Source organism: Amblyomma americanum, chromosome 3 (assembly GCF_052857255.1).
Source record: "Amblyomma americanum isolate KBUSLIRL-KWMA chromosome 3, ASM5285725v1, whole genome shotgun sequence".
NCBI lineage: Eukaryota > Metazoa > Arthropoda > Arachnida > Ixodida > Ixodidae > Amblyomma > Amblyomma americanum.
In genome coordinates this window covers 142,939,546-143,000,493 of record NC_135499.1, presented here as the reverse complement: position 1 = coordinate 143,000,493, position 60,948 = coordinate 142,939,546, and the positions used below count along the sequence as shown (strand labels likewise).

At 46.5% G+C, this 60,948-nt stretch overlaps 2 protein-coding genes across 2 annotated transcripts; one reads left to right on the top strand and one right to left on the bottom strand.

Annotated features, from left to right (window-relative positions):
- Positions 1 to 679: 679 nt before the first annotated feature.
- On the bottom strand, positions 680 to 11,948 carry LOC144124169 (uncharacterized). Its single transcript, XM_077656824.1, has 8 exons — positions 11,871 to 11,948; positions 11,735 to 11,780; positions 10,785 to 11,030; positions 9,611 to 9,854; positions 8,248 to 8,511; positions 5,174 to 5,500; positions 1,382 to 1,473; positions 680 to 869 (listed from the first exon to the last, which is right to left on the bottom strand). The coding sequence occupies exons 2-8, from the start codon at positions 11,774 to 11,776 to the stop codon at positions 738 to 740; spliced, it is 1,347 nt and encodes a 448-aa protein (XP_077512950.1). The 5' UTR covers positions 11,777 to 11,780; positions 11,871 to 11,948; the 3' UTR covers positions 680 to 737.
- A 1,215-nt stretch (positions 11,949 to 13,163) lies between these two features.
- Positions 13,164 to 44,875, top strand: LOC144125051 (WASP homolog-associated protein with actin, membranes and microtubules-like). Its single transcript, XM_077658105.1, has 12 exons — positions 13,164 to 13,445; positions 16,876 to 17,374; positions 21,849 to 22,025; positions 23,320 to 23,527; positions 24,082 to 24,254; positions 27,521 to 27,680; positions 28,400 to 28,560; positions 31,812 to 31,898; positions 33,551 to 33,646; positions 36,502 to 36,789; positions 41,377 to 41,560; positions 41,990 to 44,875. Exons 2-12 carry the CDS (start codon positions 16,880 to 16,882, stop codon positions 42,109 to 42,111), a joined length of 2,151 nt encoding a protein of 716 aa, XP_077514231.1. The 5' UTR covers positions 13,164 to 13,445; positions 16,876 to 16,879; the 3' UTR covers positions 42,112 to 44,875.
- The last annotated feature ends 16,073 nt before the right edge of the window (positions 44,876 to 60,948 follow it).

The following is a 60,948-nucleotide window of genomic DNA, read 5'->3' as shown; positions in this document are numbered from 1 at the left end:
CTCTCAGATAAATTTCAGAATGAAACGCATCGTACACCAAATGGGGGCTTGTAGGCTGTACATGGGAGCTCACAAGTATCACAAATGCTCGCACACCGACGGCTTCGTAACTGAAAAGAAGAGCAAACCGCACTTACAAGATGCCCAGCTAGATTTAGACCATAATTTTAGGCTCTTTTGTAAGTCCGCACTAAGCTTTTGGCTCCTGCTAATTAAAGACAATTATGAACAAGGAATTTTCCGGGCTAATTGAGAATTTGTTGGAAAGACGTAACTGTGAAAGCATGCAGCTACCCCAGAAATCTACGTAGAACAAAATGCTTCGGACGGAGACAGCTGTGCCCGCGTAAAGTACAACTCGTGTGACATGGGCGACATGCCGCGCACAACTGAGTTTTCTCGAGAGGAAAAAAAAATCACTGACTATCAATTTGATTCATGCGGCGGCGTCGCCTGGATTTTGCGTCCCCTGTGTTCAGCTTCAATTGCGAAGGCTCGTGATGCAGATATTGCATTCATACGCACTTACAGGGCTCCTTTCAGACGTCAACGGTTAGGCTGTGGTCTTCAGATTCGAATGTGTACGAGAGAGTCGCAGTTCAAATAATTTCGAACAGGCGGAAAGTGACGTCCTCCTCCGATATGATACTAATATCGATCTCTGACAGCGACAGGAACGATGCGAAGTCGTTTATTACAGCCGCGCGTCTGCGGTGGACATAGTCGCCTGGCCACCGTCACTCGAAATCCCCGCGGGAGTGTCTTCTCAGCACGATGGGCGGCAGCTGTGGCGGCCTGTGGTATGTGGGGTTCCTTCGCGGCAGCTGCGGCAGCGCGGCCTGTCTGTTCAGGTTGGGCGATGGCAGCTCCTGCGTACGATGGACGGACGCATGCGCTTGACTATATACGCGTGCTCTCTCGGAACCAATGAATATAGTATATCTGAAGTCTAAAAAACGAAGGCCGCAAAAGGGAGGTGTAAACTGCAAGCTTTCCTCCGTCCGGAAGTTGTTTATTCGAATGGTGTACAGCAGAGCTGCTAATCGCAACTGTTTACTCCGCACGAAGTACAAATGAGTTAAATGCAGTACTTTACTGCTCCAGCGGGGCTTAAAATGGCCCTACGAGCTCCCCATTTGGATTAAAGATGTGGAGAATAGTTATACTGCCTCCTCTTGTATAACGTAACAGAGCTGCCGTTTCTTATGACCCTCATCTTTCAAAAAATTTGTCAGTCACCGATTTTGCTGAGATTCAGTAATGATTTTTTTTCGTGTGTGCGAGAGGGCAGAAGAAAGGGATAGGCACACCAGCGAATGCATTCAGCGAAAACACGCACTTGGGTGCATGAGTATTATCAGGGCTATTTATTGGTACTCACCCTGCGTAACACTGTGTTCGCCAGGATGAGCACAATGGAGACGATTGCGGACACCGCTGGTATGGCCACGAACACGAACACCGGAATGAAGCCTGGGAGGACGAACGGGTGGTTCTAGGTTTTACGCGACCATTTCAGCTCGGCGCATTTCCGAATCACCTTATTTCGTGTTCCACTTAACGCCAGGTGCATCGCACGTGAGTGAAAATAAACTGACAGTGGTCAGTGCAACGGAATACCTTTGTAATGCATGTCAGCGTATTTTTCTGACTACTTCTGGTATTCTACAACTTCCTTTTCGTACCTCAATAGGGATAAATAGTATACCTCAGCTATTATATATCGCAGTCAGCATGTACACTTGAATGACGCTGCTCTCAACAACACTGCCAGTTGAATATTCACACCGGCTGCGCTGCAGCCTCATTTATACGCACTGAGGTGGAACGTATATATATATATATATATATATATATATATATATATATATATATATATATATATATATATATATATATATATATATATATATATATATATATATATATATATATATATATATATATATATATATATATACACAGCTGCCACCAGCCTACACAGTCTACGCACTGCCTTCCTGGGCATCGTGTACCGAACAGCTCAGCGCTGTCACGAATAAAGTGCAACGAAGACCGTGGAGTGAGAGAGAGGTCGTGACTGGCACTTTTTCTCGCGTACAGTCTCCAACGCCCAAGCACGCCTCAGGACTTCTTCAGTGCCACCTATTAGACGGAGTGAAAAACTGCGATGTATACTATATATAGGAGAAGGAGCGTCGGCAGCATCAAAATTCGGCTGTACATACGCCAGGCGTAAGCCTAGCAACTTCGCGGTCAGATGAAAGCGGCGTGAAGAGGGAAGCAACTGCAGCTGCCCCCCCCCTCCCCCTGGCTGTGCCAGTACCGTAGACGGAACTGCCGCCTGCTAAACGTGCCCAATGGGCACTGCAGCTCCCTTTGATGTCCCATGGACGTCCTGGACGTCCACAGGACGTCTAAGAGAGTTTCAGTGCCCATTGGGTGTGCTGACGGATGAACAGATATGCTCGCAAAGTCGAACAGTAGAGCGCAAGCTGCCTTGGGAACAGCTTTTCGCTGAACTGCTCGCGTTAAGCAGTAGTTTAGCCGATGTAGATTTTTGTTGTATTTTATAAAGTCGTATTTCTGGTATATGTTCGTGCGCGCTAGCTGCGAAATTGGACTTCACGGGGCTGCGACTTGTCACGCTGTAACTGTACTGGCATTTGTGTGTCAGCTCTGTCCTTCCCCTATTCCGTAAATTAAAGGATACAGAGAGACCCCGTTAATTCCAACTCGATTAATGCGAACATCCGGTTTGTTCGGACTGACGCTCTGGTTTCGTCAGCATCACGTGTGTTCATTCGGACTTCGCATAATTCGAATTAATCTGCGGTACTCTTCGATTCCCACCTATTGAGATAAGACATTTGCATACCTAACGCGCCAGTGAGTGATGTGAATATAGCCTTGACTGCACATGTTCACGTATTCTCACTTGACTAGAGTTTATTTACATTCATGTACATGTCATGATCGTGAATATCTTTGACGAATGTCTCATTAGGTTTGTAATATATACAGGAGACTCTGGCACCAAAAAATGGTTGGAAAGGAAATCCTAATGTATCGAGGCCAACTCGTCCCTTCTTCAGCGTCGATCAAATGGTCACCACGCAGGAGGCAGCAGACCTCTCTTCTCCGTGGTCGGAACTGGCCTCTGTCACGTGACCTCTATAGCTGGCGTCTACCATATGCGGCCAGCGAGGTCTGCTGTCTGCTGTGTGTTGACCATTTAATCGCCCCCGAAGAAGGGACCGAGTCGGTCCCGAAACGTTAAGATTTCGTTTCAAAACCTTGGATGGTGCATGTCTTTTGTGTAGGACCCTTCGTTTTCGAATAAAACACGTCTCTACCCACGTAAACACGTTTCTTAAATATCGGGTTAAACTCTATTTCTACACGAAAATAAGTATTCCTGCGCCCAAAGCTGAAGACACGGTACAAAAATTAGCAGACGTCTTACGCTAATTGCAGAGGGCTGTTTTCAGTCTAGGTCGTCTTAAACTTCTTTTAACGCTTTTAATGCGAATACATTACTAGTCCAATTACGAGAAAAGCCGGCGGTGTGTGTGAATTAGTATGTGTACTCGCACAACGTACAGAAAATCACAGCGATGGCAAGAAAAATGGGGTGACGTCATCAAGCGGCCGCATGACGCACACAGCAAGCCGAACACCACCACGTCAGTCAATCCTATACATGTCGTTCGTCACCACTGGACGACCCGCACATGTGGAGCCAGTTTTCCCGAGAAAATTCGTACCAAATTGTGACGCAACCGTTTCTCGTACAGAGTTCAGGGTGGTGTCATACGCGCACGCGTGTGTGTATGTGGGTGGGTGTCAATGCACCCAGGGAAAGTAATACGTTTGCATTCCCATAAGCAGTATTAAGTGTCTCTGCCGAGTGTTTCTTATTAGTGATAGTGTTTAATATGAGGCCAATTTCGAAGATTACGTTTGGGTCAAAGTGGAACCTTGGGCAAGTTGGTGCGATATTATCGGAATAGCGCACGGACGAGCCCTGTCTACGTGCTTCTTGGCTCGTCCGTGTTCCTGCGCCATTCCGATAGCGTACGTTTGGAAGCGAGAAGCCAAAACACCGGTGCTGACCAGAAGCCTATACTGGCATCATTGTACGCTGTGGCGTTAACTGAATGCTTTCACAGTGTAAATACAAAGCCAGGCAGGTTTTGCAAGGACGTGGATGTATACTCGGCAGCAGATGATAATGCACGCGGGTGAAATAATTGTAATAAATGAGAAAAAAATACACTTGATTATGCGATAATTTTATATTGTCTTCTGCTGAAAAATATATGACCCGATAAAACCGTAATTACAGACCCTTTTGTCGAATAACCCCCTTTGTACAAGACTTTCAGGTAAAAAATATAGCTCGATTTTTGCCCCCAAATTTCGGAAGAAATAAAACCCGAAAGCGATATGGGCCAGCAACAGCTAGTTGCCTGTCGGTTGGCGTATTCGCGCGGCTAAGATGTTAGTGAGGAAGACTCCTTCCTACCAAGTCTCACCAACATTGTGCGGTGTCGCGAGCAGTCCAAAGGTTAGGATAACTACCTCTTAAAGGGACACTGAGGAGAAATTGAAGTTGGCTTGTATCCATAGAATAGCAGCTCGTGATCACAAAAACGCCACTCTTCCTGAAAACAAAGCTCTTGTAAGGTACCAAATAGCAAGAAGCAAAATGCAGGTATCGCCGCCACAGGCCAATCTCGCAAGTACAAGCGTGATGCCTTCCTAGAACAAGAGGCGCCATCTTGGAGGAATTTTCCTTACTTCATGGAGTTAAGAATCTCTGAGGCTGGCAAAGGAAGGTTGCGCACCGCACCGCTAGCCGTCAGAAATCACAGAGTCTGCGTTTACGTCACGTTTCACGTCACTCCGTTCTGTGACGTCATAAGAGTTGCCGTGACGTCAAAAGAGTTCCCTGAGTTTGAATCAGGGCGGCGGGAAAAACTTTTTCTACTTCGAATCCAAATTTCTTTGAAATAAATGCATCTTTCGCGCCCGGACAAGCGGCAACAAAGTCATGAAATGCCGAACTATCAGATTTTGCTAACAAAAAAAAAATTGATAGTTCTCCTCAGTGTCCCTTTAAGGCTATACATTCACGCCAGTCTTGAGTGCAGCAGGAGAGTGCCCTTACTGGGATTGATGAGGACGATGGGCTGTGAGCGGAGCGGGCGGCTGAAGAGGCGCTCGGTCTTGTTGGAGTCCAGCCACCGGTAGGCGCGCATGCTGAACACGTACTTGGTGAAAGCCTGCAGGTGGCGCAGTGCCGCCGACGAGCCGCTCACGTCCATCGAGCAGTTCTCGTTGGGCGGCGGTTGCGGCTCGTCTTCGCCTTCTCCGCTGCCGCCCCTGCACCAGCTGACCACGTAGCCGTCGCTGGTGTCGTCCTGGGGCCACCAGTAGAGCCAAATCTCGGACCAGCTCTTCACGACGCCCGTCGAGAAGCAGGGCCGGTCGGGCGCTGTGGGGGTACAGCCATGATCATTATCTAGGTGACCGCACTTTCATTTCCGTCCAACAGGAAAGTATATGATGCAGGTCATATAAGCCAAGCGGTTATCTAAGCTCACGTACTTTGTTTAGCCGCCGTACAGAATAAAACTGTTTTAGTGTACTCTCATCAAAGTAAGGTAAGCCTGAAGCGATCATCTGTAAATCGCATATAATACTCAACGTTGCAACTGTTTCAGTAGTGAAGAGGGAAGACCGGTACCTGCCGACACAACTGCAAGAAACGATACAATCGGCACAAAGGTGAAGTGTGACATCAAATGGTCGGCCCCCAAACGCTCTTCATGGCCCATTCCGGAAAGTGTTTACTTCGGTCGATAGCCATTCTTTTGTGCGTTGCGTCGGGATATGTCATGTACTGCGCCGCTGGAAATTCCACCGTTGGGCGGATTTCTTGCAGTCGCGATACGCGTGATACTGCGAAGACAAATTCGTCTCTTCGAATAAACCCGAAGTTAGAAATAAGTGAGTTGTAACGAGATTAGACTGCAGGGCTACTAGACCTAAGGAGAACCAGTTTGTCCTGATTCTTCCTGAGCCATGCCCGACGAGTTGGAAGCTTGCCTTTCGAGTTCCTTCTCCAAAATCATCACCGTAATATAGCCTCAATGCGGTTGCAAGTCTCTCCCGAGCAATAAACTCGAGCGGGGGGGGGGGGGGGGGGTATGCACGTAAGTTCACTCTCTTTATTGTCGGCCGATGTTGCCGTCGCCTCGCACCACCTTTGCCGAAAAGGAAGCCATATGCCCACTGGCTGTTAAAACGCCGTCTCATGACTTCAGATATTGCTCAACCCAAGCGCATAGCAAGAGCGCAAGAAATTCCACTCTCTCTGTTCCTGTGATAGCGATCGCTTCCGCACGTGCATATACTTCTCCACTAGTCCTTCCTGCCTTACAGAAAAGCAAGCTTGCTGCACGAACCCGGCAGCGGCGGTCGCGTTTCGATGGAGGCGAAACGCAAAGGCACCCGTGTGCTGTGCGATGTCAGTGCACATTAAAAGATCCCCAGGTTTGAAATCACTCCAAAGCCCTCCACTACAATACTTCTTTCTTGATTTCTTCTCTTAGTCCCTGCTTTATCCCTTCCCTTACGGCGTGGTTCAGGTGTTCACCAATATGTTAGATACTGTGCCGTTTCCTTTCCTCAAAAACCAATTCTCATTTTTGCTCATCGCTTCTACTAATATATGTACTGTGCTAAAAAAAAAGACCCGCATTATATTCTATAACGAAGGAACAGCAGTAAATTTCTGCGCATTATGTACTTTATATATATATATATATATATATATATATATATATATATATATATATATATATATATATATATATATATATATATATATATATATATATATATATATATATATATATATATATATATATATATATATATATATATATATATAATACTGTGTATATTGCACTGTACATTTTGTGCAATAAATATTCCAGATTCTTAGCCGGTGCATGGTGCATACGCGTTCTCGCGATCTCCATGGTGTCGCAAAATGCGATCTGTGAAGCTCGGTCATCTATTTTTATCATCAAATGGATAGCGCGGGATAAGATTGCTAAAGCGTTACGATTTATCCACAACATAGTGAAATATTTGCGCCACAAATACGGTAGCCATAACCCACGGATGTACTGAGGACAATTAAATTACTCTCGCGTAATATACATATCGAAAATGACATGAGAAGAAGTTCTTACGTATAGAAAGCACAAGGACAGACAAGCGAGGGTCGCTGCTCCAGGTATCACACCCAAATGTGCACACTTCATTTGTCCAGCAGACGGAGCTTCGGATTACTAGCACTAATACAGTGACTAACCAGTACCAGTGGCGTCCATCAAGGGCGGATTTATAGATGTCTCTTGGAGGAGGCGGTCTGGGAGGGGAATATACGTGAGAAAATACCTGTACACGTTTCTTATTGGGTAAATAGTTTGTGTATATTACCTCTCCCCCTATCCTCTCTTTCTGTCCCCTCACCTCTTTCATTTCATTTCTCCATTCTGCCTTCTATCCTTTATTTCCACTGCCCCAGCTCAGGTGCTTCAGTATCAATGGCAGATGCCGGGGCTTGCAAAAATCTTTTCCTTCCTTTTTATTATTTTAATAAAACCACTTACTACTACTACTTTCTTCGTGAAAAAAATGGGGTTCTTAATGTTTTTTCGTGAAAAATATTTGGTTACTCCCCTGCTTACCCCTTAAATACTTCACTGCCGTGCGTCCACCTGCACTTGCTTTGTGTAGCTTCTCTAAGCGCCGTCAGAAGCGAGTCATGTATGTTACTATTTAGTGCCTAGATCACTGCACAACCTTTGACCTCACGTTCATGCAGCTCCGAGGACCCGGCCAAGCAAACCATCGCCACAGGCCGGGCTGCCAGCGTCATGAGCCTCCGGGACATGAACGTTTGAGTGCAGTGGGGCCGTGCGGGGGCCCAAGGACCTGCGCGTCCTAAACTCCCCTGTATGTATTAAAGTTTCCACCACCACCACCATATGAAGAGGCCTGCATGGTTTTGTCAAAGGGCACACGCTCACGAACTCGCACGATGTACGGTAAGGCTGTATACTCCATTCCAAGAAGTTACCGCTACAACAAACGCAACCTGGTAAAAAGTCAGTGCTTGAATCGCGAGCGTTATCCGGGCACCGAATTCGCAACGTGTAAGCGCACCTAGTCTCTTGCTGCGGAAGTTCTTCTGGTACAGCGTGGTGCCGTCCTGGCGACGCAGGTAGATGGCGACGCGGAATCGCCACAAGTCGGTGGGCACCAGGAACTGCCCGCTGTCGCCGCTCACGTGTTCCTCGAAGCACTCCATGTAGCAGTTGCCCTCCGAGGCACACACTTTGGCCGTGAACGTGAGGCCGGCGGCCCGATCCGCGCGCCACCGCACGCCCACCGCGAAGTCCGATTGGGCAAGCGGCTCGAACTTCAGCACTGCGATAAAAAAAAAACAAGAAAAGACCAGCCCTTTCCGGGTAAGACGAAGGACTCAGTGAGAGGGGCTGGTCGCTGCTGCTGCTGTTGATATTGCTTTTCTTTATTAAACAGCGTGCGCTAACAGGACGTACACAGGAAACTTGGAGACAGAGAAAAGAAGCGCTTCTTATGCGCTTCTTTCCTCTGTCTCCAAGTTTCCTGTGTCCGTCCTGTTAGCGCACGCTGTTTAATAGAGATGTACCAACTAGCCCGTCAGAAAGTCCTACTGCTTTTCTTTGGCCGGCGCAAGAGGCAGTTGCACCACGAGAGGCAGCAGCACGACCGTCGTGTCACGTGATTGCACGTTTTAGCTCTGCAGAAATATTCTCCCTCCATATATGTCACGTCACGCATGAAGGAGCGTGACATGTCATGTCACACATCACGTGACCTGATGGCGCGACGCCGATTCAATGCTAAAATGGCCCAGAAACAGCTCTCGCTGTTTAAAAGTGAAGAAACGCTCACGGAACGCGACACCAGTTTTAGCGCCAGCTGTTAAATGCGTAAGGCGGTCGTGACCAGGGCTGGGCACGACACTTGAAAGAAATATCGGCTGATACCCGATACCCTCAGAAATCGTACTTCATACAAGACCCGAAATTCCTACAAGACCCGATACAGACCCGAAATTGATTTTCGATACAGACCCTCGATACTGTATCATCGATACTTTACTGTACTGAAATCCTGTTACTGAAATCGCCACTATTAATAAAGCTGGTAATACGATTTGGTAAGAAATTTTTTCCGTGGTTTCAACGACGGTCACATCCTTCTTTTCCTGGACCCTCCTAACGAAATTGGCTGCAATGTAATACTCACCAGTTCATCGGGTTCCAGAAAATGCGATACAGCTCTGCTGCGGTAAAGCACGTTTAATTAGCCTCAGATTAATTGCAGTATGAATATTAGCTTATAACACTAAATTCTACGATTACCTTGCGTGATCATTAATGCAGTTGTCTTTACCGATGACGATAGCAAGGAATTTGACTCTGGAAGTTACATATGTGGCGCCTGGCTGAATTGAACATGAACAGGTTCGCGCACTCACGGGGGTCTCTGGTCCAGAGCGACGTGCAGAAGCTCCTGTTGCTGAAGCCGCCCACACAGCGTCGGCACACGTCCACCCCGCAGAAGGTCAGGTTCGTGTTGCCTGGAAAGTCGCCCAGCACGTCCGCCGTCGTGTTGTCCATCAGCCGGCATCGAATAGCGGCGGCCGAGGCGGGCGAGCCCGGTACCGGCAGAGCCGGAAGCCGCGTGGGTACCACGAAGGCGCCGCGCTCCTGCAGGAGGTCCTGTAAGGCGGAGTCGGCAGCTCCTTCACTTCTGATACATTCCCGAAGGGCAGAACTGACAATGATACCACTGTATAACACCATACCAACTCTTCTATAAACCACACCCCACCACAGCTGAGAAAGCTCCATCCCTGCCCTCGCCAAACCAAAGGCCATGGCGCACAGGTGGAGTTAATGGCGGATGGGACACCGGAGGTCCCCTCATCTCCTATCGAGAGAGTTTCTGCTCATAAACCGCACTGACTCTCTGTTATTTCTGCGATTGGAGTTGAAAAAAAAGCGTAATGCATAAGCATGGTGACCGACGGTGCGCTTGAGTAGCAGATGGACACCAAGAGAGGGTAAACGCAGCTGCATAGGCGGAGAGTAACTGTGGGAGATGAGGCTATAGGGATTTACTGGGATATTGTCCCAGGAGAATAACAACTGGTCAAACTGATTTATGGAACTACTCCCATTTGATTCCAGCTGGTATCAAATGGTTTCAGCTGGAATCAACTGGGACTAGTTCCATGTAAACCAGTTTGACCAGTTGGAGCTAGTTAGGAAGGTTTAGTCGGATTGGCTGCGTTGGAGTACGACAGGCTAATTGGAGATGGATGGGAAAAGCTTTTGTTCTACACTGAGTTTAGCCTGATTGATGATGGTGATCCTCTGTCACTAAAATGGCGCAACACTGCAGAAATATTAGCTTGAGCTGTCACCGCCCGTTGAGAGGCCAGCCTCAAAAAGTTCTTATCATGTAGAACTGATTTCTGGATATCATAGTGCCACTGCATTGACCAACAACGTGCGGAAGGGAAGATGTTAGGCCTGGATCAGCAGGTCACGGAGCGTTACGTGCAGACAGCACTGCGAGCTTCAGGCCGCGACTAGCTGACAAAGCAACTAGCTACAAGTCTGTTCACCCAGCACAGCAACACTTGCCTGTGCCAGACGGCCACTGCTGAAGCACCCGGCGAACGAGTCTCGCACGCGGCACAGCGCACCCCGGCGTCCGGCGCTGCAGTTGAAGGCGCCGAAGTGGCGACTCATCGTGGAGGACGGGCCGTAGCAGAGGCAGAATCTGTCGGCCTTCGGGTTACTGCGCCGCTTCCAGAGGTACAAGATCGACTTATTCATGAACAGGAATTCGTGGACTTCGAAAAGGTTGGAAGTCGTCGGTCCTGGTAACTGCGAGGGAGAGAGGGTGGCAGGCATACGTCAAGAGGGGGATTAACAAGAAAGGAAAATAATAAGGAGGTGGCTATATTGCCGGCAGCCAATTCTTTTCTTCCTCCATGCCGGCAGCCATGCAGTGTCGTTTCATTGGCAGTGTGCCGTGACGTGACCGGAATCAGACAATGGGATCTAATTGCTCGTAAAGTTCCCTGCGGGCTATTTTGCCGACTGGCGGCGCAGTTTCGTTCAAATAGTGATGTCCTTTTCGCACCGAGGGTGACAGACATAGTGAACACTTCTCCAGTGCCTAGAAGTCCGCACTATTCACATGCATGGGTACTGTTCGTACTCCGGGAACAAGTGCGCAAACATGGCACCACTGTGCGCCAGCACTTCGCAACGCTACATTCTGAACGCCTGTACAAATCTGTTTGTCAAAGATTCTTGCAGCCTCAAATTGACACTGTCTTGATATTTATGCGTTTCCCAACAAGCAAAAACGCAACGAAATGACGTAAAAACGATCTTCATTAGATTTGACTCGAATATTTGCCGTGATCAGCGAGAGCAACCGCAGCGTATTAGTGAGAGCTGAAAAGAAAGCCTGCGTCTCCACATCTATACAAGGAGGGACTGCCATAGGTATGCGGACATATAGGGGGCCCACCCTGCAGTTTGGTCGCTTGTGCAATCACACTTCCATCCCGGGTACTCACTGAGGAAAGGTAAAGAAGCAAAGTGGTCAGGCTGGTGCGCATCTCACTGAAACGAGATATAGGAAGGGCGGTGCAAGGAGATTAGGGCGAAGACAAGCCACCGAAAGAGACGGCAGGTATGATGAGAAAATCCAACCTGTAGTTTTTGTCGACGAATGGAGGAAAAACACCTCGAGCGAACTGATATTGCGCTTCTTTTCTTCTTCTGCTTCTTCGTCTGTTGTCTTAGCGGCACGTGCAGTTTTTTGCATTGCCAAAAAGGGCAGTCGGCCAGCTGCAGAATTTTTCTAGGTTTGCAAGATTAGAGGTTTCAAACAAGCATCAACGAGAAGGCATGACTAAGCAGCAAAAAAAGAAAGATTGCAGCCGCTCAAAAATATACATGCCAATATGTTGTCTGCATTACCCTTGTTACACCACTCCTATCTTGGTCCTGACAGGACCCACAGTATCTTAAATAAATAAGTAAGTTAATTCCAATTAATAGATTCTTGCACGCCAAGACTGCACAAAGGTATGAGGAACGCAGTAATTAAGTTTCACAGCAAGGAATGGCGCGGCAGAAACAGGACGTTGGAAGAACACAACACGCTTTGCTGTTGCGTTCTTCAACCAACGTCCTGATTCTGTCGGGTCATTCCGAAATTATGTACCATGGTAGGTATCAGAACGTGGAACCTGGACAGAAGGAAAGAAACAGGACGGGACAAGCGCTGTTTATTCCCTTCAATCCGTTTTCCCCGTTGTTGTCTGCCATGAATATGTACCAACCTGCCCACTTTTTTTCACCAGTGAAATATACCAGGTGTTTCAGGAAAGCCGATACTAATCTTTAGAAATACGTCTTTTGAGTTATGAAGACGGCTTCGAATTCTGCGGCAGAACAATACTAGTGTCGGTGGACATCAGAAAGCAGGTAAAGTTTACTCTTTTGCTGGTTAACTAATTCCTCGTTCTAAACAAGTGGCACCGCCACGGTTGTTCGTTTTACGTTAGACTCACGATAGCGACGTGCCCTCGCTCGTTATAAGCGAGCGTTAGTAATAACTTATGAACAAATGTGATTGTGAACTTTTGAGAGCACCTACGAATAAGCATGTTTACACTGCTTGTGTCCGCGCGCCGCGGAGGGAACTCATAAATATGGTGCTGCCTGTTGCACTTTTCAAATATGCAGTACATATATCTGGAGTGGAAGGTTGCAACACGACGAATTTTAGGACTTTAGTTAGCAGTCATTTTTGCTCATGCAAAAGTTTTTGAAGTTGGCGCCAAAAACATGCACCTGGAACCTAAACTAAAACATTAAAAATTTTTGTAAAAATATTTCTCACGTATATTAAACCTAATAAAAAATTATGAAATTTATTTTTGTAAACAGTGGTAAAAGTTTTGGTTTCTAACTAGTGGCGCCCTCAGTAAGCTGTTTTCTTTTCTAAACAGCGTCTGGAACGGGAATGTGGACTTTGCCTCACAGATGATCGAACGCGCTAGAAAAGTTTGTTGGTACTCGGATGGTGTGGCTCAATGCAGAAGTGTGTTTACTGAAAGCTTGTGTGAAAACAAAGGTGCTTTAAACACTTGCGCGGCAGATAGTGTGTTACACAGCAGACTGTGCTGTCCAAAAGTGCAGCCATGTTTCGCAGAAAGTTCGGACTGTTTCCACTAACTCCTGCTTACTGCTCATAAAGCAGAACACCGTCCTGTTGAAGTAAGTTTTCTAATTTTATTTATTTTACATCGTCTGTTTCTTACTCCTTTTGTGAAGAGGGGTTATGTGCCGCAGATTTCACTTGCTTTATCTCGTATTTTGAAGTAGGTGTGCAATATGCGTAGGGTGTAAATGTATTTCACGTGCCGATAACCGGCTGACGCAAAGATACATAATCGCGGAGTTGACGTTTCCATTCACATGGGAAAGTTATGCTGAGGGGTGTGGGACAGATGCGAGCTGCGCTGCAGTGCTCAACTCATTGAGGTTGTTTCAAGATAAATTAAGGTCGTTGGCAAAATGGATGCAGTTTCGCTTTGAGAATTTCGCGTAAACATTGAGCGTTTACCATGTTTATCGCATCACGGATGCTTGCCGTATACAAAAGATGTTTATTTATAGACGCCGTCAATGCTGCGGACTGGGAGGGGGAGGGCGGGCAGTGCAGCGCGTGCATCTGTCAGCCTGCGCACTCATCCGCCTTGTCAAGCCGAAACGAATGAGCCGAGCATCGCTAATAAAAAGAGCGAAGCGAACCGTGAAGGAAGTTCTCAAATATTAGAACTGGTTTTTGGAGCGTCTCGCGCGGGTCATCTGGCCTAGCGCGTTAACTTTTTTGCCGTTCTCGCCGTGGTCGCGGCTCGTCGTGTTTTTCTCGTTTCTGCACGCAATCGCGAGCATCGCCCGTCCATGACTCGCCACCGCGGGCATCCAGCCGGGAACACTGACAGCCCCGTGGAAGCGTCTCCGCCGCTAATCACTCGGGGAACTGTGGCACAATTTGTGCCATCGGAACGCGGGACGAGTAGCGACCCACATAGCCGTGACATGACGTGATCACGCGACCTCGCGAGTAGGGCTGCGGGCAGAAATTCGACCGCTTTATTAATAAACGCCAACCATTTTTTTGCCGCTCGGTGTGCAGGGCACCTTAAGTACGATAGCTACTCGGAAGAACTCTCCATTTTTCCGTCGCGGTGCGAACACATTGGCCGGCGCGACAACGTAACATGTGATTGTGCAAGTTGTTTTGATGGAAATGTCCACAGATTGTTAGCAATAGTTTTTTCAGGGCTTACCGACTGTCCTCCCTATTTTGTTATTACAATTGCGTCTGAATGTGACCGTTTAACATATATGTACAGTTGAACCTCGTTATAACGTAACGGTTTATAATGAAATAATGGATATAACGAAGGAATGATTAATCCCCTTGGAACCTTGTTCAACACTGGATATAACGAAGCTACGGCTATAGCGAAGTAATCCCCGGACCTCTTCAACTTTGTTATAAGGAGGTTTGACTGTAGTAAATTTATTGAAGGGCTTATGGTGCGCATGCATTTAATTAAAACATCATTTCGTGGCCGCAAGAGTATTTTTTTTAGGTATCCTGCTCAGACCTACCCCTCTCCTTTTGAGTGTGCTGCTTAGCTGTTTCGCTACCTAGTTGCAGATTAGAAGGCCACCAATTTGCAGCAGCTTCATCACTTTGCTGCATCTGAGTTAGCATTGTTTCTGTTCGTTTTTATTCTGACTGTGCAGCTGTCTAGGTAACCTAGGCAGCTGCTACTTAAACCAGTGCATTGGCAATGCAAGCATTCATCACCACCATTCTCACTATTTGTGGAATGCACCTTCATATCAAACTGCTTTCACCAATATGTTTGGTGATATTAAATGGTAGAGAACAGTGATCAGTGATGCATATAAAATACTTCAGACACAGTATGCGAACTCGTTTAGTATTTGTGCCAGCCATGGTAGTGCTTTTTTTCTTTCTTATTCAAGTGCCGCCGCGGTGGCTCAGGGGTTACGGCGCTCGGCTGCTGACCCGAAAGACGATGGTTCGGTCCCGGCCGCGGCGGTTGAATTTCGATGGAGGCGAAATTCTAGAGGCCTGTGCAGTGTGCGATGTCAGTGCACGTTGAGGAACCCCAGGTGGTCGAAATTTCCAGAGCCCTTCACTATGGCGTCCTTCATAGCCTGAGTCACTTTGGGACGTTAAACCTCCCTAAGCCAAACCAAACCTTTCTTATTCAAGCAAACTCCACTCAAACATCCAACTCCTAGCACATAAAGTGTCACCTACATTGTGCCATATGCCTTACTCTAAGTGTACAGTGCAATTTAGCAAAGTTCTGCTATAATGGGTATACTTTGTTACCATAAGATGCAGCTATTTTTTCTGCATTGCTCAGATCAGGTACAATTTTGTAGGCTGAATTCTAATGCTTTGAAAAAATACTTTAGTTTTGGGGGGTCTTGTGAGCTCTGTCTAGCTCATGTCAGCAGAGTTCTCATTTTGTAATTAAAGGGGGGCATGGCTTTGATATACCAAAAAAATGGCCAAAAAATTGCTTTTTGAAAATTGTTGTATTAGCTTGCATGTCTCGTTTTCTATGCTGTTCAGAGGTTTCATTACTGAAAGCAATTGCAAAGTTCTGAAAAATTGTTTCATGAAACGCAGCAGCTCTGCATTGGGCTTTGATGAACCAGTGCAGAAAGACAACGAACAAGTAGAAGGATGACGTGGGCAAAAGTGCTCAGATTTTGCACTGGTTCTTCAAAGATCATGGAAGACCAACCGGCGCAACAGGAAGTTTTACTCTGCTTTGGGGGGAATGGTTTCAGCAATGAAACCTATGGACTGTTTTATGCATTTTGAGCCAATTTGTTTTGTTGCACTCCTAGGACCACAGGGCAGGTCAAGACATTCTTTGTGTCTCAAATTTATGAATTTTTAGATTTCTTATATAACATTTTTTGTCACTCTGGATACGTGAAGCCACCACGGTGGCTGAGTGGCTATGGTGCTCAACTGCTGATCCGAAAGACTCGGGTTTGATCCTGGCCATGGTAGTCTCATTTCGATGTAAGCGAAATGCTATAGGCCCACATAATGTGCGGTGTCAGTGCATGTTAAAAAACCTCAGGGGGTCGAAATTCCCGGATCCCCCCACTATATCGTCCCCATAGCCTGAGTAACTTTGGAGCGTTAAACTCCATAAAACCCATCTAGATGTGTTAACAGATATGGCATCACAAAATTTCAGAACCAAAATTTGGCCTTTGCAAAAAAAATAAAATGAAATGTCTTGACCTGTAGTGCGCCGGTAGGAATGCAGTGAATGCAGAACCAGCCTTCTGCCACATTTTCAGAACTCTGCAACCTTTTCACATGAATGAGAGGAAAGATACACATTAGAAAACAATTTTCTGTAAGAGTGAAATTTTGTGAGTAATCGTAAAATTATTTCTAACATGCTAAAAAGAATGCATGTAAATACATCAAGAAATAAAAAGAAATTTTGCTGCAAGTTGCGTTGAAGCCATTAAGACACAGCTTCACAGTGTTACAAAGCGTTGCACCAGTGATTGAGTCAAAATTCACAGTTTCATGACGCCTACTCATGCAATGTGAATGCAGGACCATGGGTGAACGGCAAGACAGCCTTGAAGGTTGGGTTGCCATCCGTGAAAACTTGTTCGACCCCGTGGACGTGCCTGCTCACAGCACGTCACGCTTCAACGTTGCCTTCAACCGTGTTGAGTGCCAGTTTGCAATCAGCTACTCGGAGGGTGAGCGCCATGCCTGTGACAAGGACAACTATGCAGCACGTGCCGCGCTACTTTCCCCTGAGGCCCTGCATGACGTGCATCGGCAACTCCTGCTCATGTGCCCAGCACTTGAGGACTCTTTTCCACTGAGTGGGTCACAGAACAACAAAGGATCACGAGGCTTCTTTGGGCTGCTTTCAGGAATGAATTACAGAGCTGAAGGACTCGAGCCATCTATAGAGGAGAAGGTTTGCAGGGAACTAGAGGGCTATTTTAAGCAGGCGCTTGATGCAACGGGGAAGAGACTGCTCTTTTCGGTGCTCTTCGGTGAGGAGGATTACTTGACAGACTATGAAGAAGATATACAGGTAAGAGCGCAGCATCAAGCTTTCTCTTTTAAGTTGAAAAACATGTTTATTGTTTTACTGGAACTGCTGTTAAAATTTACCGTCCTAATTTATGGAGCTGGGTGGTGGTTTTTAGGAATTCTTTGAGTTGTCAGACAAAAAAAAAGATCATTTACGCTATCGTTGCAAAAGATGATTGTGGGTGACAGCAAACAAGCACCAAAATTGAACGGCTTTCAAATGTGTTGTTTGCGAATTATTGGTGAAACATGACTGTGGCTGTTCAGTGTTCGTGGTAGGTTCATTTCTTGTCTACTCTGGCTTTATTTCGGTGTGCATCCAGTTCGCGGCTTTTTGGTTCTCTAGTCATGTTGTGCTGCTCTTTTGTGTCAATTCTAACACCTAGTGGTTGTGGCGCTCGGCTGCTGACTGAAATGACGCGGGTTCAATCCCGGCTATGGCGGTTGCATTTCGATGGAGGCGAAATGCTAGAGGCTTGTGTACTGTGCAGTGTCAGTGCACGTTGAAGAACCCCAGGTGGTCGAAATTTCTGGTGCCTTTCACTACAGCGTCCCTCATAGCCCGAGTCACTTTGGGACATTAAACCCCCATAAACCCATAAACCATCTTAATGCCTAGTGCATCTGCTGGAGGGCACTGCACACTCATGCACTGGCTTGCAGATGCTGTTGTGCATAGCCTGCCTACGTTTCTCTTGTAGTAGACATTTACAGAGCTGCCTGTTATAGCCACTGCTATCTGCCATTTGTCATGAAGGGGCATTTAACTGTAAGTGAAAATAGAGCTTTTATACATGGGAACCCAGTCACTTACCACTGTTTGCAAGCTTGTCGACCTGTCCTTTCACCCTTATGTGATAGAGGTCGCGAGGCTTCATTTGATTCCATGATTTTCATGTGTGCAGTGAACAGAGTAGCTGCTGCGGTAAAAATACTTTGTCTCACACTATTGCCTTTCTGTATCTCCTTTAGAACATGCCTGATGGCGAACCTAGTGATGGTATAGGTGTTGGTGCACTGTGGCTTTATTCTATTCTTAAGAGGTGGAGTTATCTTTCTCTTGTTGCGTAATGATATTGTAACGAACACTTGCCACAGTAGCACTGAGATAGCACAGAAGACTGTGCTCCAACTAGATGGCTGACTCGCGTACTACCACACCCACACTTTGTCCTTGTCTGTTTGCCCATGAGCACATGGCATTACTACCTCCATCAAAGCGGCAGCCTGACGCCGGCAGCTAACAGAAGGTCAAGGGGGTAAAGTAATGTGCACTGTGGGGAGTGCAGGGCATAGACTACAGGTAAGGTGCTAATACAGTGGGTTGCAGCCTGTTGTGGTAAGGTTTCATGCGTATCATGTGGACAGTTTCGGCTAGATGGCACCACCGTGCTAAGGATCTTTGGTCCCACGGTACAGCTTTGTAACTAACGTCACTAAGATGCAAACTACCTCGTATGCACCGAAGTACGAGCGGAGTAGCTTTTCGGAGAGCCTGCAATGGTGCACGGGTGTCCATACCCTCGCAGAATCGCTGGGCTCATGCCGAACGACTTGGTGTCTGAGGTTGTAGTGACCGGAATCAAGGTGTTGCTCGTGTTGAATTTGACATCTTGTGAGCTGGCAGGTTTCTTTAGCCTGGTGACAAATGTGTCGACATCAACATAGATGTCAGTGTCAACTTCGCCGTGACCGGTGAGTAGCATAGTGTCCAGCATAGTAGTGATATGATGCCCGTGAACCAGTTGGAAAGGGGTAAGACGGGTTGTCTTCTGCTCGGCCGTATTGTAGGAAAAGGTTACATACGGGAGAACTTTGTCTCATTTGCGGTGGCCAACATCGACATACATAAAAAGCATGTCTGTGAGCATCCGGTAGAGGCAATCAGTCAGTTCGTTTGTTTGTGGATGATAAGCCATGTTCTTTCTGTGACTGGTATGGGTAAGCTCAAAGACACACCACATTAAGTCAGCCGTAAAGGTGGTGCTGCGGTCGGTAACAATGACCGATGGTGCACCGTGACGCAAGACTCTGGGTGTTACAAAAATTGAGCCACTTTGGCAGCAGTTGCATGGGGAAATGGCTTAAAGAACAGCACTTGAAGAACGTTTTTTTCTGTTTGTGTGCATATATATATATATATATATATTGTCGTGTGTGTTATTATTATTTCCTCATTTTGCACTTAACGTCATCTTCAACCAGCTGGGCGCTGATCGACGGTGAAGAGGTAGAAGATCGGCAGGACTCGCTCGTGAGCCCGGCCGCGACCGCTTGGCCTTTCTCTGGCGCCTGCTACTGTGGTCCTGGTTCCCCATCGTGCCTTCGACCCGCGTAGTTCAGGCCCTATCTGTATGGATGCCCATTCCAGGTGTTAACAGACCACCACTCTCTGTGCTGGCTGACCAATCTAAGGGACCCTGCAGGCCGACTTGCGCGGTGGGCCCTTCGACTGCAAGAATTCGGCGCTACGATCGTCTATAAGTTTGGTCGCAGACACACTGATGCTGACTGCCTTTCCCGCGCTCCCGTTGAATCCGCGCCTGCTGATACGGACGACGACTTTGACATCATCTTAGGAGCTCTAAGTACCGACGATATGGTGGCGCGGCAGCGACTCGACCCCGACCTTCGCGACGTGATCTCACATTTGGAGGGTCAAGGAGGCGTAGTTCCTCGTCCTTTTGTACGCGTAGTACGTCATTTATGCCTTCAAGACAACGTACTTTATAAGAACTTTGCCCTGAGCCCGAGGTCATGGCTTTTAGTTGTGCCCACTGATCTACGTGATGAAATTATAGAAGTGTCTCATAATGACCCCTCCTCGGGACACTTGGGGTTCAGTCGAACGCTCGCGCGAGTACGTTCCAAGTACTATTGGCCACAACTTGACAAGACCGTCCGCCATTACACCAGGACCTGCCGCGAGTGTCAATGGCGCAAGACTCCATCCGTGAAGCCTGTGGGCCACCTTCACCCCATCATTCCCCCGCTCAGTAAGTTCCAAAAGATCGGTATGGACCTACTCGGACCTTTTCCAAAGTCGCAATCGGGCAACCGATGGATCGTTGTTGCGACGGACTACCTCACGCGGTATGCTGAATCACGCGCTCTGCCCTCATCAACGCCTTGGGATGTGGCAAAGTTTTTCGTCGAGTCCATCGTTCTTCGACACAGTGCCCCCGAGGTCCTTATCATTGATCGTGGTGCCGCATTTATGTCACAACTTATCTCACAGATACTGAGTTTAAGCCACATCGCCCACCGCAAAACTACTGCATACCACCCGCAGACAAACAGGCTGACCGAGCGCCTTAACAAGACCTTGGCTGACATGCTCTCAATGTATGTCGACATCGAGCACCGAACCTGGGACGAAGTGTTACCATACGTAACTTTTGCGTACAACACCGCAGTTCAAGAAACCACTGGATTTTCGCCATTTCGCCTGGTGCATGGCCGGGAAGTCGTTACCATGCTCGACGCTATGCTGCCCCACCAGCCAGAAGTCTACGCTCACGTTGATGCTCAGCTCGTCGCTCAACTTGCGGAAGAAGCCCGACAGTTGGCCTGCCTTCGCGTCCAAGCCCACCAGCAAGTCGATGCTCGCCGATACAATCAAGGCCACCGTGATGTTCAGTTCAATCCTAGTGATCGAGTGTGGGTGTGGACTCTGATTCGACGCCGTGGTCTTAGCGAGAAGCTTCTGAAACGGTACTTTGGCCCGTATGAAGTGACTCGCCGTATAGGCGAGTTAAATTATGAAGTGCTGCCGATCGTAACGCGGGCGTCCCGCCGCCCACCTGCCTCCGAAGTTGTTCACATAGCTCGCCTGAAAGCGTACTGTGACTGCTCGGAGCACATGGCCTAACTCTTTGCGCTCTACACATGTTTTTCAACCTTAATTTTCTCTCCCTGCGCATCGGGACGATGCACCTTTGCGGGAGGGGAGCAGTGTCGTGTGTGTTATTATTATTTCCTCATTTTGCACTTAACGTCATCTTCAACCAGCTGGGCGCCGATCGACGGTGAAGAGGTAGAAGATCGGCAAGACTATATATATATATATGCACACAAACAGAAAAAACCGTTCTTCAAGTGCTGTGTCCTAGGGAACTTAGTTACTGTATCTTCTTGTGTTGTAACCATTGAAAGAGTTGGACTCATGTGCTTTTTGTTGACCAGAGAGTTAGTACTGGTAGAAGGTGTGAATTCGGTTGAATGAAATGAAGGTTCCACCAGAAATTTTGATCAGGACTGAGGTTCATTGTTCTTGAAACTTGTTGAAAGTGATGAAGACCAAAACAAATTAACATCGCCTTCCTACATTGTTGCGTTTGGCTGTAATGTGGCTAGAAATGTTGCACAACCTGTGGCTTTTCATTTTTGTCGTCACTGTAGTAGCCAGCCGCCTTTGTGAGCTGTTTATATATTTTGCATAATCAAAAGGTGTCTTTGTGGATGCCTGGGCACAGGAATTTCGACTGCGTGGCCTGGAACGCACCCTGGAACGGGCCTATGCCGATCTGATCGAGGTGCTGTCTCTTCGTTCGCGGTCTGAAACCATGCTGGAGTTGTCGACAGTGTATGCTTTGGAGGACCAAGTGGTGGCCAACATATCCATCGCCCTGGCTGAGCTCTACAACTTCCAGGTAGCTAGGAATACTGGGGCTTTTTTGAGATTAAACCACACACTGTGGCTTGTTTCCTTTTGCCCGCGTTACTTACCAAATACTACACTGAAATCTTTTTGTCAGTATTGCTCCCTATGTTGGGAACAGAGTAATAAGACATTTTCAAGCTGAACAAGGGATTGTGCATCCTGCACAAGCCAATGTGTAGTAGCTGCAATATGCAGCTTTATACACACATGCATGCTCATCACATGAACACTTGCATAAATGTGCACAAGGGCAAAAATAGTTGCAAAGGAAGGCTGAAATTTATACCCTAGCTGAAAGAGTTGCACTCTTGCCACTTTTCCTACATTTAACTCCTTGGAGTTACTAGTTTAGGAACTGAAACTTGGAAGTTCAGCATTCTTTGTTTACGATTACATAGTTTTAAATTATGGCGGACACTAAGTCGTGTGTGTGTAAATTAGGGTCTTTGCTGGTGGGTTATTTTGGCTAGTATGCTGAAAAAGTGCAGAGGGCAAACTGAAGTTGGTCTGTGCCAATGGATTACCATTTTATAATCACAAAGAAACTACTCTCACCAAAAACGAAACATTTATAAACTGGAAAAGACCAAATAATGAAGTACAGGCATTGCCACCATCGGCTGTTTTTGTAGGCAAACTGCGGTAACTTCGAGACAGTATTATTATGCACGGATCGTTGAGTCCAGGCTACATTATGAACATGAGGCTACACGAGGTCAGGCAGTGATGGTCCTCTAACTATCGGCGTCATAAGTTAGAATTCAGTGATAGAAATTTTTTAAAATCCGGTTTTCTCTGCAATAAATGCATGTTTTTCTGTTTAACATCAGTGTTGTCAATAAGATCCATAGAATTGATTTATACTGAGGATGAAAATTGTGTGAAGTTGTCTGTAGTGTTCCTTTAATTCTTTCAATACATTTGCATTTCTTCTAGTAAGGTTTTGTACAACTTCTGTCTCTGGTTGTAGTTAGTAGCTTGCTGCAGCATCATGGTGCTGTGAGGTGATATCTAAGGCTACTGCATTCCTCACATTGAGAAGTGTAGTTTGGGCTGCGTGAACTGAGACCTTGGTGTGACACAGTTTGCAAATATGGCGATTTCAGTGAAATTGTCTTGATAAACCCACAAAGGTGCCATGTCTACTTAAGTTCTGGTTCCTGTCGTTTGCAGCAGCATTTCTTACTGCTGTTGCTTTAGCTATCATTGTTGTCGCCATAATCACATAATCGCAATAATCATTGTCAGTGTGGTTGTCGAAGCTGCACCATTGCATTGCGCAGTTGGGGCCCTTCCTGGAACTGCGCGAGCTGGCAGCTGACCGAAGCCGTGCATCCCGCCTCAAGGCAGATGACGCCCGGCTGGGACCTCGTGTTCGAGCCGAGGCGACCAGGGAGCTGGAAGAGTGGGAGGCCCGTACGCAGTCAGCCAGCGAGGCCACTCAGCACCTCTACCAGGAATACTATCGTCGTACTGTGGAGCTAGTCACAGGTCTGAGTACTCTCTGAAAGGGCTACATGAAAGGGCTTATGCTTGTAGCGCATGTACGGTATGGCTTGCACTTTGCCGCTTCTTTTGAAATGTAGAGGTTATCATTGGGGTGAAGTTGCCTGAATGTAGTGGTTTTTAGTTCAACTAGGATTAGTGCCGCATTGGTATGCTGATACTTTCTCCGCCCTGCAGTCTTGCTGTTGTGGCGATGCACGGAGAGCAGATTTATGGGCTTTTTTTGGCTTTATAAATTTTTTAACTTTTTGAGCTAACTTGGTAAGCAGGCATTCATCTTTTGGCAAGTTAAAATAAAATTTAAGTTTTTTTTTGGTTTGTCTTTTTGTGAATGCTGGCTTCAGGTGTGCCAGTTACTGGATGATTTAGACACGGGTTCAAGGCATCATGCCACTTCCAGTATAAATTTTGTAGATTTGTGCCAAGAAATCACTTTCAAACTAATGCTGTCTCACGTCCAGTCAAGGTATGTCTTGTGCTGTTTTGTGTTAACGTGCAACCTCCTTAGTAGAACGAGTTTTTTAAATGGTACTGTGCAGGTCAGAGAAACCGGATGCTTGAAGATCAGACTAAATTTGGCCGGTCAACATTTGAGCTTCATGGTATGCCTCGCCTTCAGAAGCTGGAAGTGTTTGCCTGCCAGGAGCGGCTGAAACTACTAGGTGCCATGAAGACCACTCGGGAGCTGCAGCATGGCAAGATCACTCAGATGGTGAGCTAAGTGGAAAGCGGCATGGCTATAATGGAATACAGTTGTGGTTTGGGCTTGTTGTTCTTGCTGCATGGCTAGAGGGAGCAGCGTGAAAAGACGAGGACAAACACAGAAGCTAACAGGACAGGCACCGAACTACCAACAATATATTGAAAGCGACGAGGAGGTTTTTAAATGCAAGCCAGGACCCATGTGACACTAGAAAACATTAACTGCATACAAAGCAAAGAATCTTCTTATGAAAACACCATTCATCAATTGCCTATCAGGCGTTTGGCACTTGCACGTACAGCAAGAATTCAACACTCAGCAGACCCAGTGAGCCGAAACCAAGACCAGTAGAAAACTAGAAAACAGTGAAAAGCAGCAAAATTAAAAGCGCGAGCCAGAGCAATGTCAAAAACGGAATGTGAAGTCAGAAGTAAATTTTAACAGGAACAAAAACGTATCAAAAAGTCAAAGGTAAAAGATAACAGAAACAAAACATTTCTAACAGGGATAACAGAACGTAGCGTAAGCAGAGTCAGAATTGCGCAGTCGTTACAAAGAACACGAGGCAGTTTTAACCGAAATGAGTAAAAAAGGAATAACAGAAAGGCAAAGTCAATACATGAACACAAAAGCTGTGCCAATAATGTTCTAGGGTAAAATTATCCTGCACATCATAGAACTTCAGTAATAGGGTATTGAAGCTGCCACTTCAGAAGCAGGAATACAAACTTTTCTTCGAGTATCTGAAGTGACAACTTTAAAACCTTATAACTTAAAGGGACACTGAGGAGAACCCTATCAAATTTTTTTCGTTAGCAAAATCTGATAGTTCGGCATTTCATGGCTTTGTTGCCGCTTGTCCGGCAACGAAAGATGCATTTATTTCAAATAAATTTGGATTCGAAGTTGAAAAAGTTTTTCCCGCCGTTTAAAGTGGGCGCCTTGAAACTAAAGCCGACGCACGACGCTTCAACGGCTTTCGTTAGGTCCAACGGGTCCACTGGATCGGGCTCTCTCGCCCACTTGCATGTACCTTCACATGTGTACCGTGAATGGATCAAATTAGCCGAGAGCTCGAAAAGAACAGCTCGAAGTTATTGAATTACGTCACAACGCGCACCTTGTCGCGGAGCCGAATCAGTCTGGCCGGGCCGGCGGCGCCTGGCGCACTCGGCGCGAAATATAGACATGCTCCAAGTTTCCCCGCCAGTGCGGTCAGAGTGCACCGAAGCCGCTGAACACGTCGGCGGTCAAGCGCAGTATAGAGGATTCTCGCTTTGGCCGACGTGATGTCGCCGTGCAGCGCGCGCGGTACGTCGGAGCATAAACGCGCCTTAACAGAGCCTGCGCTGAACCGCTAACCAACGTATTCGGTGGCGGCATATATGGGAGCCACTGAAACCCCCCGCACACTCACTGAATAAAAAAAGAAAAGTATCCTATGCCGAGGTTCGGAATCGAACCAGGGCCTGTGATGTTTAAGGCGGATACGCTATCACTCCGCCACGATGGCTCTAGCAGCAATGACCAATAAAGGCGCATCTAGTGAATGCACTCTTCTGATGCAGAAATCTCCGCGCTTTCGCTAGGTATATCCTGGCCTAACAGAGCTAGGCCATCAGCAATTTTTCTGAACTGCCTTGTACCTTGTCTCCCGTCCCTAATAAACGATTTCCGTGAAGTAGTTTGAAGTTGACCGGCACAGCCGGGAATGTTTCGCCGGGCGAGCGTGCGAAGACACAAGTGCTGCCTTGTACGATTACCGACCATCGTGCCATCATAGTTTTTCATCGACCGTGGCGATCATCTGACAAGCCTTAACAGGCTCCTTCAAAGGTTAACTAGCACTCTGCTGTTCGGCGCTTGTAAATCGAGGCGCGTCAAAAACAAAACCACGGGGCACGCAAAGCTCATATACGCGAAGCGCCTTAACAAATCGAAACTCTCCTGGCCGCCTGTGGTGCCGCCAAGCATTGGTTTTCTTTGCTTCCAACATTCAGGTTGCCTTTTGTCTGCCTTCTTTATGTGATAAAAGTGCACTATCGGTTTTAAAACAAAATTTACTTCAATATTGAACCGCGCAATCTTCCTTTGTCAGCCTCAGAGATTCCCGCCACATCTAGGAAGCAAAATTCCTCCAAGGTGGCGTCTCTTGTCCTACGACGTCACCACGCTTGTACTTGCGAGTTTGGCCTGTGGCGGCGGTACCTGTATTTTGGTTCTTGCTATTTTCTACCTTACTAGAGCTTTGTTTTCAGTAAGAGCGGTGTTTTTGTGATCAGGAGCTGGTATTCTATCGATACAATCCAACTTCAATTTCTCCTCAGTGTCCCTTTAAGTTCTACAATAGGCAGGCAGACAATTTTACCCTTATTGCATTCCTTTATGTTAAGAGAACCCATGACATACATTTCAGTAAGTTTCCTGCAAAAATTTTCTTGAAAGCTGTTCACGAGAAACTTGCATAACAATTACATAAGTGCTCAAGGAATTTTTACGTGAAATTGAGCGACATATTTATTATCGGCACACAAAATTTCATGTTCCTTGTAGATTTCTTAACTGTGACTGCATTAATAAAAATTTGTTTTTTTCGAGACCAGGCTCTGCCCTTAACCCAATTTTTAAGAAATCTGTTCTGAGTGTAAGGATCGAGTGATATGACATTTTACCTGAAAACGAAGGGACCCTGCACAGACAAGTAAGCTAAAACTTCTTTTTGGCTAGTATTATCTTGGAATACTTCCATGTAGCGGGCACACTCGAGGCCCTGGGCCATTTTGCATCTAATGTTTTCCATGCTTTGTGAGCTTTAAATCTGTTGTATATTTAGATTATTTTACAACCACTTCTAGCCGCCGCGGTGGCTCAGGCTGAGTGGTTATGGCGCTCGGCTGCTGACCCGAAAGACGTGGGTTCGATCCCGGCCGCGGCAGTCAAATTTCTATGGAGGCGAAGTTCTATACGGCCGTGTACTGTGCGTTGTCAATGCACTTTAAAAGAACTCCAGGTGGTCGAAATTTCCGAAGTTTTTCACTACGGCGTCCCTCATAGCCTGAGTCACTTTGGGACGTTAAACCCCATAAAATACAGCCACTTCCAGCTAGACCGGCAGCCTTTTTCTGAGGCACTGCTTGTAAAATTTTCCATACTTGCTTTCCAGTTGAAGTGTCATTACTGCGGTGATCGGTTAACTTGAGTAGTCAAGATTTCACTGCACACTTCAGCAAAATGAGTGGCCTACAGTGTGACACGAGTTGATATTTGCCCTTCAGCTTGAGCAGCAGACATTGCGAGGACAGTGTACTCTGCGGGAGATGGAGGAGGAAGTGTACAACTCTCAGCTGGCCATCTATGATGTGAGCCTGGATATGCTCAAGGAGGAGGAGGACATGCTCCGGAGGCAGAAGGACATCCTCGATCGGGCTTGGCAAGGTGCGACTGGGCTTCTTGAAAAGATGCTCTCACTTTTACTTTTCTAGCATGCACGTTTGTTAGTAGCCCTATTGTTACGTGTGCTGTGGTAAAGTGCAGAGGGTACCATGCATGTTTGGACTGGAGTTCTACCATAGCACTTCCGTTGTGTAATGCTTGTTTGCTTGTTTAGTGTATTGTATGGCAATGAGGATTTTATGAGAAGAAGCAGTGTTGCTGTTGTTTTGATGTTAATCGGCAGTATTTTTCCATTATGCTGCGCACCAGGCTTGACAGTTTGAGTGAATACATGCGCGAGTTGTGGGAAAACTAATCGCTACTTCACTTGATGCTGTATGAGTAGTGCAAGGTCATTTCACGTTGCGAAATCACGATGGGAGTTGTTCCCAGTTGTTTTGCAAAATTAAATTGTTAATTATTTTTTGTGGTATAGTGTGATATGACAAACAAACTCTCTGACAGGAGAGATTATGCGTGCATACTGACCAAAACATTTCATAGCATTTGTGGAGCTTGATTCTCATTCAGAAGGTTTAGAAACTTGAATGGGTAAGAGCTTACTAATCTTTTGTAGTGAGGAATTGTTGGTCGGCACAGTCAAGCGTGAAGATGGTGCAGACTGCATGCCAAAGTTGCGTGCCAAAGTTGGTGCCTTGTAATGATGGTGAATGAAGGTTTTGTTGGTTGACTTTCAAACTTGTGTGGATATTCTTATGCAGAGGAGCTGGATGAAGGCATCTTTTATGATGCGGTGGAGGAGAGGGACCAGCTTGAAGATGAGCTCGAGGTGGAAGGCACCGGTCCCATGTCAAGGGGAGACCGGCTCAAGCTGCGTCTCAACAGGTTATACAGAAAGCGAGCGATCCTCAGAAACAAGCGGGTGGGTGAACCTGCACTTTCTTTACTTGCTTCCTCCACATTACCTAGATTGTGTACGCTGTGCTTGGTACAGAATGTTGTTGGGCATGCATTGAAAGCAAATTACCTAACAAACAGCAGCGCCTGTAGTCATCTTGACTTCAGTGATAACTGTGCCCACTGTACGACAGAAGCCTCTCCCTTATCTCTCCAATTAACTCTGTCCTTGTGTGTGTGTGCATGCACATGTATATAAATATAGATATGTATGCATTTTTGTGTGTGTGTGCAGAGGAACATGCATACACACCTGTGTGCACACACACGCACACACCCGCATGCATGCACATGCACGCACACATCCTCAAGCACACCCCGTGCGCTCTCTCTCTCTCTCTCTCTCACACACACACACACGCGCGCATGCACGCACGCGCGCACACACACACGCACGCGCGCGCACGCACACACACACACGCACACACGCGCGCACGCACACACACGCGCACACACACACACGCACGCACGCACGCACGCACGCACGCACGCACGCGCACGCACGCACACACACAGCAACTTGCCCACCATGTCAGGGAAGTTCAATTAATTGGAAGAGGGTGCAACTAAAGTCCATCGATGGCAGCACCTGCCATAAAAGGGCAGTAGCGCATCACTTAACCACTGCACCAAGAGTGGTATGAGGGCTCCTAGGGATCTATGTATGTAAAGGACAGAATGACCAATTCCACATATATGGGCATTAACGCATTATCGCTATCCAAACAACTGCCATCCGTGAACACTGGATCTGAATACCGGAACCAAAGTGAAAGCCGAAGTGCTAATGCACCTAATTTGCATTTGACTTAACTGCGTATTTACACGGTTGTAAGTCGACCTTTTTCTCATATTTTGAAAATCTGAAGTGGGGGTTTGACTTAAGATGAAGCCAAAGTATCGCACCATAAATAAAGGTGAGCCAAACAAAATATCAGGCATGCTACAGTTTAGTTGCATTTTTGCTGCGCGGCTCCATCGCATCGCTCTTGGTGCTGGCCTTGAGCAGCTGCTATGTCAGCGCGCAGAACCGGCATCCCCACCCCGCGCGAGGCGGCCGATGGTGGCTCTCGATAAGCAGCAAACTGGCACCAGCCCACTCCCCACACGTGGCTGCAGATTGCATCTGCTGATAAGTGGCAGCTGCTCGATAACGCATTTGCGTTCTACTCTTGATAGGCATCGTCCAAGTTTTTTTTTGTTTACCTTCAACCACGTACATGGCGCTCAAGGGAGCGTCAATAGTCGATGGAAGGGCCGCTGTTCCAATTGCGGCGGCACCGTTACTCGGAACTGCAGTGGCTCCGGGGAGTGTTGATAGCCGATGGAAGAGGTGATGCCGCTTATGCGTAGTTTCTCTTTGGCTCTGATGCATTTGACTACTGCTGGCCCCGTTTCACAAGTTTTTAATGTAGTGCTTGGTCATCATTTGTCATTTGTGCTGCGGGTCCGGTAAGCGATCGGCGGTTGTTCGCAGCTATATTCAAGATGGCTGTCATTCTTTATGCCGAAGAAACAAACATCTGCATGCTGGGCCGCAAGTTCGACGTTCGCAATGGGTGATACAGGTGTAGCAGCTGCAGCGAGGCAAAATTTTCAGCTGTTCCATGCTATTTTGTGATGTGACTGTTTGTGAAGTGCGGGAATTTGCTATACGACGATGTTAGAACAACGAGCTGTGGGACCGCAGCAGCGATCACGACGGCAGCACTAGTGAGGACGATGGCACAAGTGTGGATGAGTAGTCCAGTGACTGATACAGTTATTAAAGGCCAAGCATAAACGACCTCTAAGTTTTTTTTTTGTTTCAGAAATGTGATGCGGGGGGGTAGGGGCTCGACGCACATTTGAGTCTACTTAGTCATGTAAATATGGTACGCAATTCGTCAATCACTTTTTTTTTTTTCACTGTTAGAAGTAAAAGCTCACCTCTCTTATTATAATTAAGTCACATGTGGTGAAAAGACATTTGTGAGGGTTACATAAAGTAGCTTAGAAGGGGAGGAAATGCTCATTATTAAAATCAGGTGATGCACTTTTTATAGGTTGAGGTCAATAGAACAAGACCTCGCCAGCACCAGTAATGTTTCGCGGGTAGTTGATGCACTGAAATATTACTCTATTTTCTGTATTTTAATGTATAGACTAAAGCTTTACAGACGAAATGCTTTCGTAACACCTAACTGAATACCCACCACAAGGGCTGAGTAGTTGGGAGCCCAGTTGCTGACCTTGAGGGCTTGGATTCAATCCCGACCGCCATGGCCAGGATTGGACCCCTGCGTCTGCGTGATAATGCCAGACACCCACATATTTTGTGATATCAGTACACGTTAAAGAACACCAGATGGTTACAATTTATGCACAGCCCTCTACTATGGTGCACCTTTCTTTATTCTTCTTTTACTCTCTCCCTCACTGTGCAGTTGAGGTGCCCACTGAGAGGTGAGATAGATACTGCACCTTTTCCTTTCCTCAGAAACCAGTTTCGTATAATGCCTAAATGAGGGCACCTTGCAATATAGGCATGCAGCGGTGTTGGCACAAGTCCATGAACCCCCAGACAGTAACCGGGTGAGCCATCGAAGATTTGAGAGTGGAGTTTTATTGGGCTTGTAATGAAGATGCATCGCGTACTTGTTTAAAACCAAAATAAATGCATTTTACCACCACTAAGTATGAAGCGATCGGCTGGTGCCCCTGGCACCTTTGGAAGTTCTTGCTGACCTCTTATGGAGATGGCAGTGGGAATGTGTCAAAACCATCTCTTTGTACTGGATTCATACTTCTTGGTTTCAGTTCTAGGAACCTATGTTCATGTGGCTTACTGTTGTGCCCTGTATGCTATGGTTCCCAGATGGAAAGCAATGCTGCTGGTTGACAAAATTGGTAACTCTGCTGCCACAGGATGCCTGTAGCTGGGATTACATATTTATGTGTACTTTCTTGTTCTATGCTGACAAAAGTAATGTGTTCTTTACAATTGAGATTGAGCTACATTGGTGCACCTATTCTGATGGCATCGTGTGCTTTTAAATGGCTGCCTGCAGTTGGTGGGGCATGAGCCCAGATTTGATTCAGAAGTGGTCCATTCTTTCTTCGGCTTCAATGTACCTTTCCTTTCCAAAGAAAGGTGATGTTTTCAGGTGTTGATTTTAAGGAGTAGACTGCTCTTTCCTTTTGATGATTTGCTCCATCTTTTCTTTTCAAACACAGAAAGCGTGTGTTGCTGACCATCAGAAGAAACAGAAGAAGATAAAAGATAAGGAAATTCACACCAAACACCATCATTCTGTGCATTTGGTGAGTTCACCGCGTCATGGTAGCCCAGGGAAGTGGCACTGCTTCATTTTAGCAAGGCCCCAACTTTGTATCTCTGGTGCATGCGGTTTTTAAACTATGTAGTGAATCTGCACTGACCCAGCGGTGTGCCATTCCACGTGATAGACTGAATTTTCAGTTGATAGGGTGAAAGGCTTTGTGTTTCCAGCTCAGTAGTGTTTGAGTGGAGTCTGAAGGGCTGGAGAAAAGCCACTTGGTGCACCAGAAAACTGGGATCCTTTTTTTATACCCAGGCTTGCAGGCCAGTTAAACCAGTTTTTTTTTTAGTGCCACTGTTTTAATAATTATCTCCAGTGATGGGGAACTGTTGAGACAGAAATGAGAGGGTTCTGTTGGTATATAGTTTTCCAGACTTTATTTTGGACCAAGGAGCGAGTTGAATGATAGAACAGCTTGAAAAAATTGTTGAAAACGAGAGTGAACCAAATTGCATTTAGAGCAGTAGCAGAGAAAAACTAATGATGCCCCCTCTCGCAATGCATCTCCTCAAGCCTCATTGCCTCTTTGTTTTCCTTAAACCCAGTACCACATTCAGCTGTACAAAGGCCATTATTCTTTACGTATGCATTGTCTGGAATGTGAAGTTTTACCAGGAGCGCTGACCGTTGGTCAGTGTCCATGTGTGTGTTGGCTGTGATGGTGTGGAAAAAAAAAGCAAGGTTAGCAGGTAATGCACTGTTTACGCTGGCTCTGGATAACAATGGCAGTCACCAGGCCGGCAATTATTTACTTGCAAAATTCCTTGGATTTTATGGAAACGCAGTTCTTTTTAACTGGCATCATTGTTTCCAATTCACTACTTTTGTGTGTGTTATGGACAGTGCACCTAACATTGCGAGCTGCGCACGAAGGCTGCCACCCTTTTTTCGTCTACCCCAAATGTGTAGCACGTCATACTGGGCTCGAAAGTGCCTGCAGTGCTGTCCATTAACACTGACAGCAAAAATAGCTTTATTGGTACAGTGCAGCACAATGGAAATTCTGCTTGGCATCAGCTAATGAACAGCTGGATTCAGTTTTTGTGTAGAAATGTATGTGTGGCCAGTGTGCTACCTGTCTTGTTATTGCACAGTTACTCACCCTGACCACTTATGCGTAGCTTTTAAGTGAAAACATTTTTGTTAATTTGGCTGCTAATGAGCTGAAGTTGGGCTTAGCTTCCACGATGCTGCACAGTTGATGCAGCAGTGGGGATAACAGTAAACATGTCCCGGCAGTGTGGTCAACATCTGCTGAAGCGCCCGACGCATTCTGGTTTGCAGAACAGTTCTTGTGGTACACTGAATGTACTGACCAGGCCTTGCAATGCATGTTGCTATTATGTGATTGCTTATACAAGTCAGAGAGAGCACATGCTGCAAACACAGGATGTTAAATCCGAGTAAATGTGTAGTTTGCTAGGGATTTCTAAAGAACTTCTAATTCAGGCTGATTTTGCATGTCTGGACAAGTAGGAAGTTGATTCCACATTTGTTGCTGTGCAGACTTTGTATGCACACTGAGTTTATTACTTTACTGTAATATGTTGTTACCGTGAAGCTTAAATTTATCTTTGCTACAGTTCAGTTGATATTTTTTTTGTATAATCTGTGACTTGCCGGGGATACTTGCAGAAACGAGAGGAAGTACGGCGAGACCTGGTTATGAACCGCGAGCGCATTGACAAAGAGCGGAAGAAGACACTGGAGAGGCTTAGGGAGTACAAGAAGGTATGCCAAGAAGTTCTTTCCATGGCTCGCGGTCACTCAGATTTTTATGCTCGGCTTCTGGTTTCATAGTTTTTTTGGTGCTCTACTTAGTGCTAGTCTCTCAGCGCTTATGCAACTGTGGTGCTGTACTTTGACTGGACGTGCATTATTCATTCATCAGATTATTCATTCATAGCATTATTAATTTGTAGAATTGCTTAGACATTCCATTGGAAATATGTTTCAGTGTATTAAAAGCATTGATAAAATTTTTTTCTCGGCATCAAAAACATTATAGTCAGGTACAACTCACAAACATAGCAGAAAGTTTCCTTCAAAAGACGCCCTTCAGCCAGTGTTTTCAACTGGTTTTATGACGTTGCAAACAGTGTTATTCGATGTATAAGTCGTATTTTTTTTTCTAGATTTTTCATCGGTGCATCTTGTACAGTGGTGCGACATGACATATCTGGCGAAAAATGACTCACTCCCATGCACTGTCATTTGCTGTCACCAGTGACTTAACTCGAGTTATTAAGGTGTTATCTTATGGGTTGAATCATATAATCTCACCACAACCGGACTGAATGCAATGGTGATGGCACGTGCAAGGCGGTCCAGCCATATTCTCGAAAGTCTCGATTTCGGCCTCACTTCCGTTCGGCTTCGCACGCGTTCTGCGTTGTTGCTCAGCATGACTCCTCCTGTGAGGGGAAGGAGTTACGATTCAAAATTTAAATTGAGTGTCGTTGCATGTCTGCTGGAGAATTGGAATCGGGCAGCAGGGAGGCAGTTTGACGTGGGTAAAAAAATTATCCAGAACTGGTTGAAACCCGCAGCATCACTCTGGTCTGTGATGCCAACAAAAAAGGACCACCATGGGAGGAAGGCACGCTGGCCAGAGCTCAAGAATCGTTTGCACAAGGCAGCTGCCGCAAGCGTCTATTTTCATCACTCTCTAAACAAGGGATCTGCAGTGCGTTTTTATAGAGTTTACTGAATGAACAGGTGCGTCTTGTACACTGTTGCGACTTATGTGCAATTTTTTTATGGAAATCTTCCATTTCAAGGGGAAGGGGAGGGGGTGCAACTTATACACTGGTGAGTCTTATAGATAAGAAAAATATGGTAGTCCTTTTGCATCTGATAGTGTGACATCGCATGCCCCTGGCAGGTGCAAGGGGATTAACCAAGGTGTTATAACGATAGGTCAATGCCATTGGCCAGAGGGCACGTGCCACTGTGTTTGTAAGTCGTATCTGATTTATGTTCATGTATGAAAAGTAGGGGTGTGTGAATATTCGAAATTTCGAATACGAATCGAATATGTTTCATATTCGGTTCATATTCGTATTCGAGAAATGATATTCGTGAATGTCTGAATATTCGAAAATTCCCGAATACTCGGCAGCGATTGTATACTGCGCCGACTTTCGTAAATTTGATTGTGGCAAAAGCGCAATATCTGGGCAAATTATCTGAATATAGAGTTTAATGTTCCAGGAAAACAGTATAAAGGCCCTGTTCTCTTTCTTCTCCATTGTTTATCGCGTGGACCGATTGCATTCCGATGCCGCTAGGCTTGACCTTGTGCGCAATTCCACAAGTGGGCTTTCCTACATACCACACTTTCTGTGAACAAGATGGGGGACAACCCGCTTCTAACAATTGCGACGTGAAAGCGCGTTTATTTTTTTATCTTTCCGTAATATGCTATCTAATTAATGCCCACACCCATGCAATTCGTTCTGTCACCTTAATAAATCTCTGAGCGTGACCACCACCATCTTGTTTTGGTGGACTACACTATGCGGGAAAGCCTACTTGCGGAATTTCGCGTGAGGCTTCCGAAGGGGCAAGTCGAGGTGTCACAACAGGGCAAGCGGTCCTGTAAAAATCCCGCCTGTTGCATGGTGCTCTGTAACCCATGCACCTCTTAAGTGGGCTTAACGGCAGGCGTGACAACGTTTGGAGGGCCCCTGCCACTAGGTCAAAAAAATAACCTGGCCGCGTAGTTTTGCTTTCTGAGCTTCACCACTCGCCCGTGGCAATGGCAGTTGACTGTCGGCCCACGCATTCGCCAGTAGTCCAATCTAAGCTCCGTACTACTTTCAGACACTGACTCACGCATCGCTGGTCATTTTTTTCTTTTTAGAAGCAGTCTCGCCATTCCGACGTCAATGTGTGTTCCCACCTCGCTTATGTTCGAGATGTCTTCCAGCACACCGAAACTCGGTGCTCGTCACGGGATTACAGGTGTTTGCATGATAGGGCCGCCTCATAAGACTACCGCATTTTCGGTAGTTTTTTTTTTTTCTTCGGAGCCGTGAGGCATTTTATAAATCGACCTTCGAATAACCCGGGCATTTCTGTCATTTCTTTGAACTCCGAATTAATGAGGTTTTACTAGCCATCATTTTATTTTTGTTTCCAGTCTTGTCATGTTATGGATTTCATTTTGCCTGACCACATTACAGGTTGGATACTGTTCAATTAAGTAGTATAGATTTCTGCACACATCGTTTTTTTTTTATACTGTGCTCAGGCAGTCCAGTTTTGTTTATTTAAGTTGCAAAAGCCATACACTATTTTGAAAAAAATATGAGCAACGGGGTTTGCTTGATATCTTTTCTGAATTTATTTTTTGTGCTGACCAGATATTCGATATTCAATTCGATATTCGAAGACATTTTTTCTTCATATTCGTATTCGATTCGTACTAGAAAATTTCCATATTTGCACACCCCTAATGAAAAGCATGTTTTTATGTGTGCTAGCCAGTTTATGACATAGTAATGTGCCATTACAGTTGCTGTGCTACCATCACAGCCATGATGCGTAATTGTGTGCCCCTGGGAATGCTGTCACCTGTGCAGAAATATCAGAATGGCAAAAGGTGTGGTGAAGACTCAACTCTGGAGCTTGGTGAAGATGAGCAGTTCAGGACACCATCCCCAAGGAGCCCGAAACTCATTGCAAGGCATAGGAATGGACCTGCAGTGGAGAAGGCAAAAACTATCAAACTCTCACCAGATGGCGCCGGGGAAAGTTATGGTGGCTCTTCGTCACCCCCACTACCTCCTCCACCGCCGCCACCACCACCACCGCCACCACCGCCTCCGCCACCCCCACCACCACCACCACCTCTGATGCCTGCCATGATGGTAATTATGCGTTCAGCTGTTGTGCTTGGTAGGAGAAGCTGTGTTTTTTCATCCAGTGTTCAGATCTAGAGCCTCATTTTCTTCTGAGGCAGCAGTTTGGGAAGCTGCTTGGGGAGGAAACTTTGAACTCAGGTTTAATGTTCATTTTATGGTTCGGCTGGGGTGGCCCTGGGTGGCTCAAGAGAGGCTACAGATCACTGGGAGGTCGTCATTGTATAGTGGACACAACTCTGCTGATAATGGTGACTGTCAAAGGAGTACTGGTACAGAATTTTGAAGTCAAGGTAGCTGTGTACTTCACTTTGCATTGTGTACGTAGGTAATTGATGCAAAGCATAGTAATGAACCTAACTTATAACCAATATTCATGTCTTAAGTTTGTTTGAAAGATTGCACACCTTGAGCAAATGTTTTAAGAACTCAAGTGCTGCAGAAAGTTGTGAATTCGGTATTATTGAGGTGAAACAAGTTATGTAGATATTCAGTGTGGCATCTCCGAGCCCGTGACATACCCTCTCAGTGAGCAGTTTTGACATCGTGAACAGTCACAATCAACGTGAAGGTTATTACTTTAGGGCTACTCTTCTTGAATAAAGTACTCTACTGCAGTTTACTATATTTGCCTGAAGGCTGAACAAAATATGTGACAATTGCTGGCTCCTTTATCCCTGTATTTTTCATCGTCAATTTTTGCGAAGATTGAGGGATTGTCACGCCTGAAGAAATGTAATGGTTGGGGTTGGCCTGCACAGATGTAATCACCCTCATATTAATCTTGACTGTACATTCTTTGCAAAGGCTGCACTGTTTGCTTCTTACTCGTGGAGTGGAACCCTTATGACCTTCCTAAAAGAAGACACTTCAGACTGCTTACATGTGGGAATGCAAAAGCATTACTCTTCCTGGATGCATTGACACACACGCACGCGTGCACACGTGTATGACACCACCCAGAACGCTCTATAACGCCTGCAACTTGACTAGCGCATGTGAGCTATATGCAACGAGAAATCGTATGACAACACCTGGAACGTTGCTGTACGACAAACGGTTGTGTCACAATTGTGGGGCAAAGGTCTAGGAAGGCATACAATTGATTAAGTTTTATGTTGTCGGTTTGAATCCCTGTCCCATGCTTGCCTCTACCTTGACGAGCACACGTAAGCTATATGCAACGAGAAATCATATGATGCCACCCGGAATGCTGTCCGACAAATGGTTGCGCCACAGTTTTGGTACAGATGTAGTTGGGAAAATTGGAGCCACATTACAGTCAGCCAGTTGGGGTATATATAGATCAACGACATTTATATAATTTTCTGAAATGGCAGTGCTCGCCTTGCTGTGTGCGTCTTACGGGCACTTGATGATGTCACCCTATTTTTCTTGCCATCACTGGTATTTTCTGTAACATTTGCCAGTACACTAACACATGCGGCTCAGTTCTAGTAATGGGACTGGTAATGCTTTAACATCAAAACTCTAAAAAGGTGAGGACAAAGGTTCTCATTACTTTATAGATTTAAAGCTTGAGGGCTGGCATACGTGTTTCACTGTATGACTGAGAACCAAACCATGCATCCTGGTCACTTTTGGCAGAGACAGTACATGCCTGGTCTTTATGGCTTGTCTAGTGTGCTTTCAGAGTGGGCCTCTGTGGATCTAACTGTTCACCAGCTGTGCTTTTCTAGGCACCCTGTAGCATCTTGGTGTACTTGGGGACTTTTTGCATTCGAAGCCAGAATATTGTAGACTGCAGCTTTCTGTTGAGAAAAAAGCCCACACAATGCCAGAACAAAAAAAAGTATAGATGACCAGCGTGATTGATGCAACATAGTGTGCATTAGTATTCGTGTTCTGCCCGGACAGAGCAGTCGCAGCCGGTGATGGGTTCAGACTGTGTGAGCGTGTGACGTGATCCGATCTGTCAATCACTGTGGCATGCCGTACCCCCGCGCCACCGCTCTCCCCAACCCGCCATCCATTGCCTCCCACCCACTTCTCTTCATCTTCGCCTTCCTACTTTCCTCTCCTTCCTCTCCCCTGCAAGTGAGAAGGGTATTTCCCTCTTTCCATACTCCAGCTGAGGCTTCAGATGGATGGATGGACGGACAGATTTTTCCAAAATGCGGGTTCTAATGCAAACGCATTAAAAAAAAAGAAATTTTGAAGCTTTCTGTCATTGCTCCTTTGAAGAGATCATCTGGTAATCCTAAATGCTAAAAGATTACTAGTTGGTAGGTTGATCACCTCTAATCCAGACATGACACCTTTATTCAATACACAGTGGGCTATATTTAAGTTGTTTGTAGATCAGAAGCTTGTGCGTGTTATGAGACTTAACTATTACTGAAGTTCTGCATTACTTGCTCTATATTGTGAAGGGGATCTTATCAACCCCATTTCTTCAGTCCTCAGTTTTTTTTAAAAGGTGTGGCTTGACTGCATTTTGCTGATTAAAAAAAAAAAAGCATGATTTATTTATTCAGTGCAGGCAAACAGTCTTAAAGGGGCCTCAAAACACATTTTCAGTGCATTGTTTTGCCTGTTGGTTGCATAGAATGAGTTATAGTGACGCTATTAGCATCGGTCGTACCGCATATACTGCGGTTTTTAATATTTTAATTAGCTCGCAAAAACAAATTCGTGGCACTGACGGTCTCACCATACAGTGGCGGTTTTTAGCAGCGGATATGACATCACTTAGTGGGAGCTTGATGATTGGGCAAAGAGTAAATATACTGCAAATTGTGTTAATAACTAGAGATACGCTTTGTCAAGTTATTGTGTTCTATATTACATTGACAAAACCAACTTGTTTGCCCTAGATAAAAGCAGTGTAAAGCAAACAAAACAAAAATACATCACCAGAGGCTCTGGCTACTTTTTTCATCGAAGGACTTTGCTCCTCTCTGTAAACATCCTACGACCTAGCACTCAACACTTATGGCTACTTTCCATGTAACTGAGAGCGGCTTTGCGGAATCGATCTGATCGAGCCATTGAACTCTGTAAGCGTTCGTTTCGGTCCCAAGGAAGGATGCGTTCGTTTCACATTTAGCAGGGAGGAGTGCGCATCATCAGCTTGTGGAGGATCACCGGGCGGCGGCGCCAGATGGTGCCACGTTCCCGTCAACAGTGTGCGCTCCTTGCTCGCCGTGAGCAACCAGCGCGCTAGGAGTGATGGGCGATGGTTGGCGGTAAGCAGTAGTGGTACGCGCTATGCTAAATGTGTCTGATATCTTGTGCAGGCTGTCACATTGTCGCAGTATCTCGCGGTCGAGTTCGGATCCATAAGTAAGGGAACGTCACTGATCAGTGTTCCCTTCTGCGCCGTCGAGGTGACGATGAAGCATCGCTGGGTCAGCTGGGCGTTCACATGGTTGTTGTAACCATGCAAACGGCGCTGCCAGCCTTGGCATGAACGAGTTACAGAGAACAGGCAACCATGGAGTGCAAACTTCCGCCACATGCTCAGATAGGCTGCTTTGATTGGTCGCACTAAGTGTCGTCATTGGGAGAGTGAAATGGGAATGGGAAACCGCGAAAATTGAGTTGAGGGCAGCATTTTTTTTGCTTGTATTTCGAAATTTCTTCATTGAATAACTCCCGTTCCTATGCATCGGTTCTCGTAATTCTTTTTGAGTCAGCATCTGTGTGACACAAAGATTCCATCTGAAGTGCAATCGGCATCCGTTCAAACGATGTTTCGCAGCCCCTTTAAGGCAGAAAATTATTGAGGAAGCTGCTGAAATAAGTGTCTTAGCCTTTAATTTTTTTATGTAGATAGCGAAGCACATGGTATTGATAAAGGGGCTAGTGGAGAGCAAAAAATGCTGCTAACATTATAAGTGGCTTACTATTTTTTACGGCAAGCATACTTTCTTTTTTTTTCTCAGGCAGTGCAATGATGGTACTGGTTACTTGAAAAAGCATTGCTATTCTTCTATGTTGAGTGAATGATATGGCCTAAGACCATTCATAAATGACTGGCAACAGGAAGGTAATGTTGTAAGGCGCCTAAAAATGCATTCAAGAGTGTAAGCTACTCCCTCTAGCTGTTCACTACAAAGTACATAAATAAGGTATTTGCCAACTTTAGTGTCACATATATGTTGAGGAAAGTACACATGGTAAGTTGCTTTCATTTTCAGTACTGGGTCTCAAAAGATGCATGTAGTTTTTTTTTTTTTAAGGATCGCCATTGGTACTGCTTGAACAGTGCAACAAGACGAAATATTACATGTGTTTGCTGTTCTGCTGGCAAGGAGTTTGAGAGTTTCACACTGATTTGTGCACTAGAAGCATGTAGGGAGTGATGTAAGCAGTACAGATGATGCAGAGGGGAAGTGAAACGTGAACATGTAAATTAGCAGTGTAGGTGAAATTCCAGGGGTATAAATAATGAGTCAAAGACACCACCTGAGGTTTCCTTTATCCTTCCTCTTATGCAGAACATTTAGTCATGGAATTAAATTCGAGCCTATGCACTTCAATTTTTCTTTGTGCTGGGATCTCAAGTGTGTGCATTAGTTTGCTTAGTGTGTGTCTGGCAGAGTGCCCAGAAGGGTTATACGATCATTGCAGCTGCCAGCTGTCCAAAACTCCATTTCCTTGACGGTACTCAAGAAGCCTGGACCAAAGCCAGATTCACCAAAGACAAGCCAAGAGGAGCATAGTAAGACCATCAACCTGACTGAAATCCTTGCCGCTCGCAACAAGCTAAAAAAGGCACCAGCTTTGGAGGAAAGAGCAAAAAATGGCAACTCTGGTGAGTGTCCTAACATTCTTTTTTTACCGGCTGTGTCATTACTGTTGAAATGCTGCTATGTGACCAGCCTTTTTTGCAGCCCAAATATTTCTGTGCTATTAAATAGGCAATATTGCACTGTCTGAACAAAATTTTGTGTGTACTGACTTAATTGTTGAATGCATGCACCCACATTCTAAGTATGGAATTAAATTTCGTCAACATCTTGTCAAAGGGGGTCAAAAACTTGCTTTGCGGGGTGTAAGGCTTATACTGTATCTAAAGACAGAAATCAATCTATTAAAGCTTAGCTTCAAGTGTCTATTGTTTCTGTGTCCAGTGCCTTTTTATGTGTCATAGCTGCTGTCACTGATAAGTGGGAGTGTTGCTAGAGTTTTTTGTTAGAGCAGTATTCTAGCACAGTCATACAATCTGTCTCTTTATTTTCAGCAAATGGCCTTCAGTCCAAAGACTTTAGCACCGCCCTTCACGCAGCCCTGAAGCGAATCAACATTGCCTCGCATGGTGCTGAAGGCTCCGACCAAGAAAGTGAAAACAGTGACTTTGAATGATCACAATCTCTGATAACAGAAAAAGGAGGGGAAAAAAAAAAAAGGCTGGCATTTACATTCTCGAACCATAGTTCCGTCCCTGACCAACTTTGCTGCGCGTGCTGCTTAAGCAGAAATATTTATCCGTCATATTCGCAAAGTTTTGGCCTTTCGATGCTCATGCAGTGTTGGAAGCACTTTCGTTAGCGCTTTGAAGCAGCATATTTGTTTTCTCTTGCTGCTCACTCCGGTAAGTGGAGTTAGAAATACTAAAAGAATTGTACTCACTCTTAATGTTTCACAAACCTATCTCTTGTTTTCGAATGCCGCATTAAGCAGACTCTAAGGATCTCCAGTTTTTTTTGGAATGACAAAGTCTGGCATTAAATGCGTTGCTGTTATGACATGTCTTTTATGGCTAGGCAGTGATCTTTAATTAGTGATCTCTGAGAGTCTTAAAAGTCTTGATTACTGAAAGCTCGCAATTTTTTATGTTGTTACCATAGTGGTAACAATGATAGCGTCAAACAGCCATGTATTAATCTTGCCTAACATTGAAGACTAATGTTGCGTGGCACTCTATGTAAATTTTTTTTGTGTGTAGCCCTGTTGTTTGGTTAGAAACTTGAGTTTGTGTTACAGGTGTTTTAGGTGTTTTTTTTTTAGCGAGCAGTTTCCAATGAACAAATTCACCTGGTTTTATCTTGTGAGGGTTCCTGCTTTGCTCAAGAAGAAATGCTAGTTCTCAGCGTTCTTACCTAATGCTGCAATATATTGAGAGCTAGAAGGTGTGTTGGGAGCATTCGATTTTGGTTCGGTTTTGTTAGCTCTCGTGACGTAATTTAGAATCAAGGTATTTAAGTAAAAAATGGAATGTATTATGTTTAATCTTGCTTGTATGTATGTTTTGCAGCCCTTGGTTTTTAGAGATTAAATCTTCACAGTCATTAGTTTGCTTTGTATATTGCATCATTCTTGGTGAATGTTGAACTGTTAGTGTTTTGTGATGAGTGTAACTTGCAAGCGTTTAGTTTTAGGAACAGGTGCTTTGCTTCAACTAGATGGTAAAATTTTTAATTTGTCAATTTTTAAAGCCACTAGTGTAGAATTGGAAACTGCCAAGTTGATTTTCATCAGGCCATGTTGCAACTGAAACTGCAGTGTTGCCATTCTTTTTAGTTGTTGCATCAGCAGTCTTGCTGTGTTTATCATCAAAGTTTATTTATGTGGCTGGCCTGTTTTGGTTCTGAGTTCACGGTGCTGAGGATGTATAAATTGTTGCATTTGCCCACTTTTGTCAATAGCAATTGTCACTGCCCGAACTATGTTGGTCGGACAGTTCTTTTTGACGTATTCGGGGAAAGAGTATATCCTGTCCTCGCAGGTCATGAAAATAACCAATTCTTTGGCATTGGTAGTTCTGATTCCTTATGTTGCAGAATTCTTGGATATTTGATTTCATTTCTTAGCCTGTTTGGTGCATATTTTTTTCTTAACATATTACAGTAGCTGAGTAATTGTATTTGCAACAATGATTTGATTGAGGCAAGCAGTTCTGCTGTGTTTTGCTGTTCAGGATTTGAGCCATTCGTGTCCAGCTGCAATGAGTAAAACCATACCGAGTGTTATGAACTACCCTCAGTTCCTCAGAGTTCTTGCTGATTAACTTGAGCAATGCTGTGGAGGTGTGCAATAAAGTTTGTTATAGTGGGCAAACTATGTGCCCACCTTCTTTGGACATAAGTCTTTTTGTGAAATTTGTGGTGTTCCTTCTGTTTTCTGTTGCTGTTGCATTGTAAACTGAGCTCCGTTGTGCTCGGTTTTGTTGTCGCTTTTGGTGTTTTTCTACTAATTCTTTAGTTTGTATTTGTATTATGTTGTAGGGTTTTTTTGTTCTGGCTAGCTAAAGGTGAAAAAGTTTTGGTGCACATTTTCGCATGTGTACGTGAAATGTGGTAGGAGCATTCAATGGCCTTAGATATACATTTAATGCTGGTTGTGCGCTATCAACTCCTTTACAAATTTAAATGTGTGTCTTTTAATTCCCAAATTTCTACTGCAGTTTATGTGCATGTACCATATAATCTCGTGGAAGGGCTGCACCCTTGTATGGGTCGCACTCCCTGTTCTGGACTAGAAAATTGAGAAAAAAACATGGTTATACGTTTTTTTAATTATGTATAGGTCGCACCTTCAAAATCCACACCTGATATAAAAAAAAAGTGTAGCCCTTACACGAGTTTATACGGTGTTATGTGACTGGGGTGTAAGGGATAGTGCAAACCACAATGTCCTTGGTACAGGAACATGACTGCTATCACAAGGGGTTGTTGCATTTGGGCGGGGCATGATGGCAAATACAAGGATACAATCTAGATTAGCAAAATGGAAGGTGAGCATGTTTGATGATGGACTAAATAAGGGGCTAAATTTTGTCCCTGGCACATGTGCTTGGCAGCTTGAGACAAATGTTTGATGATGAACTGAACAATAAGGGGCTAAATTTTGTCCCTGGCACATGTGCTTGGCTGCTTGAGACAATGCCTGCAGGTATATCTGTGGGGAATGTTTGACTGCGTATGTTGACATTCTCGTCAAGTTGGTGCTCTGGGGCACCGAATTACAAGGTTATGAAGGCTGTGATCGCCACTGTGGCAATGCTTGCACTGTGCTATGTCCTCACACTGGCTTCAGTGCACTGTGTATACCTTTTAAAACTTTAAATGTTTGGAGAGACTTATATTTTTGCTTTTTTGCATAATAAAGCATGTTTCATTTCTCGCCCAATAAGGTACTACTTACCTCTTTTGAAGTGTTAAAGGGTGTGGGGTTTGGTTACGAACCCGTGCCGAAGTGTTAATTGAGTGGCACTTCGCCCACATATCGCGGGTTCTGGCCAGAGCAAGCTGAGGGCATAGCCAGCGTTCGCCGCGCGCCTGCGCTCTCGCTCCCAAGGAAGATAGGCGCAGTTATTTGAGAGCGCAAGTGTTTATTACACAGGAAGCTGCATTACACAACACTCCACTAATCCCCAGACCTCTGTGCAAACCATGGCCCAGCCACAGCACCCAAAAGCGGGCCCGCGGAACCGCGCGCGCAAAGCAGACTACATACGCGCGTGATGGCACAGCTAAGGGCGACCGCATGCCGCACGGCCAACCAGAGGGTTAAATCGCGCGCGACACAACATGAAGGAGGATGGGGAATGCGCGGAGCACATCTTGACGACGCAGGTCGCACGTCGATGGCTCATCGCGTGTCGTCATCGGCAATGGCCGGCGATATACGAGAACCAACCAAATTTGGCCCTCCCGAATCCGGGGCGCGTCAGCGCCGCACAGGCGGGCGACGGGACCCCGGAGGCTCGGGCCTGGACTCAAGCGTACATACTAGGTGCGCAAGGTTACACCACCCGCGCTCTTGGTCCCCCGGCAAAGGCCGGGGCCCCCAGGAGGCGAAATCTACACACCTTTCTGCTGCCCGAGTCGGTGGCGGTCTCCCCATTCATTTACCGCTCGCGGCCTCTCACCGAAACAATGCCCCCCAACATTCACTCGGAGTGACCCAATGGGGACGCCAGGTCGAAGCGGGAAGAACGGAAGGGAGGGTGATTTACAGCGGTTCTCGAAAGAGCTTACCTTGGAAAGGAGGATAAACAGCAGCCGCCCGCATTCCGCTCGCGGACGCCATACGGGAGGGGGGGTCTCTCTAACGAGCAAACAGCAGCAGCGGGCGCGCACTCCGATCGCTCAAGAAGCCCTATCCCTACACGCCTATCCCTGAAACGCCTTCCGAGGAGAGCACATTAACTCACTTAATCACTGCACTGTGTTGCCTTGAAAACCAGAGCCAAATAATACTCTTCTACACGCAGCAGAAGACCCACAATCACGTGTCAAAGCTGGCGAGCCCTTGCCGGCGACTTTTTCATGCTCGCACCCTCCTCTGTCCCCCGCATGTATACGTAGACAAGGTGAGAGGTGCCATTGGTTAAATTCTTTCAGACGTCAGGCAGCTACTGTGGCTGCGGCCAATAAGCTGCTTAGCTCCTCCGCTTCCAGAGGGGGGGTCGGCAAAGGAGCGCCTACCTTCCAGCATGCAAAAAGTGACGAGAGGAGAGGAAAAGGTGCGAAGACGCTAAAATTCAAATTTTAACTACAGATAACTCAGCTGCTACAAAGTGCATTTAAAAAACCTTTGCTGAACACTATTCGTGAAGCGCCGTGCTTCAATATCCCGGGCATGCCGCAACTTTACTAGTGCCCCTTCACAGCCCCTTTAAGTTTGAATTTTGGTGACAGTTGAGGCAGTAGGCCACGTCAGTTTCAGACCAGTTTGGAATGAGTTCAGGTAAGCATTATGGGACACACCATGGTTTGTGAGCGTTATGGTTTCAAGTTAGGGACAGTTTCAGGGGCTCGAGAATAATTTATCCTAGTTGTGGTATTGAATCTTGGGAACAGAACACTTTGTCCTATCATAGGTCTTTCAATTGAACCTTTATCTTCAGTTAAAAATATTTCTATTCTCTCTCTATTGGCTGTGCTCGGGTGAGATTGTGAACTGCTTCGCAAATGGTGCTTGGGTCGCAGGCCACGCATACACCATTAAAGCTGCAGCGGCAGGTATCTGCACATGCAGTGTCACTTATTGAGTTTATGAACTCTTGCACTGTTTTTGTGGAGTAACTGGGAGTGTAGCAAAATAAAGGGTGGGCAATGTTTACTATCATCATTGTTTGGTTGGCAGCGTGTGGTAAGTACTTCCGGGTTTGAGTATTTATGATGTTCTCTACTGACGATGCTACGGAGAACCTGCACTGCCGGAAGGTGCTACAGTTGTTTGCAGGCATGGGCAGTATTGAAGATAAATGTATCTTCAATGCTATTTTTAGATACATTTTATGTATCGGTATTAGGTACCGCTTGCCAGAAACGAGAGTATTGAAGTATCAGTATCAATACATTTTTCATCATCAGCATCAGCCTGACTACACCCACTGCAGGACAAAGGCCTTTCCCATCTCTCTCCAGTTAATCCTGTACTTTTTTTTAATGCCTCCTATATTTTAAAGGTGCTCGACACTTGAAAAAAGAAGTGTAACCACAGATTTTGAGGATGCTGAGAGAGTCTGACTTTGGGCTGGCTGCACTCGCTCAGCGGGTAGTGCACTGAAAAAAGGGAAGAACTGGGAAGAGGCATGTCAATGCTGTTGGCCCGGTCAGTCTCCTTTCTTTTTATGCTTGTTGTCTGGCAGACAGATGACATATATGTTGCGTTTCTGCACACTCGGTCATGGAAGGGACAAGGAAACAGGCTCACCGTTACGGAAGAAACAACACCCCTTCACAGCTATTTCAAATTTCATTTCATTTTATTTATTAATACCCTCGGGGCCATTTGGCATTACAGAGGGGAGTGATTAAAATTATAACACATTAAACAAAAGCAAGCAACGCAAAAAAAAGTTGATTAAGCTGTTGATTATACAATGTTAGCTAGTGCATTTTTAAAGTGATGATGGTCTTCAATGCCAGCGATAAGTCCGGGAAGGCGGTTCCAATCCTGTGATGTGCGGGGAATGAAACTGTGGGAACAGGCATTAGTACGGCAAGAAATAATACCAATTTTGTGAGAGTGTTCAACGTGGGCAGAATGATGGGACGGATTAGAGATTAGTTCATTGCGCAGGTGGGTGTTATGGAAGTATATTTTGTGAAAAAGACAAAGGCGGGAATTATAGCGGCGAGAGGCAAGTGACGGTAGACTTAAGGTTTGTTTCATTGTAGATATACTGGCAGTCCGATTGTAGTTATGAAGAATGAATCGAGTAGAATTATTCTGCACAAGTTTGAGTGAGTTAGCACAGCTCGGGTCCCATACAGAGGAGGCATACTCAAGTTTAGGGCAGACTATTGTTTTGTAAAGAAGCAATTTTAGTGATACTGGGGCAGAAGAAAAATTACGTCGCAGATATCCGAGCATTCGATTGGCTTTAGATATATGGTTAATATGAAGGGACCATGTTAGATCTGACGTAATATGTACACCAAGGTAGCGGTTAGATGATACTGACTCGAGGATAGTGTTATTAAGAAGGTAAGAAGGTGCTGATTGCCAACAGAAATGGAAGACTTCCGCCTTCAAGCTCAGGAGCTTGCAGAACCTATGTTGTTTTCTTTGTAAGCATGATAATGGTCATGCTCTCTTCCATGTGCGGGTCAATGAGGTCATCAGCGCCAGTGGCGTCAAATTCATCAGCTGATGCATTCCTTTTATTTGGAGGAGCAACACTACAACAAGCTGTATTTCTCGAGATGCTGCAGTGAAACTTCAGTTCCTTAACTATACCTCGAAGATCCTCGAGTATACGTGACTATGCTTCACTATCGGCTGCAGTGGCTCAGTGGTTAGAGCATTGGGCTACTGAGCCGGAGTGCCCGCGTTCGAACCCGACTGCAGCGGCCGCGTTTCGGTGGAGGCGAAACGCAAAAGGCTTCCGTGTGCTTGCAATGTCGGTGCACATTAGATTCCCTGGTGGTCAAAATTATTCCAGAGCCTTCCGCTAGGGCACCTCTTTCTCTTGCACTCCAACGTACCTTCTTCCTTTCCCTCACGGCGCTGTTGAGGTGCACCGCCCTAGAAATGAGAGTGACTGCCCCATTTCCTTCTCTAATCTGCTGATAAAAATTCAGGGCACATCTAAGCTCCGCCCAAGGGGCATGACGCGATAGCATCAGTGGGTCCCTTCAGCAGCATGATGTCCTATTTGCGTGTCACTTCACAGACACTGTTCTTTATTCATTTATTTGTTTTATTTTTCACAGGCCTCTCTTCAACCAAGTCGAACGAACGTTTAAAAATTCATGATGTGATAAAGGACAGAGACTGCGATAGTGAAATTGTATTGTTTCGAGATTAACACAAATGATAAACACAAGTGAAAAAGTTGGAATGTTCACTGCTAGCTAAGAGTGCTGACTTGTAGTCCCATGCCTTTGAAGGCAATATGGAAAAATTGGCAGTGACTCAGCTTGGCTATGCCAGGATATAAGTAGCGAGAGGTATGTTTCCCTGGCTGAGCTTGTTGTGGCCACTGTATGTTTAGCAATGAGATACATTGGGCTGCATCTCGGCGGCTATGCGCCGTCTATTACGCTCGGCAGCCTGGCATCTCCGTATGGCAAGCCATTCTCTCTGCTCGGGCGTCTTCGCTGCTCTCTCTATTCGGGCGTCTCCGCTGTTCTCTTCGCCTTCTTACGCTCATTCTCTTTTTGTTGAATAGCCAAGTGCCAGGCGACAACCTCAGGATCGGAAGAGTTAATCTTTAGTCTATACCACCGTTTAGCACCAGCTAGACTCTCCAGTGCCCATTACATCTCCACCTTTTATACGCAATGCTGCGCATGCGACGCGCGGTTCGGGTGATAGAGCGGCGTGCGGCGAGGCGGCGACGAAGCGCGCAGCGCACCTGTGGGGTCTCTCTGGTTACATGATATCGGCGCATGCGCACAACTGCTCACCCGCTTGACGTCACGCACGGCTCCTACGGTGGAGCGGGCGCGCGGCCGCGGGGACGGCGAAGCGCACGCCGCACCTGGTTCTCCTTTTCGGTTGCCATGGTAACGACGCATGCGCACAACTGTCTACACTGGCTCACGGCGAAATGCAAGACTGGTAGCCCAGTGTAGCTCTCGCTACAGAAAAGTTCTTCGGTGGTCCAAGGGTAGCGCGGCGGGCTCACATTTAAAGGGGCAGCGGTTAGAGTCCTCGGCTTCACCGCTTTTCTTTTCAGTGCATTTGCTTTTCTTTCTCCAAAGGCACTACTTAAGGCTTATGGAGCGCCGTCGTGATCCTATAGACCAATGAGAAAGACTGTAGTAACGTCATCGTTGTTTGTGATCGTGCATGCCGCCAGGCGTTCATGCTGCGTGCGAGGCCTCAAAAGCGAGCGGATAACTTGCAATACATTTGTTAAAAATTCCCCCTTTCGCATCTCGCGGCGACCAGCGGTGCTGGGCTTCCGCGCGAAAACTGGCACACGAAGTCATGTCGTGCAAATGACGTCAGCAGCAGGTGGTTATCATTGGTTCGCCGCGCCAACATTTTCAGACGTAGCGCAGCTGCCATCCATGCATGGCCGCAGCCCGGCCAGTCCGGCGGGTCAGGAAGCTGCGCTCCCCGACGAATTCTCACACGCTTCTGCAGCCAGTGGAGGTAACAGAGGGCCGAGAATGGCTGAGACCGGTGGAGGAGTGCCTGACGGGAGGGAAAGGCGCGAAGGTGCAGAAATTCAAATTTTGACTGCAGATAATTCAGCTTCCACAAAACGCATTAAAAAAATTCTTGCTGGAGGATATCCGTGAAGAGGCGTCCTTTAACAACCTAGACATACCGCAAATTTTTTGAGAGCTCCTTTCAGAGCTCCTTTAGTCACCTGCGCGAGGTCATGCGGTTGTGACGTCACGAACTTCTCGACCAGCCGCGATTTTTTGGGCACGCCAACACCAACTATGCTGGCTTTCCGCTGAACGGGACCCTCAACGCTGTTGTGTTAAAAGCCATCTTCACAAAATACAACAAGGCAATGTACGTGCTTCTGTATACGGAGGTTTTTTTCATTTGCTTCGATTAAAGCACTGCCGCATCGGGAAGCTCTTTCGGACCGATGGTTTGAGGGAATGTTGCTACTTACTACCGCCAAGTAAAAATATTGGAGGAGACAGACAATTAAGCTCCGCCTTAAGGGAATGGTGCGATGGCGTTAATGGGCTGATGTCCATATATGCGGAATCAGTCATTCCCGACTTCACATTTATAGATCTCTGGGAGTCCTCATACCACTCCTGGCGCAGTGGTGCAGCGGTTAAGCGATGCGCCACTGCCTTGCGTGAAAGGTGTTGCCACCAGTGGGGCTTCTGCGACGAAGGTTGCTTTTCCCGAGCAACCGCTCGCGACCAATAATTAATTTAACTGCCACCTGTCACGGTGGTCAATTTGCTTGCAATTCTGTGGGCAGATTGTGATGACGCCACAAGGTCACGTGACTTAAGAGGCTGCTCCTATGAGGATTTTTCGCACTCGCTGTGGTGGCTCAGTGGTTAGGGCGCTCGGCGACTGAGCCGGGATACCCGGGTTCGAACCCTACCGCGGCGACCGCGTTTCGATGGAGGCGAAATGCAAAAAAAGGTGCCCGTGTGCTGTGCGGTGTCAGTGGTGGTGGTGTTGGAAAACATTTTTTCAAGGCTATTTACAGGAGAGAGGGGGGAGTGGCCTTAAGGGCCAGCCCCTTACAAATTCTAGGAGAGGTCCCTAGTCCGGGACCCCTGTGGCTTCCGTGGCAGCTCGGGCCCTGGCGACGAGGGCTCTTTGGCTCTCTAATGTAGAACAGCCGAGCAGGGCAGCCTCCCAGCTCTCTCGTGTAGGTGAAGGGAAATGGGGGTAAGCAGGGTTAGAAGGGCATGCCCACACCAAGTGCACGTTAAGATTCCCAGGTGGTCAAAATTATTCCGGAGCACTCCACTACGGCACCTCTTCCTTCCTCTCTTCTTTCACACCCTCCTTCATCCTTTCCCTTAAGGCAAGGTTTAGGTGTCTACCGAGGTGTGAGGCAGATACTGCGCTGTTTCTTTTCCTCAAAAACCAATAATTTAACTTAATCTTTCGCTCACAACGCCGGATTTTCTGCATAACAGGAGTCTTAACACTATCGTGTTAAAACGTATAAGCAACGGAGATTAGCAAATATTCGTTGCCTAATAAATGCCTTTAGCCCTTTTATTCTTTGTTCTTTTTCTTCTTGCATTTAACAAAGAATGTTCACCTTCAAACGTCTCTTCAACATATTGGTGGGGAAATAACTGTTCGGCTTTCTCAAGCGCACGGAGCTTGTATCTTTAAGTGCAGGGCAAAGGAAGGGGCATGTTTTATGGGGGGGGGGGGGGAGGGGGGGGGTTAACGTCTCAAAGCGACTCAGACCATGAGGTACGCCGTAGTGAAGGGCTCCGGAAATTTGGACGTTTTGGGGGTTCTTTAACGTGCACTGACATCGCACAGTACACGGGCCTCTAGAATTTCGCCTCCATCAAAATTCTACCGCCGCACCCTAATCAAACCCACGTCTTTAGGGTCAGCAGCCGTAGCACCATAACCACTGAGCCACCGCGCCGGCTGAGGCAACCGATAACACTGTAGTAAAAAACGAAGAGCATCAGAAAGTTTGAACTTTATTCACATGTGGTCAAGTGCCCAGAGACCGCGGTTCGCATGATTATATTAGCTTTAAAAATATTTTAGTAGGCTGCTTATGGAAGTGATCGTTTCAACGTCATCATGGCTTCATTCCAAAGCTAACATTTTAACGAAACGAGCTGTGCCGTCAGTGGAGCTTTAAAAAATTGGAGGTTCCGGGCGGCCGGATTCGTTTGGATCATTTCAAGTGCATTCCCTATATCAAATACACTAAAAATTCCAGAAAGCACAGGGAAATTTCTGAACCTAGCAAAGCTTATTACGAGCTTTATGAGTAATATTTGCGATGTCATAAGTGTATCGAAGTGTCCACGATGCAGCATCGAGTATCTGTATCGAAAAACAATTTTGGTTCGGTATCTTGTATCGCTATCGGAAATGCAGCTTTTGAGGCCATCGGTTATCGGTATCGAAGATACTTTTCCGAACTATTGCTTAGCCCTGCTTGAGTGCGTTTTAGAAAACCACTGCTGGCCACGTGAGTCGCGGCGAAATCGAGGCTGCCTTCAAAACGATGAGACTGGTGCTTGACTCGTAGCGTACAATTTCGGATACAAAGTCTCTAGGATACGCGAAAACCTCTCCGTGCGCACAGGTGCCACGATTTCTAAAGATCTCATTTGACTACCACAGATTAGAGCATGAGCCCGACTTCAAGCTTCACAAGTGTGGTTTCGAGCCACGGGTTAACGGAGCTATTGGTTGAGGAGTTCTTGGGGATTGGGCTAGTTGGAACATGATCATATGCAAGACGTGCGCTGCTTATGTTGATAAAGATAGAGTTAAAGACAACACCAACGGTTAAGCGCAGTCCTTATCCCAAGTTGAAACAGACGCAGCTGGCGCCGCGTTTCAGACCGCAGGATTTTGCCCACACGTCTTGAAGCAGCATCTGAGGGAGCGAGCCTCCCAACATAGCGGTGATCACAGGCGACGACAAACCTCGGCTAAGGGCATCGGTCAGGGTACGGGTCCGCAACCGGGCTTCAACGATGTAGTTGATGAATACACAAACACGCTGAAAGGGTGGACCAAGAGGTAAAAAAGAAGCCCGATGAACTCGGAATAAAGTTAAGAAGTGCTTGGAATTGAACTCCGTTTTTGTCAAACTAAGCAGCGCACGTCTTGCATATGATCACGTTCCAACTAGCCCAATCCAAAAGGGCTTGTCCAAAAGGAGCGAAGACCCTTTTGCTGCGCTCAGCGCCCTCGTTCAGTTCTACCGCGCTCCGACCGCACAAAAGCGCCGGCCGCACTTATCCGCACCATGTTTTTATCATCCACGCAGCGAGCGTGAGGGCGCAAAGCAACGACATTAACGGTAATCTCGGAGCAAGCGCTCGCCAGCAAACGCCGCGAACACAATGCTACCTCATGACCGGGCTCCACTCCCGGGCCATTCGCGCTTGCCTAGTTACTTTTGACAAAGACGGTACCATGGCTTTGGCAGTGCGCGGATTATCGTGAAGCAAGGTACGCTCGGGAAGTTGGTGATAAGAGACCGTATTGTGTACTACTGGAACTTGCTTCCTCCGCCCTCTAGGCTATATGCGCCAGCTCTGCGATCAGCGCATCATACACGTGTTGCATAATGGGTGCGTATGAAATTGCTTGCGTCGAAATACCGGCTGCCGTGAAGGTGCTCGCTGAGAAGCTGGTATGCTCGAGGGCAATGAAATCCCGTGATGGTGAACAATTTCTCGTAGATCCATTCCGGCGAGGTTTCTTTGAGAACTGGCGTAATTTGTCTTGCAATTTTTACAGCGCAGTTTTTAACGTGGGACGAAACTTTGTTTTGTGAAAAAATCAATTATTTATATTTGGTGACATTCTGACAGATTTATTCAGCTTTCGAAAAAACATTACACTGAGGTGTTCATGACTTCAAAAATTCTTTTTTCACCCTTCTTTCGTAGTTGCGTCAAGCGGAAAGGTCGGAGATTTCAGAGTCCTCATCTGCGTTTTTCTCAAAACAGCATTTAAGCTGTTTATGCACATTTCTCTCAGGAACTATAAGGCGTAAGAAAGCAAGCTTTTTCTGCAGATTTCAATCAATTCCTTTTACGAGTACATGGCTGGTACCAGATTGAATAGCCTATATCCTTATGAGAAAAAAAAAACATTGATGAGTGTCAATTTTATTCCAGCGTGAAAACAAAAATAATGTAAATCTATTTTTCATTCAAAGCGCATAATTTTGGTACCAGTAGATTAGAATACAAGTTTATACTTTCACACAAAAATATAACAACCTGCATTTTGTAGATTAAAAAAAAGCCACATTTGTAGAAAAATATACTGCAAAGAAATTTAAACCAGTTTTGAGCTCTAATACAAGCTGCAGCTATTTAGAGGAGTGCTAGCAAATTTCATAGCCACAGATTTTATTACAACCACTCTACAGCCAACTTCTGAAAACAATCTCGAAACCTCGCCCGTTCGTGGCTTGGGCGGCGTCAGATGGTGTTGTGACATCACGTGTCGGTGACGTCACCCGTACGTCACCGGTCACCCATACGCCACCGTGATCGTAACGTCGCTGTCACATAACGCTACTGTGACGTCCTGCGTCGTCTCCTGTAAGTGGGTGAGCTTCAAAATTCACCCGTGCTGTATATAGCTCCCAAAAAACTACGAAAAGCCAGCCAGATGGTAGCCGATCTGTAATGTGGACCTCGACACAGATCGGCATCGGCAGTGCCTCCGATAGTGAGCCGTAGGCACTGCCAATCGCCATGGCAGCCGAAGCGCCCCTGACACCCTCATAGCGCCCACACCGAGGACATACACGCACAGTTCAGTGCTGACAAGTCCCCCACTCCCCCCACTCCGCATGTGTCCCCCATTCCCAACTCCCAATGTGCTCTCAGTGCTTGCACTTTTTCCCAAACTAAGCACCCATCTAGAAGGAGGGCAACGGAGAGAAGCTCAGGAGAGCCTGGAACTGGGCGGACTGGAGGCCACGTGCAGCTATACAATCATCAGCTGCGCCGGAAATTCGAGTAACAAGTTTTATGCTCGAAAACACTTGCTTCGAGACTTTCTTTTTGCCTTTAAAGGGTGCTTCACCATTAACACATTATTCTTGTGGTGAAGCCATCACAAATGATGCGAAGGGGTAGAAATTTTGAGAGGGACTTGTTTTTTGTCGGTTAAGCGTCAAGTAAAGCTGAACGTTTGAAGAAAAAGATAGAGGGATTAAAAGAAGGAGGAAGTAGACCAAGAATAAGAGAAGTAATTACTATATAAAGCGCGCAATAGCGCACTTCCATCGTGCAATCGCAGACGTTGGGGATGCTGTGCCGCTCGTCTTCAGCGTTTTTAGGATGCTTTAGCAGCTGCAGCCACCTCAGTCATACGAGATTTTCTAAGCGACGCTGCCGGGGTTTGCGCAGATACACGGTTGCGCTAAGTCCTTGCCTCTTGGACATTATCTTATGCACGCATCCTTTTGTTATTAGTGCGAAAAACTACTCCAGACGTACCAACCCCGATGACAACCTTGTCATCTTGCCTTGTCCTGGGCTTCTTGTCTTGTGCTCCGAACAAACCCGAGCTTACCCGAGTTACTCGGGTAGGCTCGGGTTCGTTCGGCGGAGCGTTGCGTCAGCTGTAGCCAATGGGAGGCGGGCGTCGCGCCACCTAGGTCACGTAACCTTGTGGCGTCATCGCAACCTGCCCTGGCAGGTGACAGTGAAATTATATAATTATGATTGGCTTTGGGGGAAAGGAAATGGCGCAGTATCTGTCTCATATATCGTTGAACACCTGAACCGCACCGCAAGGGAAGGGATAAAGGAGGGATTGAGAGAAGAAAGGAAGAAAGAGGTGCCGTAATGGAGGGCTCCGGAATAGTTTCGACCACCTGGGGATTTTTAACGTGCACTGACATCGCACAGCACACGGGCGCCTTAGCGTTTTTCCTCCATAAAAACGCAGCCGCCGCGGTTTGGTTCGAACCCGGGAACTCCGTATCAGCAGCCGAGCGCCCTAACCACTGAGCCACAGCGGCGGGTCGCAGTTAAATTAATGACTGGTCGCGAGAGGTTGCTCGTGAAGAGGGTCGCGCAATCCCTAACGGTGGCTACTGTAGAAACAGCCACCTGCCAGTGCAATGGCGCATCGCTTAACCACTGCGCTGGTAGTGGTATGAAGACTCTCCGCCTCCTATGAATGTTAAGTAGAGAATGACCAATTCTGCTGACGTGGGCATTAACCGATTAAAGCTATCCCCTCATACCCTTAAGGCGGAGCTTAAGTGTCCCCTCCAGTTGAAGAATGAACACCTGCTTCCTCACGTCTACTCGGTTTAACTACGTTAAACCCCTACCACTTGTTAGTGCTCTAGCACGTATAGTGGCCATTTCTCACATTTTGGCGTAGTGTCTATCTGTCTGGAGCCGGTTTCGTGGCAGGCTGCTCACCTGTGCACCAGCGTGGGCAACGTGCCCACCGTGTCAGGCGACAGCTCGTTTAATCGTGAGAGGATGCCCGGGAAGAGCAACCTAGGTAGCAACCCAACCCAAGCAACCGATGGCAACCGATCGATGGTAAGTCTTACCGATGACAACGCCTGCCATAGCACCTACCTTGGGCAACTGCGCAACTGGGCCACTGCTAACCTGCTCACCTGCTGGCTTATTTGCCAACGTGTGGCCGGAGGTAACCAGACGAGAAGCTGGGGTGCTAATTAGGCGGCACCGCCCCTAATCGCACCGAGCTAAGCGGAATGAGCAGCAGCGGTTGGGAGGCGAACGTGATTCGAATGATGCTTGCACAGTAGCTAAACGGAAGAAGAAGCTGGGGTGGTAATTAGGTGGTAGCCTGGTACCACTTACTAGGTCCTAGCTCTAACCGACAATTGACGTCATGCCAGCACACATATCCACATTTCGACTAATTACCCAAATCGACTGACCTTTTTGTTTCTAAATGGTGTCGCTAATAATGAGTACCGCATGTAGTTTTAGGACTTTTTGTTTAAATGCGGCAGTCAAATGGGCGGGCAAAGATTGCGATGCTTAATAGTTTAGCTGAGAGCACCGAAATTTTGTGTAGCATATACAGCGCTGGGCACTATTTTTTCTTCGAAAAAAAAAATGTTCAAGCAAAACATTGCCCATAAGCAGAACGCCCATAAGCATCACCGCCCCCTCTCCTCTCTCCACCAACCCCGCCCCTACCGCCGTTAAATCAGCCTCTGCGAAGGGCTAAAGTCTGTCCTAGCGATCTCCGTACATATCTGTTTTACGTCACTGGCAGCTACACTGTCCATACGAATGCCTTCCTACGTATTGCCACCTGACTTTCGGCCGTCTCGCACTGCGTTTTACTTTCCTTGGTATTCTCTTCGACAGAGTGCCGGCTATTTGTTTTTCGCAACGCACGGGTTCTCCAAGTTCACTTTCTCCTCATTTAAGTTAGAATACCACGAATTGATGTTTTTTATTAATCCATCATTCCACATTTCCACCAGTTAAGGTGGCAGCTACCATTTCTATGTTAATTCCTCGCTTTGGAATATTTACTTCTTTTTCAAGTGTTTTTGTTAGCACCTAGAGCGACGGCAAGACTGTCGGCTTGCTGAGGGCCATGTAACGTCTGTCGCTGGATAAAAATGCTGCACAGCACAGACTTAGATAAGTAAATGGCTGGGAACCTTGCTAACTACGCTGTGTGTCAACGGATCGAGATCCAGACCTGTGTGGCCTGACCAAGGCCATTGTGGATATGCTAGTCAACGTGCAACCACGTTATAAAGGCTCGTTGTGTGACATAAATTTAATAGAGAAAGCGGTAACTTATTTAGCCGTGACTTGGACAGCCAGGCTTAATATGTGGCTCATCATAATCGACCTGACTACGCCCACTGCAGGACAAAGGCCTCTCCCATATCTCTCCAATTACTCTGTCTTGTGCCAACCGCGGCAACGTCATCCCCGAAAACTTCTTGATCTAATCCGCCCACTGAACTTTCTGCCACCCCCTGTTACGCTTGCCTTCTCTTGGAGCACAGTTCGTTACCCTTAACTACCATTGGTTATCTTGCCTTCGCATTACACGCCTTGCCCAAGCCCATTTCTGCTTCTTGATTTTGACTAGAATGCCATTAACCTGCGCTTGTTCCCTAACCCACTCTCCTCTCTTCCTCTCTTTTAACGTTAACTGAGTACCAAATGGATGTCGCTAGGAGCCGCTTAAAATATCGGGGTTGCTTATACTGGTGTTACCACGGTATTTGCGGAATGCTCCGTGGATCAGAAGAGTGCGAATGATGGGGTTTGTGACAACGCGTTTAAACATTTATTGTGCGCAATAAAACTCAAGTCTAAGTCAGCGTAAACACTGGTGCGGTTACGAAATGCTGAAGGTGGGTTTTTTACATCTTCCAGAGAGAATTTTACCGTGGTATGAGCTGCTCACTATCGTCTGCAACTGTCGGCCAAAGAGCCGCTCGAGTGGTTCCTTTCGCACGAGGCTGCTGACAGTTTTCCTAATGAAGTTTTGACACCTAATTATAAGCATCGGAACGTGCCCTCTCGACAGCTAGTGAAACATAGAGAAGCCTGGCTGAATTACCGTATTTTCACGATTGTAACCACCGCGTGAGCCTCAGTGTTTTTTTCTCTCTCTAGCTCTGCAGGCCATACAGCTGCCAGACGCACTCTTTCCTCTCTGACATACTTGTAAAAGCTTACAAGGACAACATCCTTCTTCGCGTGCAGGGCCTATGTCTTGGAAAAAGTGATCTACACTCTCGAAGCTAGTGGGCTACCAAACGACTAGGCGAAGCTGCTGTATGTTCGCGGTTCTTATGGCTGCTTGTGATTTTAGTTAATTCAGGCATTTATTTACGTCGACAAAAAAAAACAGCAGTGAAATAAATTATTGACTTCAAGTCGGATAATTAATTTGAAAGCAAGTGAGAGAAGCAAAGGGGAAATTATCTAAGTTTTGTCGCCTTGAGGCAGCGCTCTTAAATTGCTGCGCATTGTTGGGGACGTCACTCGAAAGGTACCACTGGATACCTATCTGTAAGGCAGCGCTTTTGTGTCTGTTGGTCTTGATGATCGCAAAAAGGCGTGCTGTGATCAATTTATGACGGTGTTGTGCTACCGTTGGTCGCCTGGCGTACCGGGCAATATCGGCATGCATCGCGACTGCCAGGGACGGTGCCTGGAAATTCGTGGTCGGATGGCGCGGAGAAGTAGGAGAGGGGGTAAAACATTGGGTATGCATGATGCCTCTATGGCATTTCTCTTCGTAAAAATAAAATAAATGAACAAAATGCACTGGTGAGTGCTTCACATAGTACCGAGGTGTCCCAAAGCAGGCTGCAGTATTAACTTTTTGTGTGAAACAGGCCTGGATACTCGTTTGTGACCGCCTGTGCACAACCTACATGGTTAATGACATGTGTCGGTGTTGTCTTGCAGACACCAGTTTTGAGTTTTATGTGTGTCCAGTAACTGCGATGCGAGCGCCAGCCAGTGTTGTGTGTGTGTGTGTGTGCGTGTGCATAGACATCACCCGTGAAACTCATTGTATTATGCCATCATCAGCCTTCATTCACACTTTCCTTTTCCTCCTCTTCCCTTTCCCCTGTGTGGAGTAGCAGGCCAGGGCCCTGTTACCACCGGCCGACCTCTCCGCCTTTCTTTCATTAAAATTCCCTTTCTTCTCTCTCTCTTCTCTCTTCCTCGTCAGGGTCTAAAAGAACTGCTTGGTAGAATTTGTTTTCTGGCCCGGCAAATTTTTAGAGTGGCGACCATCACCGCTAGCCGCCCGTTGGCGTCGTCAGTGGCGACTGATCTTGTTTACGCTTGTTTAAGACGTTCACCTTAATTCACAAAGTTAATACAGGACTAGTACAGGCACGTGTCTCTACGCAGTTGGCGGTTTTCTCATTTCCACGAAGAAATTTCCTTCCGTCAGCTGTATCTCGGCTGAGCATGGACGCCAACCTTTTTGGAATATCGTTCCTTTGATTAACACAGCACTTACCGGCTTTTCTCGCTACCTACGCCTTCGATTTACTCCTTTTACAGACGGCGCCGACTCTTTCATATGCATATTTGATGAGGCGTGCATATTGGGAACAGAACCTGCAGTCGCAAAGTCGATCAGCGAAGCGCAAACCTGTCAGGCGGTTCGGCTGCGATGACACTGAGCCTGACGTGTTCCAATTAGCGTCTCCAACTATGACACCCGCGTTGGGGAAAGATAGCGTGCAACCATTGGTCGCTTGTCGCCCGCGTACTTTGGCAATGGCCGCGCCGTCAGAGTGTCAAGCGATCGCGCCTCCCCACGACGATCAGGTAGGCGCGCCGGCACGCCATGTACGTGCTATTAGTGTTGCTCAGAGAGCAGTCCGTCAAAAAAAAAAGGAACCAGGCGCGAGCAGTGAAAGAGGTTTTTCTTGAAGATATACAGTCCAGCTTGTTAGGAACAGCGGCGCCAAGTGGTCGACGCGGTTGAATGAAAACTTAAAAAGCGCGCTCTTTAGTTTGGCATCTATCTGCGTATTCTGCAGGGAAGGGAAGGATCAAAGCGAGCGATAAGCCTGCCAAGTAACAGCACCGTGAGCACATAACGTTACCTGGCTGA

What these genes read in the sequence shown, in the direction of transcription:
- LOC144124169 (XM_077656824.1), bottom strand. Translation starts at nt 11,776, where the DNA reads ATGCGCACCAGCCTGACCACTTTGCTTCTTTACCTTTCCTCA. An exon ending in TGCTTCTTTACCTTTCCTCA is followed by an intron (nt 11,031 to 11,734) that starts GTGAGTACCCGG and finishes TCTCCCTCGCAG; the next exon opens with TTACCAGGACCGACGACTTC. An exon ending in GCAGTGGCCGTCTGGCACAG is followed by an intron (nt 9,855 to 10,784) that starts GCAAGTGTTGCT and finishes TCCGCCTTACAG; the next exon opens with GACCTCCTGCAGGAGCGCGG.
- LOC144125051 (XM_077658105.1), top strand. Translation starts at nt 16,880, where the DNA reads ATGGGTGAACGGCAAGACAGCCTTGAAGGTTGGGTTGCCATCCGTGAA. An exon ending in TACTGTGGAGCTAGTCACAG is followed by an intron (nt 23,528 to 24,081) that starts GTCTGAGTACTC and finishes GGTACTGTGCAG; the next exon opens with GTCAGAGAAACCGGATGCTT. An exon ending in CCTCGATCGGGCTTGGCAAG is followed by an intron (nt 27,681 to 28,399) that starts GTGCGACTGGGC and finishes ATTCTTATGCAG; the next exon opens with AGGAGCTGGATGAAGGCATC.